The following is a 72,089-nucleotide window of genomic DNA, read 5'->3' on the forward strand; positions in this document are numbered from 1 at the left end:
TAAGGCTTCCAGTGGCAGAGGGAGCATAGTGCTTCAACCCCCGGTCCGCAGGACTTTCAGTATAGCCCTAAATCTAACACTCCGGAAGGGGGGAGAGCTGCTAAAGGGAAACGCCCTAAATCAATCCGGGTAGGCAAAGGTGGCAGAGGTCGGGGCTTCGGAGGTGGAGCCGAGGTACAGGAGACAGAGGTGTTGGGTCGACTCAAGTGACCCGCAAGCACTGCAAAGACTGGTGCAGGTGTGAGCCCAGTGCGGAAGTGGGTTGCATCAAAGGGCGAGGTTACATTTATTGTTTCTAGATTATCTAACCCAGGAGATCCCGGCAATATTATAAGTGCCATTTCACAGCCTGGTCACCTAGAGTTGGCGGCAAATAGTGCCGCTAACGTCACCAAGGCCCCTCTTGTTGTTGAATGGGTGCTGGAGCTCCTGTTGTTCAGGTCAACCTACAGATCGAGCGTGATGATGCGGGTCAAGGTTCTCTTCAAGTGTCGATAATCAGGAAGACTGCCCATCAGTAGGGTCTACATCTCCAACTCCCATAGTCCCACCTATAATGCCCTCCGCTACTACTCCTGTTATATCTCCGTCAATATCTAATTTAACATCATCTGTCAAAGAAACAGGAATTGTGAGCAGCGTAAAGCATACCCAGTATGAGGATGACAAACCCTCTCTTTCCAGGATTTTGCAGGCACTCGCTATTCAGAGAGCGGAAGCACAAAATTACTACCAGCAGGCTAAGGTCGACAGCATCGAGATTAAGCAGGCTTTGTCAGAAGTGACTTCAAGGTCTCACATTTAACGTCTGAGGTCGCTGACCTTCAACAAAGGGTGACAGCCATCGAGGAGGTCAATACGCATACAGTAAACTTAGTTAAATCTCAAGACTCTCAAATGTCAACTATGCAACTTAAGATCGAAGATCTTGAGAATCCACAGCGGGGTCAGAATTTAAGGACTTTTCGAATTCCGGAAGGCAGGGAAGGAACTGATCCACGGGCATTTATCGTCAACCTGTTACAAAAAGCCTTTCCTGATCTAGAAGATTGGGACATGGACACCCAGGTTCAGCATGCGCATAGACTGCCTTTATTTCTTTCACGAAGTGGCCAAGCCAAACCTAATTTTGAAAGACCTATTCTTGTATTTTTGGGCAACTTCCTGCTTCATCAAGCAATTTTTTTTAAGGCACGGCCTACAGCTCCTGTTAAATTTGAATCTATGTCTATCTTTCTGCGTTCAGATCTGTGCAAATCAACTAAGGACAAGCGTTGGCAGCTTCGACAACTTATGGACCCCTTTAAAGCTGTGTGCACGCAGGTCTTTCTACAGGAGCCAGCCCGGTTAAAAATCATAAAGGACGGTCGTTCTCATTTCTTTTTTAATGAGCAGGAAGCTAAAAAGGCACTTTTCAAGTGGCAGCCTACTCCTACAGATTGACTCAATGTTTAATGTTGGCCTGTAACTAAAAAAAAACAAAAACTTCAAAGAATTTACCCAAAAAAAAGAGGGGGGAGACAATTGCTAATTGGTTTCTAAATACGTTTGCTTTAGAAACTATCTTTATTGGTTTTTGGTACTGGTAAGATGTGCCCCTTTTGATGGGGTTTTTGTTTGTTTGTTTCCTCCTTTTATGTTTCGGCATGGATATCGGTTGGATGTGTGGGTGGGGTACAGTGGGCTCAGGAGGGTTCCTGGGGGGTGGGGGCCCGTCTTCCAAATGCTGTCACTCAAGGACAGCAAGGGAGGGGGTGATTCATTTTCTAAGACACGGGGTGGGGGGATTGGAAGGTTAAGGGATGCGTGGATGTGTGGTGCTAGTGTCTTATGGGTTAGCTGGGGGGTTGTCAGGGAGGGAGGGGGATAAATAGCCAAGGTATAGGTAAAAATGCACAGAATGACCACATGATTAAGGAACTCCTAGCTCTGGGGATGGAGATTGGTCAGAAGTTGCAGAAATTACACAATGCCGTGCGTTAAATATATGAGTTGGAATGTTGCTGGGCTTAATCAGGCCAGCAAAAGACGTTTGGTAGTGGAAGAACTTAAGGTCTTAAAGCCTCGAATAGTTGGACTTGCTGAAACTCACCTGGCTTTTAAGGATAGAACTCTTGTTAAACAACTTGGCTATGATCTGATTGTGTGCACTTCGCAGACAGTGTCTATCCGAGGGGTGGCTCTACTAAAGTCTAAATTTTGTACAGTTACAGTGTTACGTACTATGGCTGACTATAAGGGAAGATGGGCAATCACCCAACTTTTGATTTTTGGCCGGAAGCTGACGATTTGTATGGTTTACGGTCCCAATGTTGACTGCCCTGAGGTTATTTCTTTCTTGTGTTCTGAACTATTGGAATGGGATGGTGAACTCATAGTAATGGGAGATTTTAACTGCATTATGGATAAAAAGATTGACACTACGAATATGGCTGCAAGGGTCCGAATGGCTCAGATGAGGGCAGCTATAGTTGACCTACTTCATATACATCAAATAGAGGATGTCTGGAGAAAACGTTTTCCTTCAATACCAGGCTACACTTTTTTTTCAAATCCACATAAGCAATACTCCAGAATCGATATGATGTTTACCAATAAAGCTATGTTAGAAAATTCTTCCATGGTGGTCTGTCCGAAAATCACTTTGGACCAGAACCCCATCATGTTTACAGCACACTTTCAGTTGGAGGGGAAGGAGCCAATAAATGAATTTTCATTTCCCAGGCACCTCCTCAGCAATCCTGACTACGTTGCTTTCATGCAAGGAACGTTGAGGGAATATATTGAGAATAATCAACACACAGCGTCCTGGGCAATAGTCTGGGATTGTTTGAAGGCATATGTGAGAGGGGCAACACTTCAATATATTCTTAAGCAGAATTGGTCTAATATAAGTCTGGTAGAAGATGAGCGTAGGCAATATTCTAAATCAGAGCAGCTGCATGCTAGAGCAATTGCTTTAAAGGACACTGGCAAACCGTGGATCTACTGTCAGCTTATTGAAGTGAGAGCTAAGCTCAGCAGAAGATTAAGGGTTCAGAGTAGCTAATAGTTTTCACAAGCATAAATTGAGGCAATACAAATGAAGAGAACGGGTTGGACGAGTTTTAGCCTATCAGTTAGCAGACCAGCGGGCTAAGTCACATATTAAACAAATTAAAGGAGCCGATGGGTTAGCCTATACTAAATCCCAAGACATAATAGAGCAATTTAGGCTATTCTATGCGGAACTTATAGTGACTCAGCCAGCTTTAACCAGCAAGCAGCTATAGAGTACATTCAAGATAGTGCAATGCTGGCTCTGGACTCAGTTCAATCTGATCAATTGGACAGAGATGCAAATTCTTTGGAAATTAAATCAGCAATTAATGCTCTACCCTCTGGCAAAGCGGTAGGCGAAGATACCGTCCCTCTTGAGTTTTATAAAACGTTCAAGGATATATTGGTCCCGGTCCTCCTAGAGTTGGTTAACAATATACTGCAGGGCAGGGACGCGCCCGTCTCCTGGAACATGACTAACATTATTATTTTTCCAAAAAAGGGGAAACCTGTGGCGGATAGGAGCTCATACCAACCAATATCTTTAATTAATGCGGATGCAAAATCTTTTCAAAGCTTCTTGCTTCTCGTTTAGCTCCCCTGATTCATCTATTGGTATCTGTGCAACATCATGGTTTTGTCCAGGGTCGTTACACTGCACCACACATTAACACAGCTATTGCTGCATTCGACGTAGCTGGTCATCTAAATCAGCAGATTGAGATGTTGATGCTTGACGCTGAGAAAGCCTTCGACCGAGTGGCTTGGGGGCCTCTATGGCTCACGATGTCCTCTTTAGGTCTCGGTCGGAAGTTTATCTCAGCAGTGCAGAAACGTTATTGCAACCCAACTGCTGCTATTAGGCTTAATGACCTCTCTTCCTCCCTTTTTAGCATTCAAAGGGGTACGTGGCAGGGATGTCTGCTACCCCCACTATTATTTGCTGTTTATATTGAGCCGTTTATTAGGCACCTGCTTCAAAATACTCTTATCTCTCCAGTGTCCTTTAACCCCTTCAGCGCTGCGCGGATTCCCCCGCGGTGCTGAAGGGTTCGAGCGCGGGCGGGGCCATGACGGAACGGTTCCGTCATGAGCACAGCTCAACCGATGCTCATGACGGAACCGTTCCGTCATGAGCATGGAAGGGGTTAATGGTATGGCTTTAAAAATTACTGCATACGCAGACGATATTGCTGTATATACTACAAAGCCAGTGGAAACTATGGCTGTGATAACTTTAGAGGCTCAACGTTTTGGGTCTTTTTCCAGCTATAAGTTAAACTTAAATAAAATACAGTCAATTTTAAAGTTGGAGCCAGACTCACCCCCACCCTCGCTAGGAATCACTAGTCTGTGAGTGGTTCTAGATTTTCTCATGAATATTTGGATTTATTTGCTCCAAAAGGCAGTCCCTTGCTATGTGCGCTATGATATTTGTTAGGCTGCAGTTTGTTTACCCAGGGAAATGATTTATTTTCATGTGTTCGATGCCCCAGATACTCATCTTTTAACCTGGATTTATTTTGCTCTTGTGTTTAATATGAAGGAAAGCCATATTGCAAATCTAGACTGTGGGCCCATTAATTCATTTTCCCAAATGTTATTAAGCTTTTACAGTCTTTCTGCTGGAGCCATAGAAATAAAAGTAGCAAACCAGGTGTGCCCATGTTGGAAAGTGGATTATTAGTAGTGGCAAATGTATATCTCCGACTGACAATAATACCAATAACACTGTCTAGGGCTCAGAATAGGTCTTAGAAAATTATTCCCATGCTCAACCCTTGATAGCTTGGCTGCGAGCACTCAGGCTTAACGTCAAAGACAGGTATGTAAATCATTTAAAAACACCTATTCAGTAAATAATTAAGACACAACACAATAAACATCAAACACCAATTTATAAAAAATAGGAAATATTTTTATCTTTAAAATGACAACAAAATGAAAAAGAAATCCACTGTAGGTAACTAGAGCTATGCATTTTTACCCATGACTTTGTTCTCACTTTTTGGGTGTCTCTGAGCCTCACCCTATACTGCTTTGGGGTTAAACCTTATTTGTCAACTAAGAATTCCTTCATCTGCCGGTATGATTCTGCATCCTCCCCCCTCTGGGTCATGAGCCTATCCCTCCCAGCTACTGGAATCAACTACCACAGGAGTGCATCCCAATACTTAGAGTGGATCCTATTCATCCTAAGGGGCCTCTCTAAAAGGTGGCTAGCCACATATCAATGTCATCCCCCTCTGTGTACTTGGGTTCTTTACCCTTCAGAAGTTTGGCCTCAAATGCACCCCTGGGCATCTCAAACTTTTCATCATTTTTACTGCCACCATTTCTTTGTATCACCTCTTCCATCTCCCACTTTTTCTCAGCCAATTCCGGTTTCCTCTGCTCCAAAGCTGGGTGGGCCTCAAGCTATCCCTCTGTCAGCGACAGTGGTGGTTCCTGAATAGGGGACCCTTCTCCCCTCCCTCCATCTGGAATCATATGGCTAAGACTTGAAAAAATTGATCAGGTACCATCCTCACACACCTCTTGGGTGAGGTTGGGGAGAACACCCTCCCCCTCCCTCCCCCCCCCTTGAATCTCCTCAGCTACCTCAGCCCAGGCCTTTAGGGACTTAAGAAACCATGCCTTCCTAATCTTGTTGAAAGCAAGCATCCCCCAAAGCTTACACTGTAATATATGGCCAGCCATCCTGACTGGGACATTTTAGCCAAGTCTAGCTCCATGGTTCCCTAGTTCTGGGTCGCAACAACTAGAAACAAAATCTTAGAACAATTTGGAAAAATCAAAACAATGGATTAAAACAGTTTTAGTCCAAGTTAAAAAAATCAAATTCAAAAGTTTTGTTCTAAGACAATTTAGAGGATTTTTAGAATCTTAATTCACTTAAATACTGAAAGGTGAACTTTTTGAACACAAGTCCTCAGCCGTACCGCTGAACACCAAGGTGCCGATTCCGATCCTGTAAAACCCGGGTACAAATGGTCGTACCGAGCATTTTCTCCATACGACTCGTACCCGGGAATTCCACCGTACAAACCAGCAAGTACGATTAGTACAGAAATACCATTTCCATACGAATCGTAAAAAACACCGTACGGCTAAAAAATACATACAATTCCGATCCTGGACAGCGCGTACGCGACATCCGCACGGAGTCAGGCAGCGTTTTATGGACCAGCAAGTACGATTCGTACCCACAGCACTCCGCACGGCTATATTTTTACGGGAGCCAAAAAGTACCGGAAAAGCTAAGTATGCTGCGATGCACGAGGAAAAGGGGGCCTGCTACGCGACGTATATGCCATCACCCACATCGTACGTGTCATCATGTACGGTGCGTACCCTAACATTGCATATGTACGGACCGTACCCCCCACCCCCGTATGTACGTGCCGTACCCCCACCCAGCCCCGTATGTACGTGCCGTACCCCCAGCCCCGTATGTATGTGCCGTACCCCCAGCCCCGTATGTACGCACCGTACCCCCACCCCAGCCCCGTATGTACGCGCCGTACCCCAAGCCCCGTATGTACGTGCCATACCCTCAGGGTACGGCACGTACATACGGGGCTGGGGGTATGCGCATACATACGGGGCTGGGGTGGGGGTACGGCGCGTACATTTGGGGCTGGGGGTACGGCGCATACATACGGGGCTGGGGGGGGTACGGCACGTACCCCGGGCACAAGTGTACCCGGGGTAGGGGTCGTACAAAGTTCGCTCCGTACGGGACATTTTCCATACGCTTGTGTATTCGGAACGCCGGTACGGATCGGACTTGTGCGCTCGGACTTCAGTTTTACGACTCGTACGTAAAACTGTCCGGGGACGTCTCGTAGACTTTTCCCGAGGCGATTTGTATGTATTTTTCCCATACGAATCGTACTTCAGCGTTTGTACGGTACTTGTACGATTTGTACGTAAAAAAATACTGATACGAGTCGTACGGGGAAAAAAAAATACAGGATCGGAATCGGCACCTAAATGTTGGAAAGTGGATTTTTAGCAGTGGCAAATGTATATCTGCTACTGGCAATAAGGTCACTAATACAGTCCAGGGCTCAGAATGAGTCTTAGAAATAAATACCCATGCTCAACCCTTGGTAGCTTGACTGCGAGCAGGCAGGCTTAACTTCAAAGACAGGCATGTAAAGCATTCAAAAACATCAATTCAGTAAATAATTAAGACACAACACACAATAAAAGTCCAACACCAATTTATAAAAATAGGAAGTGTTTTTATCTTCAAAATGTCACCAAGACTAAATAATCCATTGTATGGAACTAGAGTTATGAATTTTAAAAACTGAACACATTCTAGTGTTTAGAAACCAATAGTGCCACTTCTGGACATGTGGTTGCTTCTGACCGGAACAAAGCCAAAGTTTGAGGCCGACAGTGATGGAACCCTGGTCAGATACACTGAGCGGGAGGCCCTGGTCAAAAGTGTACCTTCAAACTTGGAAACTTTTCTGGAGGATTTTGGGGGAAAAGGAAGATTGCGGATTGAGTCCGCTACTGGTGGACGCCTACCACTACCTCTCTCCAGGGACCGACTGAGTCGCCGCTACCTGCCCGCGCAGTGATTGACTGCCGATGGTGTTGCGAGAAGAGACAAGGATGTAACAACTGAGATAAAATAAATGTTAATCAAAATTTGAAAACTTGAAAAACTCAAAACTCAAAATAAAAAAATCAGCGACTGTACCTGGTTGCCCTCTTGCTGTCGGATGTGACGGATTGCTCAGCTGAGCAGCGTGGTGTTTGACGGCCATGCAGTGAGGTGGTTTACAGCCAGATCATCCCCACTAGCGTTGCTGCTGCCGTCGATAGTACTACAATCACAACTACAGAGCATTGACAGCAACAGACGTGAAGGGTCGGCGCTAAGCAGCCGCAGGGGTGTACCCACGCAGGTCGCCTTCCATCTGGTGAAGGGAATGGCCCCGCCGCGAGCTACACATTGTGGATGTGCGGAGGTGCCGGAGTTGTCGGGGGAAGCAGGAGCTACTGCAGAAGCCGCTGACTGCTCAAAGGTGCAGGAGAGCGGCAGAGACACCTGCGGTGGCGCTCAGATTGAGGCGGCACTGGTAAGCAATACTACACTGCTGGCTTCAAGCAATGTAGGGAACTTTAGCTCTGGTATCTCAACTGCCCCACCGGTGGGGAATCCAATTTTGAAACTTTTGCACTCTGGGAGGGCAAAAGCACTTCTACGATCCAGTGGCTCTGAGACAGCCATACCGGGTCTTCAAATGGCTGAAGTTCTGAATGCCGCTATACATGAAGGATGGGGGTGTGTTGAGGATCCTGCAATATCTACGGCGCCTACTGCTTTTCATGATTCAAACCCTGGCTGTGACAATTTGTCTACTGCAATGATCTTAGATGTGTATGCCCGTGAGACAATGATGGAACCTGCTCCTTCCCCTGTTGGTAGTGTTTCAGCTCATGTAGGACAGATTTTAGAGCCTGGAGATGACTCGTTGGCAAACAGGAGACAGCAAGATCAGGCGGGCATGAATGATGAGACCTTTGTAAATGGGGAAAACGGCATATTTAAGGCTTCCAGTGGCAGAGGGAGCATAGTGCTTCAACCCCCGGTCCGCAGGACTTTCACTATAGCCCTAAATCTAACACTCCGGAAGGGGGGAGAGCTGCTAAAGGGAAACGCCCTAAATCAATCCGGGTAGGCAAAGGTGGCAGAGGTCGGGGCTTCGGAGGTGGAGCCGAGGTACAGGAGACAGAGGTGTGGGTCGACTCAAGTGACCCGCAAGCACTGCAAAGACTGGTGCAGGTGTGAGCCCAGTGCGGAAGTGGGTTGCATCAAAGGGCGAGGTTACATTTATTGTTTCTAGATTATCTAACCCAGGAGATCCCGGCAATATTATAAGTGCCATTTCACAGCCTGGTCACCTAGAGTTGGCGTCAAATAGTGCCGCTAACGTCACCAAGGCCCCTCTTGTTGTTGAATGGGTGCTGAAGCTCCTGTTGTTCAGGTCAACCTACAGATCGAGCGTGATGATGCGGGTCAAGGTTCTCTTCAAGTGTCGATAATCAGGAAGACTGCCCATCAGTAGGGTCTACATCTCCAACTCCCATAGTCCCACCTATAATGCCCTCCGCTACTACTCCTGTTATATCTCCGTCAATATCTAATTTAACATCATCTGTCAAAGAAACAGGAATTGTGAGCAGCGTAAAGCATACCCAGTATGAGGATGACAAACCCTCTCTTTCCAGGATTTTGCAGGCACTCGCTATTCAGAGAGCGGAATCACAAAATTACTACCAGCAGGCTAAGGTCGACAGCATCGAGATTAAGCAGGCTTTGTCAGAAGTGACTTCAAGGTCTCACATTTAACGTCTGAGGTCGCTGACCTTCAACAAAGGGTGACAGCCATCGAGGAGGTCAATACGCATACAGTAAACTTAGTTAAATCTCAAGACTCTCAAATGTCAACTATGCAACTTAAGATCGAAGATCTTGAGAATCCACAGCGGGGTCAGAATTTAAGGACTTTTCGAATTCCTGAAGGCAGGGAAGGAACTGATCAACGGGCATTTATCGTCAACCTGTTACAAAAAGCCTTTCCTGATCTAGAAGATTGGGACATGGACACCCAGGTTCAGCGTGCGCATAGACTGCCTTTATTTCTTTCACGAAGTGGCCAAGCCAAACCTAATTTTGAAAGACCTATTCTTGTATTTTTGGGCAACTTCCTGCTTCATCAAGCAATTTTTTTTAAGGCACGGCCTACAGCTCCTGTTAAATTTGAATCTATGTCTATCTTTGTGCGTTCAGATCTGTGCAAATCAACTAAGGACAAGCATTGGCAGCTTCGACAACTTATGGACCCCTTTAAAGCTGTGTGCACGCAGGTCTTTCTACAGGAGCCAGCCCGGTTAAAAATCATAAAGGACGGTCGTTCTCATTTCTTTTTTAATGAGCAGGAAGCTAAAAAGGCACTTTTCAAGTGGCAGCCTACTCCTACAGATTGACTCAATGTTTAATGTTGGCCTGTAACTAAAAAAAAACAAAAACTTCAAAGAATTTACCCAAAAAAAAGAGGGGGGAGACAATTGCTAATTGGTTTCTAAATACGTTTGCTTTAGAAACTATCTTTATTGGTTTTTGGTACTGGTAAGATGTGCCCCTTTTGATGGGGTTTTTGTTTGTTTGTTTCCTCCTTTTATGTTTCGGCATGGATATCGGTTGGATGTGTGGGTGGTGTACAGTGGGCTCAGGAGGGTTCCTGGGGGGTGGGGGCCCGTCTTCCAAATGCTGTCACTCAAGGACAGCAAGGGAGGGGGTGATTCATTTTCTAAGACACGGGGTGGGGGGATTGGAAGGTTAAGGGATGCGTGGATGTGTGGTGCTAGTGTCTTATGGGTTAGCTGGGGGGTTGTCAGGGAGGGAGGGGGATAAATAGCCAAGGTATAGGTAAAAATGCACAGAATGACCACATGATTAAGGAACTCCTAGCTCTGGGGATGGAGATTGGTCAGAAGTTGCAGAAATTACACAATGCCGTGCGTTAAATATATGAGTTGGAATGTTGCTGGGCTTAATCAGGCCAGCAAAAGACGTTTGGTAGTGGAAGAACTTAAGGTCTTAAAGCCTCGAATAGTTGGACTTGCTGAAACTCACCTGGCTTTTAAGGATAGAACTCTTGTTAAACAACTTGGCTATGATCTGATTGTGTGCACTTCGCAGACAGTGTCTATCCGAGGGGTGGCTCTACTAAAGTCTAAATTTTGTACAGTTACAGTGTTACGTACTATGGCTGACTATAAGGGAAGATGGGCAATCACCCAACTTTTGATTTTTGGCCGGAAGCTGACGATTTGTATGGTTTACGGTCCCAATGTTGACTGCCCTGAGGTTATTTCTTTCTTGTGTTCTGAACTATTGGAATGGGATGGTGAACTCATAGTAATGGGAGATTTTAACTGCATTATGGATAAAAAGATTGACACTACGAATATGGCTGCAAGGGTCCGAATGGCTCAGATGAGGGCAGCTATAGTTGACCTACTTCATATACATCAAATAGAGGATGTCTGGAGAAAACGTTTTCCTTCAATACCAGGCTACACTTTTTTTTCAAATCCACATAAGCAATACTCCAGAATCGATATGATGTTTACCAATAAAGCTATGTTAGAAAATTCTTCCATGGTGGTCTGTCCGAAAATCACTTTGGACCAGAACCCCATCATGTTTACAGCACACTTTCAGTTGGAGGGGAAGGAGCCAATAAATGAATTTTCATTTCCCAGGCACCTCCTCAGCAATCCTGACTACGTTGCTTTCATGCAAGGAACGTTGAGGGAATATATTGAGAATAATCAACACACAGCGTCCTGGGCAATAGTCTGGGATTGTTTGAAGGCATATGTGAGAGGGGCAACACTTCAATATATTCTTAAGCAGAATTGGTCTAATATAAGTCTGGTAGAAGATGAGCGTAGGCAATATTCTAAATCAGAGCAGCTGCATGCTAGAGCAATTGCTTTAAAGGACACTGGCAAACCGTGGATCTACTGTCAGCTTATTGAAGTGAGAGCTAAGCTCAGCAGAAGATTAAGGGTTCAGAGTAGCTAATAGTTTTCACAAGCATAAATTGAGGCAATACAAATGAAGAGAACGGGTTGGACGAGTTTTAGCCTATCAGTTAGCAGACCAGCGGGCTAAGTCACATATTAAACAAATTAAAGGAGCCGATGGGTTAGCCTATACTAAATCCCAAGACATAATAGAGCAATTTAGGCTATTCTATGCGGAACTTATAGTGACTCAGCCAGCTTTAACCAGCAAGCAGCTATAGAGTACATTCAAGATAGTGCAATGCTGGCTCTGGACTCAGTTCAATCTGATCAATTGGACAGAGATGCAAATTCTTTGGAAATTAAATCAGCAATTAATGCTCTACCCTCTGGCAAAGCGGTAGGCGAAGATACCGTCCCTCTTGAGTTTTATAAAACGTTCAAGGATATATTGGTCCCGGTCCTCCTAGAGTTGGTTAACAATATACTGCAGGGCAGGGACGCGCCCGTCTCCTGGAACATGACTAACATTATTATTTTTCCAAAAAAGGGGAAACCTGTGGCGGATAGGAGCTCATACCAACCAATATCTTTAATTAATGCGGATGCAAAATCTTTTCAAAGCTTCTTGCTTCTCGTTTAGCTCCCCTGATTCATCTATTGGTATCTGTGCAACATCATGGTTTTGTCCAGGGTCGTTACACTGCACCACACATTAACACAGCTATTGCTGCATTCGACGTAGCTGGTCATCTAAATCAGCAGATTGAGATGTTGATGCTTGACGCTGAGAAAGCCTTCGACCGAGTGGCTTGGGGGCCTCTATGGCTCACGATGTCCTCTTTAGGTCTCGGTCGGAAGTTTATCTCAGCAGTGCAGAAACGTTATTGCAACCCAACTGCTGCTATTAGGCTTAATGACCTCTCTTCCTCCCTTTTTAGCATTCAAAGGGGTACGTGGCAGGGATGTCTGCTACCCCCACTATTATTTGCTGTTTATATTGAGCCGTTTATTAGGCACCTGCTTCAAAATACTCTTATCTCTCCAGTGTCCTTTAACCCCTTCAGCGCTGCGCGGATTCCCCCGCGGTGCTGAAGGGTTCGAGCGCGGGCGGGGCCATGACGGAACGGTTCCGTCATGAGCACAGCTCAACCGATGCTCATGACGGAACCGTTCCGTCATGAGCATGGAAGGGGTTAATGGTATGGCTTTAAAAATTACTGCATACGCAGACGATATTGCTGTATATACTACAAAGCCAGTGGAAACTATGGCTGTGATAACTTTAGAGGCTCAACGTTTTGGGTCTTTTTCCAGCTATAAGTTAAACTTAAATAAAATACAGTCAATTTTAAAGTTGGAGCCAGACTCACCCCCACCCTCGCTAGGAATCACTAGAACTGCCACTTGTCTCGATGTATGCCTTAGCTGCCACATTGATGATGTTATTGCTTTAAATTATGAGCCATTGCTTAAAAAGGTTATTGCTGATATGCGTAGTTGGCACAAGTTACCACTTATTATGGAGAGGTGTAAGACAGTCAAAATGAATATTCTACCGAAATTCCTCTACTTGTTTCTTACTATTCCATTAAGGGTTCCCATGTCATTTTTTAAGCGGCTAGATAGTGCTATATATGGGGCTATCGGAGGGCAAGGAGAGCTCTTAGGTATATCAAGCTAACATATGAACAAGGCGGTTTTCAACTCCCAGATTTTAAAGCTTACTTTTGGGCTGCTTTTGTTAATCGGATACAGAGTTTACTTAAGGGGCCAGCTGTGAGTAAGACTTGGTTTGCGTATCAGCTGGCCTGTGGCTCTAACACCGGGTTTTTACTGTATAAGATGGCTGATCCCAATTATTATAAAATGGTCCGATTCAAGATAGTTAGACATATTGCTTGGATCTGGCAAGATATTTGTAAAGCCTTTGCAATACCCAACCTGCATGGACTTATTATTCTGTGGGGTAACCCGAGACTGTCTGATATATTTTCAAACTCTGTGGGGAGAGGGTGGCAACATTGCGGCATAACACTGCTTGGGCAGCTGTACGATGAGCAGGGTTTCAGATCATTCGTATCACTTAAAGAGGAATTTGGGGTAGTACATAACTCGTTTTTTAAATATCTACAAGTCAGGGATTATTTTATTCAAGGAGAGGGCTTATCAGCCCTACCCAGTACAACAGAGGTAGCATATGCAACTTTTCAGACTTCAGGCTGCGGTTGTATAGGGAAAGTTTATCAGATTTTCTTATCGGCCGCTAAGGATGATGACTTACAGATTGTAGCTAAATTAAACCGAATATTTGTAACTGATATTTCAAACTAGGAATTATATGAATCATTGGCTACTATTAATACTGCTGCTACCTCCGTTAACCTGAAATTACAGCAACATCGGATTATGTTTATGCTGTACTACACCCCAGAAGCTATCTCTAACTGGGCTCCAACAAATGTTTCTTTAAAGACACGCTGCCCGAAGTGTCAGGAATATGCCGCCGATCTCCGGCACATGTTCGTCACAGTCCAAAGCTAAATATGTTTTGGGTTGAGGTTACCCGCGTGCTGAGTAATATAGCAGGTATGGATATTCAACTAACTGAGAAAGAAATATTATTGGGGATAGTAGATGATCCAGGCAACCTATTGAAATTTCTGGTTTCTATTATTATAGTTTGTTCTCGTTTGTGCATTGCCAGGGTATGGATACAAACCGTTAGCCGGAAAATCACTGAATTTTGGGTATTATTAAGGTGGGTTTATTAAATGGAATTGGCCTTAGCTAAAGCCAAGCGTCCACGTGCAAGGGCTAAATTTGAAAGGATTTGGTTAAGTCTTCAGTGGGACTAGTATATATATTGTCTATACTATATCATTCTGTGTTAATACTGGTAATCATGTGATATTTTCTAATATTGTTGTTGCATCTTTTCCCCGGAGCTTCTCTTCGTGTTTTGAAGATGGCATGTATGTTGTTCATTTGTGCTATGTATGTTTTTTTATGTATTTAACGGATGGTTAATAAAACAAAGGGGAAAAAAAGGAAACTTTTCTGGAGGATTTCTCACCAGACGTTGCGTAGCCTCCTCCAGTAGGATAGATTCAGTGAGGGTTCATAATGACAAAAACACAAGCCTGGAATCTCCAAGATGGTCCTTGAAAGGTTGGGGTCAAAATGTCTACAATGCACCTAGACAACACCCTTAAAAGTCCACTAGATACACTCCAGACAGGGGACTCCTGGTGGAGTTGATGCAGGTGAACTCTGTTAACCTGTAGCTTGCAGGGTACCCACTCTTTATTTCACTGTAAACAGGGTACATCCAAAAGACTGTACTTCAAGATAATGTAGCAGGAGCAGTCTGTCAGAATGCAGGGACTGATGGTGGAGATCAATTTTCCAGCTTGGTGTCCCATCTTTATTCCTCTTGAAGCAATGTTCATACAAAGTGCGATAGTTTCAGATGGTGCAGTACGTGCTGTATTTTCAGAGTGCAGGGCCTGATGGTGCAAATCAAGTTTCCAGCTTGGCAATCCTTCTCTCAGTTTCAAGCAGCAGAGCTGAGAGGCTATGCCCCTCTCAGATACTTATTCCAAGTTCTCTGGGTCAAGCAGGAGGGCACTCCTGTCAAATGAGGTGCAGGGCAACACCAAAGGGTATGACCACATCCTCCATAGTGTGGCACTATCTTCTCCCAGAGAGCACCATTTAAACAAAATTCATCATGGCTGATTTTCCTGCATAGAAAGAATAGCTAACTAAACAAGCCAGCACACGCTCCCTTCCTTTTGCATCTGGAAATTCCTGCCTTAAGCCTGCCATCTAGCTGGGTTCAGAGAGTAGGGCTGCAACTGGATCTGACTTACACTGTCCGTCCCCTCCTCTCTTTGAAGAAGATGTTTCAAGACCCCTACCCCTGCCATAGCATTCCTATGTAGCAGAGCCCAGGATGGCTCCCTGACCACCTGGGCTGCTTATCAACTTATCAAAGCAGCCTGGCTAATTTGCTCAAACTCTGGCCAATCAGATCAGAGCATTTGAAGGCTGAATTGTGACTTACAGACAATAAAGTCTTATAACTTCTTGTCAATACATTTTAGGATACATTCAACAATAGCATATTGTGGATTTATCAATACCATTCTACTGAGTCCTTGAATTATATTTTTATCACCTCCTTGGCGTTAGTTGTTATTTACCATGTTACCATATGTGGCTGAGGATTTGCAATGGTAAAAATGACTTGTGCAATTTTTCCAACACCAGAGCTTTGAACAACTTTTATAAGGACCCTGCCTATATCTATAAGGCCAGACACACCTGGAACACCTATTGGAGTTAGGTGTTGGATTGAATATTTACAAATCTAGCAGATCCTCAATCCACATGGCTCCTCGCACAAAAGGTGATGTTGTGAAGCACTTTATCACAATGTTGTGAGTGAAATGTGCAATTTCACTAATCTCAGGGCATATAAAACTTATAAGGGTCCTCCTTGTAAATACCTGACCCCCCAACCCTGAGACACCTACGGGAGACCCTGGAGGTACCTAATATGCCAAAACATTGTAGTTTATTAAAGTGCCCCAAACACCAATGTCGTGTTTGGGCACAATTTGCATTTTAAAAGCAGTCCTGCAACACAGGGCTGCTTTAAAACTGACCACAGGCTCCGGCAGTGCACACATGCAAGTGTAGAAAACATGTTGGCCTTTAAACCGCCATGCCCTGTTATATGATAGGGTCTCAAAGGTAGTTTTAATCCCCCTGCCCTATTATGTACCAGGGCCTTATAGGGGTGGTCATGCCAATCAAAAGGGGACCCTATCCCAATGTGTACACTATTGTATGTAGGTGATTTCACTGTATTCTAAGTGTCTTTTCAGAATTGCACTGACCGTGGGCTAGGTTAGGCAGAGACCAGGGTCAGTCAGAGTCAGTTACCACCAGTACCTGTCAGCAAAACATTGGGGGTGCCCAGGGCAAAGGATGACTTTGCAACAGCCCAATATTCTTAGGGTTAAAGAATAGTGCTTCTCTATACTCTACCCATAGTAAACTATTTATGTTGCAAGCTTATTGGTGTGTGTGATGGGTAAAAGTGACACTCAGACATGGCCAGACTACTTTTATTGTTGTAAAAAAACATACATGAATTCTTCTGCAACATGTTATTTATTGCATTTCAACAAGGACTAGGTATGGCAGGTTGATCGAGACAGAGATCCCCTCTTTTTCCCGGTCCTGATTTTGGTCCTGTATTAGTTCAATTCAAGAGCATACTCTTTCAAAAAGATGTATCTGTCAAGAAAGTGCCCAGTGCCACCTCAAAGTCCACCAACACTTTAACACAACCAAAGCCTCTGTATTATATGGGAAAGGTACCCAACTACTTCTCTACAGTAAGTAGGAAGTACTGATTGATCCATTTTGGAAAATCATCTGATTTCAGAAGAAAATCCCTTCCTTACCTCGCCGCTAAAGTGGAGGCAAACATGAGTGATGCAGGAGATCTCCAGCAATCAACACCAGAAACAGAGACGAAATAAGACACACTTGAGGTCGAAGCAGAGAATAACATTGTTACATCGCCACATTTTTTGTTAACCATCTTCTATAAGAAGCAGAAGACTAAGAAGGTTCTTTAGCATGTGGCAGAGGAGAAGCACCTCCATCAAGCCACAGAGCTCCCATGCCAGCACACTTGTGGATCTCTCTTACCAACTAGGGTGATGTTGGGAACTGCTGGTGCCACCAGTTGACACGCTTGACTTTTTTGGGGGTTAGTTTTATAGCGCAAACTTGACCCGAAGGTATCAGGGCACTTTACATGAGCACCAGTTGCATTACAGGCAGACACATTCATTTAGTTAGGCATGGGGAGATTAAGTGATTTGCCCAGAATCACAGGATGGTGAGCATCCCTTGCCGAGACTCAAACACTGTTCCCCGGCTTCGAGGTTGAACTCTCTATCCATTTGGCTACTTGGTGAACTGTCTGCCTCTGAGCTGTCTAGCCATTGTGATGGACACTCATCTTATATAGCTATCCTGTAACCTGTAACTATCAGTAGATTACCCTATCTGAGAACACTGTGCTTAACATGACTGCCACAGGTCACAAAGTGATTTGTTTCACTGCCCTACGTCAAAACCCAGTAAATGAGGGCCACAGTGCATTGATAGGAAGATTCATATTACACGGTATATACAAGAATTCTGCAGGATTCCTGATAAAGCAACCCACATCGAAGCACTAATAGGAGGTGGGTCCCTCTGTTCAATTATTTTCTGTGAGTAATATTTCTATGGTACAATTTGAATTTGTTTGTAAAGCTTCCCAGGTAATGCAATACTTTATTGTGACCGAGAGAAAGCTTTTATTTTTGAGTTTCATGTATACAATGCTTCTTTTTACCTATACCAGGCAGCAGCAGCAGCATGGCATTTCATTTTAATTGAACGCTCTTTTCATTAAGCTGTCTATGAAGCCATATTACACACGGTGCTCCCCACTGAGTCACGGCACCGGTGGCAGTTCCTTCAAGAACCCGTTAAAAGAGAGATGATTGTGCACTTTTACATAAGAATGAAAACATCTGCTTCGGTTTGAACAACTTCATCATTTTTCTCATTCTGCTCTTTCTTCCATTCCTGCCGTCTTCAGCAATATTTTTGAGCAGGGCACGGCATGACCTCCAGGAATTAGCAACCTGTTCAGTTCCAAATATAAACGCGAAGGCCTCTGCTGAGCTATCAAAGGCACGTTTTTTTAAATCAACAGTGAGCATGTCAAAGAAAGCACCTGCGCTATTGCACACAATGGCAAAAGCGTGCTCGGAGAGACGCAATCACTTCTCCACATGTTCTGGCGTTTTTTGAGTTTTTGTCCGCGTGACTCTTGTTCCCTCGTTTTTCCCAACCCTGCTAGAACCCAGACTCAAAAACAGAACCACAACTGAGGCATAGCTAATCGAGCCATGTTCTCACATTGCTATCCTCTTTTTTATTTAAGGCCAGAAAGGAAACTACGTCCTTGCATGTGTGGAAAGTTGACAATTACATTTAGACTTCCGCACTGTTTGCTACTGCAAGATAAATATCAAATATGAGTCAAGGGACTCTGTAACGTTCATACATTAGTACAAAGCTCTGGGAAGAAGGCAGGGCGAGAAATATAACTGTGTTGGTGAAAAGAGTAAATCTTTGCTTTTTTAACGCCAGGAGCCCAGAGGTTACTGAATCGAATTCTAGCATAAAAGGCAAAGTAAAAACGTTGTCATTGACGCTGGTTAGAAACAAGCGCTAAAGTCGCACTGAGATGGATGAGTGGAGACTGCTTGGAACAGAAAATGTCTCTGGGTGACTTAAAAAAACAGTTACGCCAAATCTCGTTATGGGAAATTTTGAGAAATATCATACATTTTGTTCCGCCATTGCGGCTCCTTAGGAGCGTCGCCCCACAAGCCCGAGAGCTGTAAAAGAAAATGGTAACAACGTTTATTTATTACCGTTTTATTTTTCAGCAACCCGTCCTGAACTACGAGGCTGATTACAATGCAGACCAGTTGGTCGGAGCCTTCCGGGCTGCATCGTAATCGGCACCTCGGTTTACTTACAGACTGCTGCAGTAAAATGCAGGAGGTTGGAAACTAAACCAGCTGGTCCTTCAGGCTGGCTTCCTACGGGCTCAAGGAGCCCATCGGTCAGTCGGAAACGGCTCGAAATCCCGAAGGCCGGGTTTTTCCACCCTTGGGATTATTATGCATGGTTTCCGGCATTATTTCTGTGCCAGCCTGTCCGACATGAAAACCATGTTGTAAAGTGTGTTTGGGGGCACCCAGCAGGGCCCCTTGTGTGTGCGGCCTGTGGTTAGGGGCCACCTATGGTGACCCCATGTTGATGCCAGCACCCCGTGGCAGGGATGAACAGCACCTCTCATTTCCATATGGGAGTATGTATTACGGACGGTTTATGACCGTAATGCATGTGCCCATAGGGAAACGTAGGAATGTGACGAACACCGTTCGGTCACATCAAAATTAGGCAGTCGGGACCGCAGACCAAAGGTCGTTCGGTCCCAGGGCCAAGACGATGTTGGGCAGACTTAAGTTAGCCCAACATCGTAATTAGCCCCTTATTGTCAGGACAGGGCAGGGCAAGGGCTGCCGAGTGGCAGCAGCAGAGAGCTATGCCCTTTAAAATGCGCATGTCTCTTTGGCCTGTCAGCCAGACATGCACATTTTAAAGTTCTCTAACCCAGCTGTCTTAGACATCTGGGTTAGAGAAAGCGCAGGCCTCCAGTGTTCTTAGGAGTATTGAGGCAGGCTGCTCTATCTAAAGCAAGACATACTAGGATTTGATTTTAGGAATTCTTCTGTTAGATTGCATGATCGTGCAATTCTGCACACATTGTAGGTAAGGAAGATGTAAGTAGGACATCCCGTACATAGGAAGTTGTCATAACCCTGTCTTGAGAGGTATGAATGAATTGACGTTTTTATTGCGCTCTGTCACCCTTAGGTTTTTTCTTAACATTAGACTTCAACACATAAAAAATGGATTAGAGTAGATGCAAGACAACAAACATTGTAAAACTTTCAAAAATTCGAATGGTGCCAAACATATCATGATACTTGTACCTCCATAAACATTGTATGCTGCATTAAATGTCCCTGTAAAATGCTGTGTACAGGCAGGACTACTGAGGAGGTATGGAGGAGCATTCTTCAACACCAGTGTAAGAAAGCAGGTTATTAGCTGGGATGGATGTGGGGTCCTTCTCAAGCTATGAATCAGAATCCTTCGGTCTACTGGTACCCAGTAGACAGAACTGTTGCAGCACTTATCTCCCTTAGAGCAGCGAGGAAAAGTAGTTTGAGGCCAGTTGAGGGATGTACTGTGGGCTATTACCTGAGTCTGCTGGCAAGCAACAAACAATACCCAATACATCATTGTCTGGTCAGTGCTTTCACTCATAAAAAGGACAAGTATTTTATTACATACACACTACTCAATGCTATGCATTAATTGACAATTATATACATGATGGCAGGTATAAATGCTTATAATGACACACTCTTAGCAGTTCACACCCCTACCGAGCCATGAACATTAAAATCACAACTCCCTCCCCCACATATACTAAACACAATGATAGGTGGTGCTGTTTTCAAAAGGCAAGCCTACTGGATTTTTCAGGATCTCACCACATTAATAAAAGCAGAGATATGCCACATTAAACCAACGCATACAATTTCACCACTAAAGATGGTAGCGTCTTAATATGACATCCACTAAAACAATTTGCTGTTAACTTTACCATTGTCAATAAAGCATTTCAATGACCATCATTAACACGTATTGGTTCACTTTAACTTTATCAATAACGCATTTCAATTTTCAATAAACTGCAGCAACTAGTCTTTGTACTACATTTACACATGCTGCAAAGCAGCCTTAAGTCTCACCAACAGATGTCAATTCTCTCCTTCCTGAGCTCTTAGGCTACAAGCCTCTCTCAGAGTTAGACATTTAACTGCTTTGGAGATTTGGGGCTACACCATCAAATTGAGAAACTTTCTCATTACTCCTGGTAGTGACCTCTAACTACCAGAGAGTTAATTTGCCATCTTCTGGGCTCTAACATTCACTTGGGATACCAGGAACTGTTTTTCTTCTTTGCTCCTCTGCATTGAGGGAAAGCTCAGAGCCTGCCTTCTTCTGCATAGATCCTGGTTCAGAATCTGCCCTATGTCAACGCACTCCCTCTCTGGTATATGTTCCAAGCACGTAATTACCTTATTCAAAAACTGATGTGCTCCCGGCAGTCCCATACCATGTGAAGGAAGTCTACATGTATGTGGGAGCATTGTGGGCATGTTACTGTGTTTGTGCCCTGGAGACTATTAATTGTTGTAGGTTTTCATATAAGTTTTGTGTAAATACCTGAACTGTGTGTACCTGAGCCTTAAATTTCAGGTCACCCTCTAAGCATATTCACTCGGTTTAATGTAGCTCCCTCGGCAGAGTGGTCTCCCAGTCTTCTCTTAAGCCCCGCAGATTATGCATGCTCATTGAGAGAAAGGAATAGTAAATCTATGTTACTGACCTGTGGCAGTTCCCCAATTTGTGGAGCCATGCATACCTTCTTGGCCTGAGGGTCATTTCATCTCAGATAACTGCACCATATGTCATAAACTGTGGGGCTGGGAGCGCTTGCTTACCTCAAAGTTGTTTCTCATTGCGGTTATACCAGTCTCCATCCAAACTCCAAATCGACAAGTCCTAAACACTCAATGCCCATATGATACGCTTGCAAGGTTAATGTCCAGTGAAAAGAGCAGGATCAGCAAAGTTTTCTATTTGCATTTCTTCCTGTATTTAAATGCAGTTTAGGCTAGTCTCGATTGAGCTCCCTCAGGTTTATCATACTTTAGGAGTTTTTCTATCCTCCCAATAGAAAACCTCATCTTTCCCCATTATTCCTGTTTCCTCCGGTTTGGCCACATCTTACTACTTAGCCAACACCTTTGTGTCTGAATTGTGATACAAAATTTAAGACAACAATATCTTTGTCTACCACTGGCAGCTGTAGTTTGTCTAGAGCCACCCTGTGTCTGCCAATCTCCCATATAAGGATCCTTAAATAGAAGTTTAATTTTTTTTTAAATAACTCTGAGGTACCCACACTGGGATGTGGTTAAAAAGAATGGGCTGGGGGGCGTGTCTAAGATGGCGATGGAGTAGGACGTGCTTTCTGTCGCTCCGCCGCCATGATTGCTCAGCCTTGTCCAGTGCCTTCCCTGGGCCCTGCCGGCTCACCCAGATTTAGCGGTTTTCCTCCGGATGCACTAGAGGAGGTCCGGTGTCGTTTGCGGACCCGGTGGCAGAGAGGTGGACCCCCGGCAACTTTGCGGCCTGCGGCGTGGCCGGACAGCAGGGGCCGGGAGCCTTGCGTGGAGACACGGCTGGGGGCGGTACCATCTGCCGCACCGCAGTTCCGGAGCCGCTGTCTGCGGAGCGGGGAACGACCCCTGCGGAGCGAGACCCGGCACCCTCGCGGGTGGAGTGTGCCCTGCTGGACCCGCTGAAGTGCAAGACGCATGAGAGGAGCTTGGGGCGGAAGGCGGATGGACCGCTGAGCCGCACTAGAGGCCGGAGGCTTGGGCCTAGGTCCGGACCGCGACCTTCACAGAGTGACCTCCCAGCAGCGGACGGTGTGGGGACTGTATTGAGCCTTCCCCCCGTTCTAGAGCGGAGTGCCCTGGAGGCCTGAGGCGGACGGGCTGAGCGGAGGCCCCGCCCAAGCAGAGTTGCGGAGTTGCATCGAGCGGGCCGGTGGCCGAGACCTGAGGTGCGGCGCTGGTCCACAGGGCCCTTGGACTAACCTGGCCCGAGGTGAGCTGTCGCTGGGGGGTGCCGCCTGCCCTGGGGTGTTGGTGGCCTGTTGGAGGCTCCCCTTGCTACTGTGTGCCGCGCTGGGGACGCGCAGGGGTGAGGTGTGAGCCCCGAGTTGAGCACATGACTGGGTAACCCCCGCTGGGGTGCGTTCTGATCTGCCTCCCTGATTGTCGCTGGCCCCCCCCGGAGAGCTCCCCCCCCATTGGATTATATCTGGACCAAGAGGCCCATGGGGTTGAGTGATGAGCACTTCTAGCGCTGCTGACTGCCCAGACGAAGCGGCCTGGTGACTGAGCGGACGTGTGCCTGAGCGCAGGGGGGGGACAGTCGCTCCCTGCCTCCAGCGCGACTACGAGCGTTGTCTGGTCGGCTGGATTGGGGCCTGGGGCCGCTTGCGCCACGGACTCTGGTGCGCTGCATAGCGAGAGTGCAGGCGCTGACCTGGCCTGGGGTTTGGGGGGGGTGGCGCTCTGCCCCTGTGCTCGCTCTTCACGTCCTGTCTGCTGGTGACGTGGGGGGCCTCCTTGGAGCAGACGGCCTGGCCTGGTCCCGAGCTACGTAGCCGGAAGGAGGTGGTGTCTGGTGACGAGCAGAGGGGGTGAAGGAGCCCTGGAAAGTGGTTGCACGCGCCTGGCGCCACCCGTGGAGTGCGCCAACATACTTGTGGAGCGCCGGACTGCGTAGTGGTGGAATCCGGGGGATAGTTCCCGGTGACGGGACCTGCGGGCGATCTCCACACCCGGTCTGGGACAGTGCCGCCTAATGGAGAGGCCTAGGAGCTGGTGGCGGCCAGGAGTGGCGAAGTGGTGGGCGCTGCAACAGGCAGGTGGCGGACGTGCGCATCTGAGGAGGAAGATCTGAGGTACGGTGCAGAGTGGGGCCACTGGACCGGAGCTCTAGACTCATGACTGCGCCAGTGGAGGAGTAGAGGAGGGCCTACCCACCGCGTGGGCGTCAGGCAGAGAGTGGTGAAGTTTGCCTACAGTCTTGCACAGAATATATCCACTGTACCGGACACGATGTCTCACGGGCCCCGCAAGGGTAAGCCGGGCAGGGAGGGGCCTCTGAGCGGTGCGCAGCCGACGCCGCCCCCGGGTACCAGCGCTTCCCCCCGGCCACCAAGCCCTTTATTTTGGAGCTCTTCTCTGCCATCAAAGAGGACATCTCGGAGATCCGCTCCCAACTCGCCTCGGATCTCAGAGAGGTGAGGAGGGAGGTGGATGGCATCGGCGAACGGGTGGCAACGCTGGAGGAGCATGATCTGGGTCTAGCGGGCGACGTGCATCAGCTCCAACAGGATGTGCTTAGACTGACGGAGCAGAACCTAGATCTCCAGGCCCATGCGGAGGACCTAGAAAACTGGTCTCGCCGGAACAACATCCGCATTCGCGCGGTGCCCTGGGATGGAGAGGCGGGAGACCTGCGTGGCTATGTGGAAGCTCTCTTTCTGCAGATCCTTGGTGAAGACGATCTCCGCGAGGTCAGGATGGACAGGGTCCATAGAGTGGGGTTGCCGAGAGGTACGGGGGCTCCTCCTCCGGACATCCTGGTCTACGTACATGATTTTCAGCTCAAGGAGCGTATTCTTCGGAAGGCGAGGGGTATCACCGATTTGCTATTCAGAGATCATCATCCCCAACTTTTCCAGGATCTGGTGGCGTCAACGCTACAGAAGAGGCGCGCCTTCAAGCCAGTGACGACATTCCTGCGCGACCGTAATGTGGCGTACTCCTGGTGCCATCCCTTTTGCCTCATCTTCAGATGGCAGAATAGACTGGTCCAACTTCGATCCCTTGGGTTGGACGACGCTGCCCCTTCACCGAGGGATGGACGCTCACCATCGCGGCGACGATGGCGCTCTTCCTCCTGGCAACGAGTGGGGCGTCCCGCGGCGCCGAATAGGCCGAATCCCACGGCCAGCCAGCAAGAAAGGAATGGTGCAGTGGCCTCCGTGGTGAGTGTGACGGTGGCGCCACCACAGGACAGCTCGTTGGCTGCTTGCGCATAGAGGGAAGGCTGTTTGGCGTCGGAGGGACACCCCCCCTCCATTCAGGTACCGTGGGTAATTATGTACTTTTGGGGAAGACGCTACGGGCCGTAGAGCGAATGGGACACTGACTGTTACCTGGCACCCCTCTCTCTGAGGGACTCAACACCAGCCCTCTCTGTGGGACTATTTGTTCTATTGTTTCTCTCTCTTTGGGGTTTGCTTGTTCTCTTATCCTTTGCATTTTGTCTTTCTTCGGGTCCTTGTTGGGGTGGTCTTGGGAGAGGGAAGGGGAGACGTGGGGGGGTTGGGTGGGGGCGGGGTGGGGAGGGGTCAGTGGTGGTGGCCAGATGTTGCCTGGGGGTGTTGTGTGTGAGTCGCGACTTGCGGGGGGACTGAGGGGGGGGGCTGGGGAGGGTGGTTGTGGGATGTCTAGCGGCGCGGGGTGGGATTTGTGGTCTGCTCGGTGGGGGCTTCAGTTCGGGGCGGTGTGGAGGGATGAGGGGCTGCTGTTGTGTGGCGAGATGACTAGGCTGTGAGGCGGCTGGGGGCATGGTCCGAGGTCCCTGTGCTTGATGGTCCGGAGGTTACAGTCCTGGGGTGCGCTACTGGTCTGTGTTGGAAGAGGCATTTCTGGATGCGGTAGGGATCAGGAGAAGGGGATGTACTTTGTATGGGGGGGCCTGGAGGAGCTGGGGGACGTGATGTGTGAATAATGCCTGTTACCCTAGGAACTTGGAATGTGAAGGGGCTGAACTCTCCCCAGAAACGCCAAAAGGTCTGGAAGTACATCCTGGATCACCACCTTGATGTGGTTGGCCTTCAGGAGACCCACCTGGCCCGGACGGATGAGTCCCGATTGAAACATAAGCAATTCCCCCTTATTTATAGGTCCTCAGCGGCTTCAAAGCATAGGGGAGTGGCCCTATTGTTCCGCTCGATGCTTCACTTTCCGCCTCTGGGGGTCCGGGGCGACAGGGAGGGTAGGTGGCTTGTTGTCAAGGGTGTGCTACTCGGTAAGACTTGCTCATTCCTTGTGTTATATGCCCCCAATGTGGGGCAAAATAGGTTCCACCTGGATCTGCTGCGAACCGTGGAGGACTTTGTGGAGGGGGCACTCTTCGTGATGGGAGATTTCAATTTGATATGGGATAAGGACTTAGACAGCTCTCTCCGACGAGACGCACCTGAGGTTTGACGAACTGGGCTTGTTGGATGGATGGCGCTCTCTGCACCCCCTCTCTTGGGACTACACTTTCTTCTCTCATGTGCACCACTCTTTTTCCCGCTTAGATCATATTTTTTATAGTCAATCCCTCCGGGGGCCCCTGAGAGAGGCCAGGATCTTTCCTCTTTCTGTCTCTGACCATAGCTTGTTCGCGCTGGGCCTACAGTGGGCGCCGGAGGGGAATGCCCCGCGCAAGTGGTACTTTCCGGCTTCCCTGGTGAGGGACGAGTCCTCATGCAAAGAGCTCCGTAAGGCGATTCAGGAATTCTTCGAGCTCAACCCTGTGCAGGACACCTCGGTTTTCACTACCTGGGATGCCTTCAAGGCGTCAGAGAGGGGTAGGTGCTTGGCCCTTAATGCGGCTCTCAATAGATTGAGGAGGATGGAACGGGAGGCGTTGGGGTTGGAACTCTCTGCGCTGGAGCAAGCACATAAGGCCAAACCTTCCAGACAAACGTTGCGGCCGCTGACTGCCCTTAGGGGCAAACTCCGGGCTCACTACAACAACAGGGCGGAGTGCACTCTCCTGAAGCTCCGCCATCTCTCCTACTCTCAGGGGAACAGGGTAGGGAGGCATTTGGCCCGCCAACTTCACCATAAACGGGAGAAGGATTACATAGGGGGCGTTCGAGATGCTACCGGCTCGTTGCGGCATTGTGATGCTGCCAAGGCTGAACTCTTCGGGGAGTTCTATGCAACGTTGTACTCGGGAGATACCCTGGACTCCGTCGCCCAAAAGGACTATCTGAGAACGCTCCCGCTCCCTCGTGTCTCTAACGAATGGAATGACCTGATTTCCGCCCCCATCTCTAGAGAGGAGGTGCTAGGTGCCATCAGGTCCCTGAAACCCCATAAGGCGCCTGGTGCGGACGGGTTCACGGCTCTCTTCTACCAATCCTTTGCCGCTGACATTAGTGGCTTCTTGGCTCGACTGTTCAATGCTGTGGCCGACTCGGGGGTTTCCTCGGTCTCCATGGCGGAAGCGGTCATCTCGGTAATCCCCAAGCCTGGTAAGGACCCCTCTGCATGCTCATCGTATAGGCCGATAGCCCTGCTTAATCTCGACGCCAAACTTTACTCTTCCATTCTTGCGACTCGTTTGCAGGACATGATGCCGGCTCTTATTCACCCTGATCAATCAGGTTTTATCAAGGGGCGTCAAACCCATGATAACACTAGGAGGGTGATCCACCTCATCGAGAAGGCCAACCGCTTTAACATCCCGGCGGTATTGATTGGTCTACACGCCGAGAAGGCATTTGACCGGGTGGACTGGCAGTTTCTATTCCGAACCTTGGAAGCATTTGGATTCTCGGCCAGATTCTTGACCATGCTCAAGGCCAATTATAGCGACCCCCATTCTAGAGTCACGGTCAACGGATATTTATCGTCTTTCTTTTCGCACTCGCGGGGCACACGGAAGGGGTGTCCCCTCTCCCCCTTGCTATTTGCTTTGAGTATTGAACCCCTGGCGCTGGCGATAGTGGAGCACCCGGACATACGAGGATTACCCTTCACGGGCGAACAACACAAGGTCTCCCTGTTTGCGGACGACGTCTTGCTCTCTCTTGCAGACCCTGCGCACTCCCTCCCCCATGTGCAGACGGCTCTGGCGTGTTTTGAGGCGATAGCAGGTTTCAAGGTGAACTACGACAAATCTTCTATTCTTAACCTCACGCTTTCATTGGCAGAGGTGGACCGCCTCCGACCGCTTTCGCCCTTGCCGTGGACCCATTCCTCTTTATTGTATTTAGGGGTCCACTTGACCCCCACGGTGGGGAAACTGTATTCGGCCAATTTCCCCCCTCTACTGGCTACAATCCAGGCTGATTTGAATTGCTGGAAGCCGTTATTTATCTCCTGGTTGGGTAGGATCCATGCAATTAAAATGACGCTCCTCCCGTAGCTTTTATATTTATTCCAGGCTCTCCCTAATGTCTTGGACAGTGATTTTTTTCGTCGCATAAAGACTATTATTCTCTGTTTCGTTTGGCATGGGGGACGGGCTAGATTTTCTTTTGCGGCTCTCCGGTGCCCTCGGGGGGAGGGTGGAGTGGGCCTTCCGGACCTGCACCTCTATTACAAGGCAGCGCAACTGAGGATATTGGTGGAATGGACCCAACCCCTCTCGGAGAAACACTGGCTGCTTATGGATAGAAGTGTGGCGGGGCGAACGATCTGGGATTTGGTGTGGAAGCCCAAGGGGGATAGGCTCAAGAATGCGTACATCAGCACACCTACCGGTATCACCCTTAAGGTCTGGGATTCGGTTTCTGGAGATGAGCGGTGGACTACATTCCCGTCGCCCTTTACTCCCATACACTTCAACCCAGCTGTTGGACCCGGCCTCATGGCGTGGCCCCGAACCCTCCTACCAGACCAAACGGGGGCAACCCCAACCCTTCGGGCCCCCCGAGCTTGTACCCCACTACCCGCACCAGCCTTCACGACGCGGCCCGCCCGGGCCTCGGTCCCTGCGAAGCCCCAACATCAAGGCGCCAAGACCCGACCCAAGGGGGTCGAGTGGCCACTCCACAGATCCCGGAGGAGGGGAGTTTCGATGGGGCCTCCCGCCGGCCCCCGACACCTGGGCCCAAACGCCATCCGGCCTCCCTGGGCGATGGCTCCACCCCCCGCTGGGTGTCTGGACTCTCTCATCCCGGCCCCTCCGGCCCCTCAGGCGCGAGGGTCGGGACATCAAAGAACCCCAGCCATATTTCTGGGGCAGCCCACAACCAGGACGGGAGTTGTATCCTGGAGTCCAGAGCCCTGCTGATCGGATCGCGGCTGACCCTACGGAGAGAGACTCATTGCCTGGAACTGAGAACTCGAGCCCTGCTGACTGCGTTGCGGCTCCCCCTTGCTGAGAAGAAGACCCTCACGGAACATCGAAGTCCTGCTGACCTCGTCGCGGCTTGACCTCGCTGAAGCCACCACCGGAGCCCTGCTGACCTCGTCGCGGCTCGACCTCACCGAAGCGACCCCTCGAACCCTGTGGACGACGTCCCGGGCTGATACTGAGACTGTCCCGCTACCCCCGTTCCTAACCAAACCCTGAGACTCTTTTGGATCCCGTGATCCGCCTGTAAATATTGCCACGGAGACCTACTCTTAATTCTGATAAACGACTTGTGAGCATTGATACTCTGGTTGTGTCCCTTTGTGGTGGGAGGGGATTACTTGGCTGTACGATCCTAGGAGAAGGACCTCGCCCAGGAGGCTTCTCAGCGGCGCTCGGCTGCTTCCTTACGGAACGGTGCCTCTCGGGGTTGTCAGTCCGACACCATCTGACTCCCCGGAGGTCGTCCTTCTAACATTGGTGGCCAGCGGTGCGATCCGAGCCCGACGCAAATCGTACAGCGAGTAACTCACCCACTACCTACCCAGACACAGAGTAACCATGAGCAACCAAGAGACCACCCCAACCGCGGAGTTCCAACAAGAACGGTTGGAGGAATATACCCATAAGGAACTAAAACAGTTTTGTAAAGACAAAGGCATCGCGACCACCGGATTAAACACAAAAGAAGACCTGCAGAAAGCCCTAAGGGCCTGGGTAGAGCCCGAAGCGGCTTCCCCCCAAACAGAATAAAACCCGGTGCCAAGCGGGCGCCAGCAACCAGCCGCAGCCCCAGCAGATGGGAGAAGAACTAGCATGGAGACCGGCCTCTCCCCAGAAGAGATGCGAGAACGGGAGAGGGTCCGGACCCACGAGTTAGAGCTTGCCCGACTCCGCCTTGACGGCGAACTCCTACTAGCAGAAAATAAATTGGCCCTAGAGCAACTACGGTTGCAAGAAGAAATAGAGGAGAAAAAACGGCACTGAGAACTGGAAGAGAGGAGGCTAACCCTCGAGCATGAGCGGGGCCTTAAAGAACTTGAAATGAAGTCCAAAAATGGAGAGACCGGCACCCCCGGAAACAGGGACAACCCTCCGCCGGCCGAGGCGAAGGTACATATCCCCAAGGATGTCGTCAAAGAGTACTACAAGAACGACGACATCCAACAATGGTTCAAGGCCTACGAGGTAACCATGACCGCCCATCGGGTACCCCGGAAAGATTGGGGTGCCAGCCTATGGGGACGGTTCCTCAGCGAAGGCAGAGACACCCTGCTACAGCTCCCAGACGCAGTGATGACCTCTTATGACCATATGAAGGAGGCCCTGCTCACCCGCTATGGTCTCACCCCAGAGATGTACCGCCAGCGCTTCCGGGACTGCAGGAAGCTCCCCGGTACCACCTGGGTGGAATACGTAGACTTTTTCAGCAGATCCATGGAAGGGTGGATCAAGGGCAGCAAAGTCACCTCCTACGAACAGCTGTTCGACCTCATTGTATGGGAACACCTCTCCAACAACTGCTTCATTGAGCTGAGGCAGCACCTCCTCGACAGCAAGCTGTCCGAGCCGCGGTAGCTCGCCGCCGAGGCCGATCGATGGGTGAACACCCGGGTCCCTCGGAACTCGATGGGGGAGTACCAGCGGAACAACCCGGGGCCTCCCCGCCAGCGCGGCAGAGGAGGGGGATCGAACCGAAACAGAGACTTTCCAGCAGGGCCGCCCTGGAGTCCTCCCCGGGGACCGCCCCCGAACCGCACGTCCCCGTCCCTCGCCCGAAGAGGGACCCCTCTAGCCCAACCAGGGCCTCGACCGACGGTAACGTGCTACAACTGCCAACAGCCAGGGCACTATGCCAGTGACCCGACCTGCCCCGTGAACCGACGAGCCGGGACCACCGGGCCACCACCCCGCCAGTTGGCGGCCACGGCCCTGGGAGAAGGGGGAGAAGATGAAGAGAACGACGACGCAGAGCCAACCGAATGGGAACCCGCCGCCATGACCTTGGTATGCCTGGGCAGCCGGGAAATGGTGCCCCGGGCTCCCATCCCGAGCAACACCCAGAAGTACCAACAGTGGGTCACCATTAATGGACGCCGGGCCGAAGCCCTCCGCGACACCGGAGCCAGCGTGACAGCCGTCCGCTGCCACTTGGTGACCCCCGAACAGATCATGCCTAATGTACTGTGCCCCGTCTGGTCGGCCAACAACTCCGAGAGCTTGTGCCAGATGGCCTGGATTCCCTTCGAGTGGGGGGGAGTGTCAGGCATGCTGAAGGTGACCGTCCGCGACGACGCCCCCGTAGACTGCCTCCTGGGGAATGACCTGGAAAGTTCCCCCTGGGCCCACATCGAGCGCATCTGGGAATGCTGGGACTGCCCGAGTGGGTTTGCGCAACCACCCGGTCAACGACCGCACGGGCCATCCAGCCGAGCATACCGGCTCCCCCCGAAGAGCCGGAGTTGCCCGAACCACCACCCCCCTCCAACGAAGAAGAAGCCGACGCTCAGTCCGGGCCGCCAGAAATCCCCCCGGACGAGGTCGCCGCACTCAGCGACCTACCCGAACTCGCCCAATGGCGCCAGGAAGGTGGCCCCACCAGGGAGCAGTTCCGCCAAGAACAGAAAACCTGCCCCTCCCTCAAAGGGACCCGACAGCAAGCAGCCGCCCAGGCCACCGGAGAACAAACGGGGACCCACTGGGTCTATTGGGACAATGACCTCCTTTACAGCGAGCAGAAGACCGCAGAACTGGGGGCCGGCCGAGTGCTGGTGGTCCCCCTCCGATTCAGAGACTTCCTCCTCAACCTGGCGCATGATGTGCCCCTCGCCGGGCACCTGGGGCAAGACAAAACCTACAGCCGCCTGGTGACCCACTTCTACTGGCCCCGAATGCGGAAGGACGTGGACAATCATTGCCGCACCTGCCCGACCTGCCAAGCCAGCGGGAAGAGTGGGGGAAAAGTCAAAGCCCCTCTCCAACCCTTTCCAATAGTAAACACCCCGTTCGAGCGGGTAGGGATCGACATCGTGGGGCCTCTGGACCCCCGAACCTCCCAAGGACATCGCTTCATCCTCGTCCTGGTCGATCATGCCACCCGATACCCTGAGGCCATCCCTCTCCGAACAGTGATGGCCCCCGTAGTGGGCCGGGCCTTAATGGGAATATTCTCCAGAGTGGGTTTCCCCCGGGAGGTCGTGAGCGACCGAGGCACGAACTTCATCTCAAAATATATGCGGTCCCTGTGGCAACAATGCGGGGTCACCTTCAAGTTCACCACCCCGTACCACCCCCAGGGGAACGGACTAGTCGAACGATTTAACAGGACATTGAAAGGAATGATCAAGGGCCTGGAGGAGCCACTAAGACGCAAATGGGACGTCCTGCTGCCCTGCCTCCTGTTTGCCTATCGGGAGGTCCCACAGAAGTCCCTGGGGTTCAGCCCCTTCGAACTCTTGTACGGACACCCTGTCCGGGGCCCCCTCAGCCTGGTCAAAGAAGGCTGGGAGACTACCATCCGGGATGCTCCGCCCGACGTCTACCGGTACCTCCTGACCCTGCGGAATCAAACCCGGAAATTCAGGGAACTGGCCGAAGCCAACCTCGAGGCCAGCCAGGAGGAAATGAAACGCTGGTATGACCAGAACGCCTCCTCCATCGAGTTCGAGCCAGGCCAGCAGGTCTGGGTCATGTCGCCCGTTGACCCTTGTGCTCTCCAGGACAAATGGACCGGGCCCTTCAAGGTGGTGGAGAAAAAGAGCCCCGTCACCTACCTGGTCGACATGGAGTCCCCCAGGAACCCCCTCCGGGTTCTCCACGCCAACAGGCTCAAACCCCACTTTGCCCGAACGGAACTTAGCCTGCTGATGGCTATGGACGATGGGGCCGAGGACGACTCCGAGCCCCTACCCGACCTCCTGAGAACCTCCGAAAAGGACGGCTCCGTCGAGGGAGTCATCCTCTCCGCCACCCTGACTGCGGAGCAGCGCCAAGAGTGTCAAGGACTGCTGCATCACTTCGCTGCTCTCTTCTCCCTCACTCCCGGAGTCACCCGATGGTGTGTCCACGACATCGGCACCGGGGACAGCCCCCCCATGCGACACCGAGCCTACCGAGTCCCCGACCGGGTGCGGGCCTGCATCCATGCCGAGGTCTCCAAGATGTTGGCCCTGGGGGTCATCGAGCCCTCCGACAGTCCCTGGGCCAGCCCTGTGGTCCTGGTGCCGAAAGCTGCCGCCCCGGACACCACCCCGGAGCTCCGGTTTTGCGTGGACTATGGGGGATTAAATGCCGTCACCAAAACCGATGCCCATCCCATTCCTCGGGCAGATGAACTGATCGACCGCCTAGGAGCAGCCCGCTACCTTACCACCTTTGACCTCACCGCCGGATACTGGCAGATCAGGCTCACCCCGGGCGCCCAAGAGCGTTCTGCTTTCTCCACCCCCGATGGCCACTACCACTTCCGAGTGATGCCCTTCGGCATGAAGAATGCCCCGGCGACCTCCCAAAGACTAGTGAACAAGGTACTGGACGGCCTAGAAGCGTTCAGCGCCGCCTACCTGGAGGATATTCCGGTGTTCAGCAGCCACTGGGCCGAACACCTGAGGCACCTCTGGGAGGTTCTAACCGCCCTCCAAAGGGCCGGGCTCACAATAAAAGCCAGCAAATGTCAGATAGGCCAAGGATCCGTAACCTATCTGGGACATCAAGTGGGGAGCGGCCATGTGGCTCCCCTCCAGCCAAAGATCGACACCATAATGGCCTGGGAGCTCCCAGCCACCCAAACCGCTGTGAGGGCCTTCCTGGGACTCACGGGCTATTACAGGCAGTTCATTAAGAACTACGGAAGCATTGTGGCCCCCCTCACGGAGCTCACCTCAAAGAAGCAATCAAAGAAGTTGCACTGGACGCCCCTCTGTCAGGCGGCCTTCGAGACCCTCAAGACAGCGATGTGTACCGCCCCCGTGCTACAAGCTCCCGACTACAGCAAAGAGTTCGTGGTACAGACTGGTTATTCGGAATATGGAGTCGGGGCTGTCTTGTCCCAAGTGAACTCTGAGGGGATTGACCAGCCGGTGGCCTTCATCAGCCGGCGCCTGCTGCCCCGGGAGCAAAGATGGAGCACCATTGAACGAGAGGCCTTCGCCGTGGTATGGGCCCTCAAGAAGCTCCGGCCCTACCTCTTCGGCACCCACTTCCGGGTCCAAACCGACCACCGGCCCTTGCGGTGGTTAATGCAGATGAGAGGCGAGAACCCGAAGTTGTTGCGATGGTCCATCTCTCTGCAGGGGATGGACTTCACTGTAGACCATCGGCCCGGCCACGACCACGCCAACGCCGACGGCCTATCCCGCTTCTTCTGCCTCGGCGAGGAGAACACCCAAGAAGATGGGTGACTCTCCCTGCCTTCCGCTGGGGGGGACGCCTGTTGGACCCGGCCTCGTGGCGTGGTCCCGAACCCTCCTACCAGACCAAACGGGGGCAACCCCAACCCTTCGGGGCCCCCCGAGCTTGTACCCCGCTACCCGCACCAACCTTCGCGACGCGGCCCGCCCGGGCCTCGGTCCCTGCGAAGCCCCAACATCAAGGCGCCAAGACCCGACCCAAGGGGGTCGAGTGGCCACTCCACAGATCCCGGAGGAGGGGAGTTTCGATGGGGCCTCCCGCCGGCCCACGACACCTGGGCCCGAACGCCCTCCGGCCTCCCTGGGCGATGGCTCCACCCCCCGCTGGGTGTCTGGACTCTCTCATCCCGGCCCCCCAGGCGTGAGGGTCCGGACATCAAAGGACCCCAGTCATATATCTGGGGCAGCCCACAACCAGGACGGGAGTTGTATCTTGGAGTCCAGAGCCCTGCTGATCGGATCGCGGCTGACCCTACGGAGAGAGACTCATTGCCTGGAACTGAGAACTCGAGCCCTGCTGACTGTGTCGCGGCTCCCCCTTGCTGAGAAGAAGACCCTCACGGAACATCGGAGCCCTGCTGACCTCGTCGCGGCTCGACCTCACTGAAGCCACCACCGGAGCCCTGCTGACCTCGTCGCGGCTCGACCTCACCGAAGCGACCCCTCGAACCCTGCGGACGACGTCCCGGGCTGATACTGAGACTGTCCCGCTACCACCGTTCCTAACCAAACCCTGAGACTCTTTTGGATCCCATGATCCGCCTGTAAATATTGCCACGGAGACCTACCCTTAATTCTGATAAACGACTTGTGAGCATTGATACTCTGATTGTGTCCCTTTGTGGTGGGAGGGGATTACTTGGCTGTACGATCCTAGGAGAAGGACCTCGCCCAGGAGGCTTCTCAGCGGCGCTCGGCTGCTTCCTTATGGAACGGTGCCTCTCGGGGTGGTCAGTCCGACACCATCTGACTCCCCGGAGGTCGCCCTTCTAACACCAGCCTTCCCGCCTGCACTGCGAGAGGGGCCTTTTGATGCCTGGAGAGAAGGGGGCTGCCTAGCTCTCACGCATCTGTTTCATGGCTATGCCCCGCTAATGTTTGCCAATTGTGGGCGGGATTATGGGGACCCCGGTCGGAACAGTTCCGCCACACTCAAATACTGCACTGGGCATTGTCCTCGTCAGTTCGAGAAGCGGCGACTAGGCCGCTCACCCCCTTTGAAGCCTTTCTTTCCCGTACCTCGACCATGCGCGGTGCCATTTCCTTTATTTACAGCCACCTCTCAGCCACTGCTATCTCCCCGAGACCGCGCTACATGGGCCTATGGGAGGACATCCTTGGTCGTGCCGTCACGGATGAAGAGTGGTTCCATTTGTGGAGGGATATGGCCAAGCATAATCACTCGGTGGAACTGCGGAAGGCGCATCTCAAGACCATGATGGACTGGTACCTCTCCCCCGCCAAGTTACACCGCATCTTCCCTAACTCTTCGGACAGGTGTTGGCGGGGTTGTGGTCTACAGGGGGACTTTTGCCATATCTGGTGGGGCTGCCCGATCATCCGCCCCTACTGGGAAGAGATCTTGTCCCATATTAAGGAGATCCTGGGGTACCCGATCGTGGACTCCTTGGCTCACGTGCTGTTGGGCCTTCGGGATCCACTCCTCGAACATCAGACGCGAGCGGACAAAAAGATCCTCTGGCTTTGTGTGGGGGCAGCCAAGATAACCTTGGCGGCGGCCTGGAAGAAAACAGAGGCCCCGGCGATCTCTTTGTGACATGCGAGATTGTGGAAGTTGTTGAGCATGGAACGGATGGCGGACATCTTTCTGGGGAACTTTAAGAATTTCATTTTCCGTTGGGGACCACTGGTTCGCTTTCTTTCCAAGGGACTACCGGCAACGGTGTGTCCACCCTCGGTTCAAGCCCTCCATCTGTTTCAGGTATGAGTGTTGGCAGAGGATTGTAGTAAGTATGACTGAGAGGTACCACCACTGGGGGGGAGGGTGGGGTGGTTGGGGGTAGTTGGGGGGTTTCTTTTTTGGTTTTGATTCATTGTGGCACCCCGGGACGGCGGAGAGGGGAGCCTGATCATGCTAGGTTTGGAGTGACCGGCCCCAGTAGCTTGAACTCTGCTGAGCCTTCACGTTGAGTGGGAGCTGGGCTCCTCTACTATCTTTGTATTTATGGCTTAGATTTGGACCCTCTGTGTTTTTGTGGCTTGTTGCTTAGCAGGGCTGGAGGACTGGACACTCTTTACTCTCCTCATGTTTTGCATACCCCCTGCGAGGGAAGTTGTGCGGGACTGTCAGATGTTTTTTCTTTTTCTGTTTGATTATCAATAAAAAACACCTTTGACAAAAAAAAAAAGAATGGGCAGAATTGTCAATTTGGCCAGGGCAACTCTTTCCATTACTGACAAAGCTAAGGTTGTCCAGAATTTGATGCATCCTTTAGGAGCTCAAATCAAGGAGCCCAGGTTTCCCTCAAAAATCTTTTTCCATGTGAGACACTCTCAGTCCAAGGTAACAGAGTGTATGGTGTTACCAGACAAAGTTATGTTCAGCTAATTGCTGTGGCTCAACTCCATTCACACCCAATTCACTCTCAATCCTTAGATGCCCCTAAAGTCTTCAAAATATTGTACTATGGGTCCCAGATGTGAACCCTTCGTCTCTTGAAAACAACAGCAAATCAACAGCATACAGGGTTATTGTGTGTGTTCTATCTGCTAAAGGTATGCCGTCTATGTCTGTCTCCCATCTCAAGATCTTAAAGGGCTCCATAGCCAGAATGAAGAGATGGGGAGGAAATGGGTGGTCCTGACTAGTTCTTCTGTATATTTTGTATATATAGTGATAATAATTTTGCCATTCACAGCCTGACAGTAGGATGCTTCTATAAGCCAGCGATACATGCTGCTTATTCCTCAACCATCCACATTCAATTTATTATGGTCAAAAGGTATCACCAATTCAGCATGTTGAATACCTTTTTTAGGTCAATTGATACTAGCATGGGTATAAAGCTGTTCTGATCTCTGTGAACTAATGACATGATACGGGGATATAGTCACCTTGATAACACTTTGACAAGGGCCCATAGGAGGGGATATCCAGGGGATCTTGTCATGGTTTCTACAAAGAAACTATGAAGGTATTTCTGGGTATGTCAGGGAGTTTTCTCTGTTGGCCTACAACCAAAAGCATCTGGGTGAGTTCTGGTGCCACTAGGTCCACATAAATCAAGTAAAATTTGTTTGTCAGGCTGTCTGGAATGTAGGCTATGGCCCATTTCCTTCAGAGATTCTTTTATTTCAACCTCACTTGGAAAGGCATTCAAATCCTCCAAGGCTTCCTCAGAGACCATCTATAATGGTATTCCTATTGAAGTAGACTTACATTTTATCCTCTCCTGTTTCATCTCTATTTCCATCTATTTTGGTAATTCTCCAGAAATGTGCTGTTGATTTCAGCCTGATTATAACGGGTCAACCGTGTTTACTCTTAATCTGTGTCATAGGCAAGCCGAAAAAATTCAAGTTTAATTAACTAGGCCATCATTCTTCCTACTCCTTCTCCAACACTGTGCACTTTTGCCATATATTCAGTGTGATTTAGGCACCTTTTGTTTTGTTGAATATTGTTTATCGAAGAGTCAAAAGTAGATAAAACTGCAATAATGATGCACAACAAATACATATTAATAACAATTCCAATTATATAATAGGCAGATTATTTCTAATGTAAGTAGAATAATACAAATCTAGGTATATAAATTAGATATATTTTTTATATAAAAAGGAAATAAGTGGAGGAAATGATTTGGAAGGGGAATGAGAGAAGAAAAGGAAAAAAAGAAAGAAAAAGAAAAAGGAAGAAAAGAGAAAAAGGAAGAAAGTTATTTATCGAAAATAGAAGAGAAAAATAAAATAAAAGAAATGATATAAATGTGAGTGAGAAGAGAAATATAAAGTGAAAGTTAACCAATAAATATCAGATTTAATTTTCTGCTGTTCGGATAGTGATGAAATAGTGGCTATTCCATGTTCATCACAATGAAAATTCCAAACATGTTACTACAGACAGCTGAGAAGTATTTTTCCAAAAAGAAAGTATACGTTTAAAAGTAAGTGCAAAAAAAAGATTAAATGACATATGTTTGGTGGAAAGATGGTCAAACTCAGGTGACATAGTTCTCCAAAAATATTTTTAATTGATAATTGGGTATTACATTGAATTTTTTAAACATTTTAACTAAACTATTTCCCAAAACTTAAACACATGAAAACAATAGTAGAGTAAGTGACTTAAAGTACCTGTAGATACAGAGTAAGACCAGCATAATGGAGGAGAAGTAGGAGCAAATTTAGAACTACTTTCAGGGGTAAAAACAGCTTTGTTCTAAGGATAAAATAGAGTTCGGGTGATACATGCAGCTTTAGACGTTTTTATAATGTTAAGCTATATTTTATCCCAAACGTAAATCGGAAAAGAGACAGAAAGGTCAGCTTCCCATACTAATTCAGTAAACGTTTTGGCTCTTACAGCAGAAGGGGATAATAATATGGTATGTAAATAAGGTACCTTGGGAATAGAGTTGTAAGGAACATTATTTAATTGTGTTGAGGGTGCAAGTGATATAATGTCAGTAGGAAAATTATGAATTGACAAAAAGCATTGAAGAGCAGAAGATATTATATTATATTCCTGTATAAAGAGCTTGGTAAAATAAATTATGTTTTTAAATGAAGGAAAAGAATAACAGAGTTGTGCTGTACAAGTTGATGAACTAACATAATACCTTTTTCCTTCCAATGTTTAAAATAAAAAAATTATTATCGAAATGTAATACATTTGTCATACCAAATATAAGAAGCAAGAAAACAGTTATAAAATTCAAAACCTGTTGAAAATATGGTGTGCCGGAGATATTGGGAATATTTTTAAAGTACAATTGGCCTCATAAATTACATCAGTAATTGAGAATTCCTTGACTAAAGAACATTCAAATACAATCCACAGTGGTATGAGAGAATCTTGAAAATCATTAGTTAAAACATAACGTTGTTGAATTAAAAAAGATGAATAATACAACTTAAAATCAGTAAAATGAAAATCACCTTAATTCTTTTGACATTTAAGTTCAGATAAGGCAATACGTACACGCTTATTCTTCCAGATAAATTTTGTATAAATAGAATTAATCTGAGAGAAATAGGAAGTGGCTATTTTGAAAGGTATCATAGACATTATATAAAGGACATGTGGTACAATCATCATCTTGTTGGTGTCTGGCCTGCCCTACCATGATAGGCGAAGGGTAGACCATGACGAGTGTAATAAAAACCAAATGCAAGAATTTTAGACAACATTCTAGCATTATAAGCAGTAGGTCTACCCTTAACAAAACCAGATTGGTTAGATTTGACAAGCAGGGTAACAATATTTTCAAGACCTGATGCTACAACTTAGCAAAATATTTTACAATCATAATTAAAAAATGAACTGGGAGGATAGATTTTACAAAGGGTATGATCTTTGTTGGGCTTGGGAATAATAACAATTAATGCTTCTAAAAAACGATCCAGTAGCCTTAGAATCTAAAAAAAAAAAGAATTAAAAAGATTTAGTAATTTTGGGGCAGAAATAGAAGAAAAAGAAAATAATAGTACAATAGAAAACCCATCTGGAACAGGAACTTTTGCTTTTTTTAAGGATTTAATAGAATCTATAAACTCCTGAAGAGATATGTCAGCTTCGAATGATGTAAATTTGTCAGGTATGAAAAGTGGTTTAGGCCTGGAAGTTCTGGCTGAACTATTCTCATGGGGAGCAGGATCAAGAATGATTTCAATATGACTGGGCTCAAACTGAAGTGGCATGGGGAGCAAACAATTTTGGATTGAAACCCAGATCTCTATCTTAAGGGGAATGTTTGACATTGTAAAACATTCTGTCCATCAGTTGTTCTTTTTGCATTTGTCACCCGAGTCAGACGGATATGCCCAGACGTGGGTCCCGTGCGCTCCATATCTCCGGAGTCAAGCTAGCTTGGCTGATGATGGGTGAAACCCCAAAACCGGTCCCAGGATGCTTGTTTCCCGTCCAGGTAGGGCCTGGCATGGCAGTTCGGACTGGACTGTTTCCATTGGGAGCTGGATCAAGACTGATTTGCAAATGGCTGGGTTCAAACTGGAAAGGCTTGGGGAGCAGAACAACAATGTATGTAGGCCCAAATCCCTGTACTGGTGTGAATGTTTGACCCTGTTTAACATTCTATCCATCAATTGTTCTTTTTGCAAGAGGTTTAGGAATTCCATCAAAAAAAGTGGGCATTTCATGTTCTAAAGGATTGGTGTCATCGGAATATAATGCTTTACAATATTCTTGGAAGATACTAGAAATTTCAGCATCTGAAGAAACAATTTTATTGTTAAATTCATTTAGAATAGGACTAATGATGGTCTCATTATGATGGTGGGCGGACATCAGTCAGCCAGACGTGCAGCCATCCCACCTGCCCAATTAGCGGGCGCATCCTGGCCTGTTAACATTGTGGACAGTGCTGCTGGCTGCAGCACCGTTCGCAATGGTAAAATGCCACGATGTGCATTTCCATGCACAACGTGGCAGGCACCATGCGGTGCCTGCCACCTTGTGCTTGGAAATGTAGGGGGTACCCCCCAGTGCACCTACACCCTCCCCCCACACAGTGGGGAGCCCGCAACAGGCCCCCAAACCCAATCCTCACCATCCTTTCCATGGCGCCATGGAAAGGCCACTACTTCTAGGACACATCCTAATATGGCAGACGGTGCCTGCTAGGCAGCGCCACCACATTAGTGGCCCTGCTCCGCCCACCAGGCAATCGGAGCAATTGTCACCGGTGGAAAAGCGGCGGACGGACTTTGCGTCAGCCGCGATACCCAGCGCCATCATAATATGGCGGTGGGTAAATCCCAATGTGATGGTGGAACGACCGCCATCGTAATGAGCCCCAATATTTTTACATTCAGATTTATTTTTAAATATTTTGCCAACATTTTGCCAGCTTTATTTTGACCAAAGTGATATTTTGATTTAACTTTAAGGAGGATATTACAAGCATCAATAATGGCAAGTTTATTGAGGGTAGACTTGGCTTTGATCAATTCATGTAATACTGAACAAGATTTGGCGGTAAAATAGGTGTGTTACAATGTTTTGATTTGCTGTTATAAGGCAATGGATTGAGTATTTTTTTTTTTTTTTTGGCTAAATAAGCTATAGTGAAGGCTCCAAAAGAGGTCTTGAAAGCCTCTTTATTGTTAGGAATGGATGGTTCAAGGGGTTGGTTAAAAAAAGAATTTGTTGATGAATGCAGTTGCTTCTGAAATAAAACTATTATCTGATAAAAGAAAATTATTAAACTTCCAACAGCCAGTCTTAGAGTTGTCGAGAGATAATTCAAAAGAAGGTAAAACAAGAGCATGATCTGGAATAAAAATAGAGTCAAACTTTGAGGACTGAAGGGAGGGAGCTAAGGGCTTAGTAGCCAAAGTATAATCCATTCTAGACCTGTTATGATGCACATTAAAGAAAACCGTAATTCACAAGTGTCAGGATTACACGTTTTCGATACATCAAATAATGGACGATTGGCAATGGCAGATGAAATCCTTTATGGGATTTATTGGGAATAAATTTACATTTAGATTTTTTATCAGAAAAATGGTCCAACCATTGATTAAAATCTCTTGTCACAATAATATTAGGATTATCAGTGGAGGCCAATGTAGTTTAATGCTATTCCAAAAATCAGGATCAGGTTTATCTGGACCAAAATTATTAAATAAAGAGATTCCTCTACTATGGATGATAATCCTAACTAATACCCATTGTCCATTAGTGTCACATCGAGTCAATAAAATCTGTGTGTTTAACAATTTGTGGAAAAAGATGGCAATACCACCTTTACGGTTCACGGCTGGTAAGTAAATGACATGACGTACTCATTGATGTTTTAACTTAATTATTCAATGTCATTACAATCAGGAGAGGAAAGGAGAGGAGAGGAGAGGAGAGGAGAGGAGAGGAGAGGAGAGGAGAGGAGAGGAGAGGAGAGGAGAGAGAGGAGAAAGGAATAGTAAGATGAAGGAACGGATCGAGGAAATAATCACTATCTGTAGCAAGGAGCATCAAGAGTGAGCATGGGATGTGACAGCACCAAGAACAAGAATAGAAGGAGTGAGATAAATAGCAGAATATGGAAAAGATAGCCAAATCGATTATTTAAAGAGCAAGGTTGAGATTAAAATAGACATATAAATATAAACAGAGTTATTTAAGAGCGCTGAACAGTAGTATTCATAGTATAAGATAAGGTATTTTGAAGAAACTATTTTAACTTGTCAGAATCATCAACATATTGGTGCCGATTACGATCCGGTAAAAACCGGGTACGAACCGTCGGTCGGAGCGTATTCTCCGTCCGACTCGTACCCGGTTGTAAAACATTACAAACATGGAATTACGATTCGCACGGAAACACCATTTCCGTACGGTAAGCGCCGTACCCCCCCCAGCCCCCGCATGTACGCGCCGTACCCCCCCCAGTCCCCCGCATGTACGCGCCATACCCCCCCCAGTCCCCCGCATGTACGCACCGTACCCCCCCTGCCCCCGCATGTACACACCGTACCCCCCCAGCCCCCGCATGTACGCGCCGTACCCCCCCAGCCCCCACATGTACGTGTCGAACCCCCCGTGTATGTACACCCGAGTACGTGTCGAACCCCCCCGTGTATGTACACCCGAGTACGTTCGAGTCGTACCCCCACCCGTGTATGTACACCCGAGTACGTGTCGAACCCCCGTGTATGTACACCCGAGTACGTGTCGAACCCCCCCGTGTATGTACACCGAGTACGTTCGAGTCGTACCCCCACCCGTGTATGTACACCCGAGTACGTTTCGAACCCCCCGTGTATGTACACCCGAGTACGTGTCGAACCCCCCCGTGTATGTACACCCGAGTACGTTCGAGTCGTACCCCCACCCGTGTATGTACACCCGAGTACGTGTCGAACCCCCCCGTGTATGTACACCCAAGTACGTGTCGAACCCCCCGTGTATGTACACCCGAGTACGTTCGAGTCGTACCCCCACCCGTGTATGTACACCCGAGTACGTGTCGAACCCCCCGTGTATGTACACCCGAGTACGTTCGAGTCGTACCCCCACCCGTGTATGTACGGTGCGTACCCCCGTACGCTCTGGGGGTACGCACCGTACATACACGGGTGGGGGTACGACTCGAACGTACTCGGGTGTACATACACGGGGGGGTTCGACACGTACTCGGGTGTACATACACGGGGGGGTTCGACACGTACTCGGGTGTACATACACGGGGGGTTCGACACGTACATGCGGGGGCTGGGGGGGGTACGGCGCGTACATGCGGGGGCTGGGGGGGGTACGGCACGTACATGCGGGGGCTGAGGGGGGGAACGGCACGTACCGGGCACCTGTTTGGACGTCTCCATGGTTGTTATAGGAGTTCGGTGCGGACGGTCTTTTCACCATACGGTTGTACATTCGGACGCCCGGGACGGATCGTGATTCCCCGGTCGGACTTCGCTTTTCACGTTTGTACGGTAAATCGTACGAGGACGTGTCGGACACTTTTTCCGACCCGAGGACGTGTGGGGAATTATTCCCAATGCGATTCGTATGGTCTTTTTCCCATGCGAATCGTGATTGCCAGTTCGTACGGCACTTGTACGATTCGTACGGTAAAAAGACCGGATACGAGTCGCACGGGGAATTTTTTTACCGGATCGTGATCGGCACCATTGTGTAGTGCTTTGTAAGTAATTTCACAGAAGTAAGGATGTAAGATGCCATGGCGGATGTTCAACTGTCTCATTTGAGGACGAAGAGCAAGAAACTCTTTTTGTCTGGCTATCATGGCAATGGAAATGTTTTGAGATTAGTAAATTCCAAAAATAACATTAAGAAGCTTCTAGGTCTAGTAAAATGGGTTTGAAGTTGGCTAAAACAATGCACTCGCTGAACATTCAGGGGTGGGGCATGTAGATCCAGCAGACTTTCTTCAAGAAGACAAGAAGATCAGTGAGCTCCAAATGTTTAGGCAGTTGATGTATACAAAGAATATTACGCCTGTTTCTGTTTTTGAGGTCTTTTATTTGAAGTTTAAATTTTGGGATTTCCTGCTCCAGCAACAGGTTCTTAGTGGCAGCATCTTGGATATCACGTATTTACTGTTCCATATCAACCATCTTACTTTCAATAGCAATCCACCTATCTCCAATTTGTTGGAGCTTTTTGTTAGTGGCACACATTAAATGTTTCAGACCCTTCACCTACTCAAGTATAATACATGTTTCTGAGAAGACATAATGGGTGATGGTGTGTCGTTTTTTGCCCTTTTTGGGTTTTTTGCCAGAGGAGGAGGGTTTATAAGTAATTTGAAGGCCCCTGGCCATTTTAGCGTAATGCTAAGGGTGCTGTGAGATCTATTGGAGTGGTCTGAACTCCCCCATACACTTTAATGATAGAATGGCAAAGTATACTGACTGGGCAAAATTAAGTGCAATATCTCCAAAACGTAGTTATGAATTGATGACTCTAAGTTCAGATTAAAATCTAAGGCACAGGAACTATTGAGTATGTAACATTAATGATGTACATTGTATGGTCTAACCATTATTGGTATAGAGAAACATGCTCAATTAGGCATAGAGGTAGTTCCAATTCAGAGACTCTCCCTAAAGAAATATCACACGACTACTAGCAGTCTATATAACGGGAACAAATAGACGTACATCACAATCTTTAGCTTCTCTATCTTACCCTTTTTGGAAAGGGTGTGCTATCCAAGTCTGAACCTTTTCCCAACAATTGTTTTTTTCGCACTAAGAATCAACTAAACTTTTCCAACCCTGCTACTTTACCCCTTGGAAAATAACTCACACAGAAACAAGTCAAAAAGTGAAAAAAATTCTAATCTGTCTTTTTCAAACAACATCTTCCAGTAGTAAGGCCCCCATTAGAAGGACAGGTGGACTTCAGTCCTCCCGCCACGCTAGTGGTGCTGGGACCGGCCGCCAGTGGTGCGGTGGTTCCGCACTGCCAATTAGGATGCAACCGCCACCCTGGTGGTCACATCCCACATATTCAACATTGTGGCGGGCGGTGCTGTAGGCACCTAGTGAATTCCAATGTAGGGGGGTACCATGGGTACCCCCAAGTGCAGCCCCCCATCTCCCCGGTGGCCCGCAACGGGCCCCCAAAGTAAACTCCGCATGCCTTTCCATGGCGTAGTCTCTGCCATGGAAAGGCATTCAACCTCAGACATCATGATATGGATGGCGGTGTCTGCAAAGCACCGCCACCATATTATGGGCCTTTTCTGCCCGGCAGGCAATAGTGACAATTGCCTACCGGCGGAAAAGCGGCAGACGGTCTTTCTGTCCGTCACGGTACCCCCCACTATGCTAATGTGGCGGGGGTAATTGGCCATCCAGCGGGGTAATTTGGCAGGCATATCGCCACCGCCGGTCGGGCGGTGGCGATCCGCCTGCCATGCGGATAGGCCCCTAAGTTACCTAAAAGTGATACCTCACGCATGGAATACTGATTTTACGCAGCTGAAGATAGATTCAAAAAGTCCACCAAAGACATGAAGCAATGTTTCTTAACAAAACAAACCCTAGAGCACAACACTTCAATTGTTCATCAGAATAAGAATAAATCATGACATGACAGATAACCTCAAGAACACCGAAGGCATTATTGGCCTTGAGCACCTTCAGTGAAGGAGCTACATTCCATTAGTTGCTGTTAAATGGATGCCACAATGTACAGCACTGGCAGGGCACTGGTGACAAAACCTGGGAATTATAACAGAAATAAAGGACTCTGTGAAAATGACCACAAACAAAAATGAAGGTGTGAATGATATAATGGCAAGAGCCACACTTACCTTTCTAAAGGATTAAATACCCACTGAAGGCTGAAGATGGATCTTGTAAGCAGCAACAAAAACCCTGCACACATAATTAGGCCGTCAACCATCAATCCTGTCTTCACTTGTTCTACAACACAAAAGTGACATAACCGCTCTAAAAACGAGACCTCCCTGCAACAGCAAAGCTGCCTGACACAAAAGACAAGGCGTATAGTCGTTAACAACTTCTTTGAATGCCTTTAATTCTATAAGTGAATCTGATGCAGTGCCATGATATACATTAAACTAGTTCCTGATCATGTCCCCAAATGAGCCTCTGAAGTCGTTGCCCCCCCAGCACTACATATTGTAGTCTCCACTTGCTTATCAATGGGATCTATCTGCCCATGGCAGTATATTGATCTGGTGATTATGATCTGATACGGCATGGCCCAAGTATTTTCATGAACCAGTATTGGCACCCAGACCCTTGGAACACATGATATGATCTAGCCTTACATGTAGATCATGTAAAGATGAATTATATAAATATTCCCTATTCAGGTGCCGATTTGGATCCTGGAGAAACCGGGTACGAACCGTCGGACGGAGGCTTTTCTCCGTCCGACTCGTACCCGGTTGTAAGACTTCACAAACATGCAAGTACGATTCGCACGGAAACACCATTTCCGTACGAGTCGTACAAAACACCGACCGACGAAAATATACATACGAATGTGAACCGGAAATACTCTGACGTGACGTCGGGACGCTTTCGGGCAGCGTTTCATGACCCAGGAAGTGCGAATCGAACCGACAGCAGTCCGAACGGCAATATCTTTACGGCACCCAAAAAGTGCCGGAAAAGCGAAGTACGCCGCGAAACGACCAGATTAGGGGGCCCGGCACGCGCCGTACCCCCCCCAACCCCCGTGAGTACGCGCCGTACCCCCCCAGCCCCCGTGAGTACGCGCCATACCCCCCCCAGCCCCCGTGAGTACATGCCGTACCCCCCCCAGCCCCCATGAGTACGCGCCGAACCCCAACCCGTGTATGTACACCCGTGTACGTACGAGCTGTACCCCCACCCGTGTATGTACACCCGTGTACGTACGAGTCGTACCCCCACCCGTGTATGTACGGTGCGTACCCCCAGCGCATAGAAAAGAAGACCGGATACGAGTCGTACGGGGACAATTTTTACAGGATTGTAATCGGCACCTCAGTCTATATTTATGTATCCAAATGGTATAGAGACAAAATATCAAATATTGAGTTTAGGTAAATATTATCGAATTAAAAAATATTGAAGTATTTAATATTGTTTGCAGAAATATAGATGTTAAAAATATTGATTCTTTATTAATGTTATGTATTTTAGTATATATTTTATATTTGTGTGATGTATGTATTTTTTCTGTAAGAATTGTTCGTATTTTTATTAAATGTGTAAAGATTTTAGTAGTTATTAATTTTTTTTTATTCGAACTGTCTGTTTTTAGTTCCATAGCGGGTTGTGGGTTTATGGGGGAATAGGGTGGGAAGTAATTTAATCATATCAAATGTATTTATTATTTTAGTAGTTATTATTTTATTTTTTATTTGAATTTTGCGATTTTTAGTTCCGAAGCGGGTTGTGGGTTTGTAGGGGAATAGGGTGGAAAGAAATTTAATTTTATTAAATTTATTGATGATTTTTATTTAATCATTTTTTTTAATTGCGATGTTATAGTATTAAATGTGTAAAATAATTTATTATTAATCATTTGATAATTAGTTGTTAATTATTTTTAATTAATTGATTGGCAATTAATTATTATAATTGTGTAATAAATTTTAGGTGTGTGTTGTGGTGTTTATAAGTGAAAATGGTGGGAAGTAATTTATTTTTAATTGATGAATTAATAATTAGTTGGTAATTAATTTTAATGAAATAATTCATAATTAATGATGGTAATTGTGTAATTAATTTTATGTGTGTGTTGTGGCCTTTATATGTGTAAATGGTGAGAAGGGTGGGAAGTAATTTATTTTTCATTGATTAATTAATAATTAGTTGTTAATTAATATTAATTAATTAATTAATTAATTAGGAATTAATTATGGTAATTGTGTAATTTCTTTTATGTGTGTGTTGTTCATGTTATAGTGTTTAAGAATGTGTATTCAATGAATGTTTATTATTTTTATTATTAATATTATTTTTTAAATGTATTATTAAATATGTGAATTATGGAAATAAATGGAAATAAAAATGTTGACTTTTTTTATATTGGTGTGGTGTTTTAGTGTATGTAAAAAAACATTTATGTTTAAATATTCTTTTTGTTTGTTAATATTTGCTTCTTTTAAATAAATATTGTTTAAACATTTATTTAATAATTTATTTTAGAGAATATTTGTACTTTTTTGGTATATGTTATTAATATATTTAATGTTAATGTTAGTGTTTAATATACTTAATCGAATATTTTTAAAATATTGTTTACTTATTTTAAAAACTAAAAAAAAATGCTATTGTTTAAATGTTATTAATATTTTTTGTTTCTCTGCTATCCAACACTTTCCCTACTGTTGCACTCACTGGAGTGGGAATTGTCATTTTTACTCCTCAAATATCTAGCACTTTCTCCACTGTTGCACTCACTGGAGTGGGAATAGTAATTTTACCCCTCTGCTTTCCAGCACTTTTGATACTGTTGCACTCACTGGAGTGGGAATAGTATTTTTACCCCTTTGCTATCCAACACTTTCCCTATTGTTGCACTCATTGAAGTGGAAATAGTCATTTTTACCCCTCCACTCTCCAAAATGTTCCCTTCTCTTGCACTGTTTGGAGTGGGAATAGTAATTTTTACCCCACCACTATCCAATACATTCCCTACTGTTACACAATTTGGAGTGGGAATAGTAATTTTTACCCTTTCGTTATCCAGCACTTTCCCTACTGTTTCTTATGTTTGTGTGTTTATATTTTTTAAATTAAGCGTGTTTTTTATATTTAGTTAAAATATATATTAAATTTAATTAATTTTGTTAAAGATTATATTAATATTTTATATCTTTAACCTATATTATTTTATTGTATTTATATTTTTGAATCAATATTTGTCACATCTATATTTTTAACTTCGATAGTTTTTATTCAGTATTTTTGTACTTACCGGTTAAGGTATTGGAGTCGATATTTTTGTGGTCGATATTTTTTTTCAATATTTAGAATGTTTTTAGCATTGATATTCTATCACTGAATCCTCCAGACATCAATTTGGCCCCAGTCATATTCCCACTTACAAAACACTTGGTTAGTCTCTTCAGCTGGTATATTGGGGAGGCCTGTGTCTAATATACAATGATGCTAGCCACCCTATATCTGTGGTGCATGGCGGTGTGAAGCCAGTATCTGGGAGAGTTTATTTAGGAATTCTACTTGGTGTGCATTGTGACTATATACAATGCCCACTAGGATGTCCTTCCAAGTCTATTAAGATTTCCTAAGCCCCAAAGGAGGCTCGTGGTTTAATCCGTACAACTGCCCATCTTTCATAGGAGGAGAACTCTCTGGGGAAAAATGCCTTTGCCATTTATATTAGAGTCTTATTATAGCTTCATGGTTTGTGAAGTCAGTCTCCTTTGGGAATAAAATTTGAGACACTCTTCATTTAAGGAAAGTTAGTATGTCTTAGCTACGGCTTCCTGTTACAAATTGGGTTGTTGGTTGACTGGAGGTGCAAGCCCTGGTCAAGCAGCAACCACAATCCTTGTCAGGGTACCGGAAAAGCAAACCCCAAATTATCCTGTGTTCACCCCTTTGGTAGTCGGCACAGTGAAATTAGGTTTAACTTAGAGGGAATGTGTTAAGTATTTGTGTAACACTGCAAAGAGTAAAAATGTGTACACACACCACAAAAGGAGCCCACAGGTTTTAGAAAATAGAGTACATTTTAATAAATAAAACCTGACCAAAACAACAAAAATCCAATTTTTGGAACTGAAAATGAGGGTTTTCAATTTTTGCAGTACAATTGTGCCAAGAAGCACAAAGCTCTACTGGGGATATCTGGTTGCATTGGACTGGTAAAAAGTCACAAGTTCTGAGAACTTGTGGGGCAATGATGCAGCATTATTTCAATGGGCTCAATCCACACAGCATTGGTGATCCGTCAGTCCTGCTCGGGGATGGGCCACTCTGCTGAGGATATGCATTGGTTCTGCTCGGGATGCGTTACTCAGCAGAGAAGATGCATTGGTTCCACTGGTTATCATCTTAGGCCCAATTCCAAGGGTCCAGGACTGAGTGGCACCACTTGTCAGGGTAGACTCACAGATAGCAGAATCCAGGTGCAGGTGGTTGGATGCCTGCTAAGTCCCTGAGGCTTCAGATTGGGAGGCCAGCCAACTAGCCCTTGGAGGTCCAGTCATTCTCACCAATGCAAGAGGGCAGCAGGCAGAAGATAAGTATAGAAAAACAGGAGTACAGCAGAGTGATAGTCCTTTGGCAGCAAAGCAGTCCTTCTTCTTGGCAGAGTATCCACAGGTCCAGAGGTGTACTGAAGTGTTGGTGTCTGAGATCCTTATTTATACACAGTTCTGCCTTTGAAGTGGGAGATGCCATGGCTCCAGACTAATTAAAGGTTGTATGCAGCTCTTTGTGTGGGAACACGACATAGCCTATCCAGTTGTAAGTATGGGTCCAGGTCCTCCCTACCATCCTGCCAGTGATGACCTACTCAGTCACAGCTAAGCTCCCACTGTGGGGGCGATTCCAATTCCAGCCGCAAAACGAACCGACCGACACGGACCCGGACCGAATACCGACCGACACGGACCAGCGCCGTACGACCCGTGCAGTACGATGCAACGCGAGTGAATTACAACCGGCACGTACGGAATACAAGCTGTACGGTCGAGCCGGAGGGAAAATATTGATCAGGCCGGAAAACCGACGCGATTTTCACCGACCGACACAAACCCGGAATCAACCCGACCGACCCGTACCCGCGCTGTACGATTAGCGCAGTACGATGCAATGCGTGTAAAACCAGACCGACTCGCACGGAGACCAAGCCGCACGACCGACACGCTCAGACAACCTGGCAAACAAGCAATAGAGACCGCCGCGAATGACGCCTACCAAACACAGAAGACAGGCAGCGTGAACGAGGTGGAGAAGCCCGCATGTGACAACAGCAGCGTCCGTTTCCGTCACATGAACGTCTCCTACATGCCTACAAAACACAAAGGAAAAAACACAAAAAAAGGACCAAACAAGCAATGACTAAGCCAATAAATACCCAACACAAATAATTGGACAAAGACACACCCACAACTAAAACTATATAAAGGACTACAATCACTTGCCAACAGGAGACATAGCCAGCATCAAACACCAGCACACAGCAACCACAGACACACTCACAACTCACCCATTACACAACTCACACACCATCAGCACCTCATACAAAAGCACACACACATACACACAGCAAAACCAACACCAAACCAACATCACTTGCACCCTCACACGCACATCCCTCACCACCACCACCCTTCACCATGCCCCCAAAGAAGAATCCAAAGTTCACAGATAGTGAGTTAGAAGTGCTAGTAGACGAGATCATCAGAGTAGAGCCACATTTCTTTAGTTCATTGGTTCAAAGGACCCCCATCTCACAGAAAACAAAGATGTGGGCGAGGATTGTGGACAAGGTGAACGCACAAGCACCAACGTTGCGCACAAAGGACGATATCCAGAACAGGTGGTATACCGTGCGTAGGAGGGTCAAGAAACTCATCGAGAAAGATCACACCTTGAGTCAGCGCACCGGCGGTTGCCCTCCTGCCAAACCAGTCTACTTCAGGACCTGGGAGGAGAAGGTGCGGGACATCCCACCACCAGAGAGCGTCCATGGCCTAACAGACATCCCAGAGACTGGTGAGTACACAAACAACAAACCCAAGATTGTTTGGCAAGGGGACAGTGAAACCATGCACCCCAAGCAAACCTACACTAATCAATAGATAATCAACCCAAGATGTGTATGCCAGTCACACAAACACAACACCTGCCATCTCATAGTGACTGGGGACTGTGTCATGACATGCACCAACCTACAAACAAATAGAGCAAGCCACTGGCACTAAGCCAAATACATTCAGCAAGACATTTTGCCACCACAAACACACCACCTCACAGTGCAGCTGACTGTCAGGAAGGAATAGTGGGGATGCAGGTGAAGTGAGTGTAGCCAAAAGCATGATGGGGCCTGTAGTCACAGAGAATGCGCCCCCTCCGCATTGGTCCATCAAGACCTCTCTGAAACATGCCCACATCACAGGGAGTGGAAAATGACTGACAAGATGGCTGACACTGGCTCCTGCTAGGGGTTGTGTGCAAATCAGAAGCAGGACACCACTGACTGACATCCTGAAAGACAACTTGCACGCCCTACAATGGAAGCTCGTGTCATGATAGGAAGGAGGACTGACAGCCCTGACCATACTAATCAGCATGGGGAGACACCCCCCCAACACAAACTCCACACAACTCACTGGGTACAATGCTTTGACACACACCTCATTGAAATATCAGCAAAAGATCCCCCGTACTGGCTGCTGCTGTGTGAAGCACAGGGGCTCACTTGGGACTTGTAGCCAAACAAACACCAGGATTTCACTGTCAGCCATCTTGCCATTGCTGTCACACCCCCTCACAGGGAAGCAGAGTCAAGAGGGAGGAAGCATAGGCATGCTGGGAAGGGGGGTGTAGCCAAGAGTATGATGGGACTCGCAGATACACGCAACCTACACCCACCCATAGGGCCCAGCAAGATCAACCTGAACCATACTCGCCTTAAAGGGAGTGGGAAGGGACCGACAAGATGTCTGACACTGGGCTCTGTTGTGGGGAGCACAAGGCCATGCTGGAACTGCTAGCCAAACAAACACCAGGATTCCACAGTCAGCCATCTCGCCATTGCTGTCACACCACCTCACAGGGAAGCAGAGTCAAGAGGGAGGAAGCATGGGCATGCTGGGAAGTGGGGTGTAGCCATGAGTATGATGGGACTCACAGTCACACACAACCTACACCCACCCACATGGCCCAGCAAGATCAACCTGAACCATACTCGCCTCACAGGGAGTGGGAAGGGACCGACAAGATGTCTGACACTGGGCTCTGTTGTGGGGAGCACAAGGCCATGCTGGCAAATGGCCAACAACAAGATCAAACTCTGTCCGTGACAAGCTGGGAAATAGCAGTGTACAGGCAGGCACCTGTTATAAAAGTAGAAAATGTCATGTTTGTGAACCAACGATGCATGTAGAAACATAAATCACATTGTGTGTCTCTTCCAAACACAGGTTGTGCTGGGCACCCACTGACAAATGACGAGGATACCCAGTCCCAGACTCTGTTGGACACTGAGCTCTCTGGTCTGACTCTCTCACTGTCCTCTTCGGATGATGACGACCAACCTGGCCCCTCCGGTGTGAGCCATCATGCAGCACCAGCAGCAGCAACATCTGCCCCCCATACCCACGCCTCCACCCTCTGGACACCAACAGGGCACCCCCGCCAACACAGGCAGACCAAGGACAATCAACACCCACAGCACAGGAACACAGGACCCCCCAGAAGCTACAGCCAACACCACCAGCAGCACCACCCAAGGGGTCCCAGGGTCATCTGTGCGTACCTCCGCTGGTCCTGCCTGTGTGGAGAGGGGTGCTGAGAGGGGTGGGAGGCACAGGGCACGCCTTGCAGAGGGGTCTGGACTGCATGATGACCCCCAACTGGCACGCATCATAGATGCGTACCAGGATAGCACCAGAGGATTTGGCCAGGTAGTGGGGATCCTCAAGGACATGCAACAGGAGCAGGTCGCCCACCATGCCCGCATGGAGGCAAAGTGGGATGCCCTTACTGCGGTGCATCGGGACATACTACAATGCCTCCACCAGATCAACGCCAACCTGTCCCCACCCCCCTGTGTGCCCACAACATCTGTCGCAACACCATCTGCCAGCGCCACAGGGAGGGAGGAGTACTCTGTCGGAGAGGTCCCTGCACCGCAGAGGCCTGCACATGAGGATCCCCCCCCCCGGAAGAAGAGGGGTCATCGAAGAAGGACATGTGAGAGGCCGATGCCCCAGCATATCCCCCAGGGCCTCTAAACCTGTTCTGGACAATGTTCTTTGTGCGCAACCTGTTCACCTTGTCCAATCGCACACAACTCGCCCACATGACATGGAGGGTTCATGTTGAGCCAATGTATCAGATGACTGTGGACTTTACTCTGGACATTTCATCTACCAGCACGTCCAACTCAAATGTGAACTTTGGATTCCCAAACCACTGTACAGCACCCAAAATCCTGTGCACTTCACTCACACATGTTTGTAAATAAACTCACCAGTACACCATACTTGCCTCTATTGTGATTCAAACTTGTCATGTTCAGGGAGAAGTCGATCTGCTACACAACACAGTTCATGCCAAATACTGCAACAATGTGACCAACGTAAGATCAGTCATGGGCATGTGACACATGTGAGGGAGACACACCACTATGGCAACACAAAACATACTCACCATGGCCATGTGACTCATCACACACAATGATGTTGACCTGAAACACATTGGCATGCACGAACACAACATCAAGCACAGTCAGTGGTAACAAGTCCACAGGTGAGGTAAGCAGATGTCACTCAGATGTGGGAAGACAGACAACGCACATAACAAAGCGTAGCACAGGTTCATTACACACCAGCAACACGTTTATTCCACAATAGTTGCACGGTAATTCTACGTAACAGTGGACACACGCTCACAATGTTTTGGAGAATGGAAGTCCAGGGATGTGTGGTACATCAGTTGATGGGAATTCTCAACTTCCACACTGGTGTTGGCGTCTGGGTGTTGGGGGTCAGTGTTGACCACACAACAGGCAAAGGACCCTGGGAAGGACAGACAAGATACAGTCAAAAGCACAGACGAACAGGAGAGAAATGCAATACACATGCACAAAACATGTTGCAAAACACCTACACAAACACTAGTTGGCAGTAATACCCTATTGTGGAGTACACACCACCTGAATGGACACATCACAGCACGCATCCAGTCAAGTGGCACACAGACACATTCAGACAGCAACAGAGCTGGCTCAACACATTCCTGGAAACTCACTTTCAGGTGAAGAAGTTGTTGATGAGCTGGGAGCGGACATCACCATCATCTTCATCATCACTGGCATCCTGGCCCAGGCCGGGATCCTCCACAGGTGCCGGACGTTGGTCGTTGTCATCCTCATCCAGGATGAGAGGCACCGCCTTCCGCACCGCCATGTTGTGTAGCATGCAGCAGACCAGTATTATTTTGCACATCTTTGCAGGCTCATATGGGAGGGCCCCTCCAGTCTTGTCCAGGCAGCGAAAGCGGCTTTTCAGGAGGCTGAATGTCCGCTCAATCACCCTCCTGCTCCGACCATGTGCCTCATTGTAGCGCAGCTCAGCTGGTGTCATAGGGTTCCTGAGGGGTGTCAGCAACCACGGCATGTTGGGGTATCCGGAATCACCTACACACACAAAAATGAACAAGTAGATGAGTTTGGTAGGAGTGTGGAATACAACAATGACAAACACACACAATGAGAAACAGTCAGTACACACCGACAAGCCAGGCACGCTGAGCTGGAATCTGTGACATCAGCGTTGCAATGTGACTACTCCTCATTATGTAGGCATTGTGCGCCGAACCAGGGAACCGTGCACACACATGTGTGATCAACATGTCAGCAAGACAGACCACCAGAGCATTGATCGAATGGTAGTGCTTCCTGTTACTGTATGCCTGCTCATGTGCCTGTGGTGGTATCATGGCAACATGTGTCCCGTCAATGGATCCAATGACGTTTGGCATCCTCCCCAGTGTATAAAAGGCATCCTTAATTTCATGGAGTTCATCTTGGCTCGGGAACTTGATATACAGGTCGAGGAATTGCAACATCCCCTCCAAGACATTGCGTAGCACCCGACTAAACATTGTTTACGACATACCACCAGCAGTAGCCACAGTGTACTGGAAGGTACCAGTAGCAAAGAACAAATAACCGGGGAGTCCACTAAAGAGGAGCCAGCTGGTTGTGCCCCTGGCAAGTTTACTCCCTCAGCCTTGTCCTCTCTCTAAGATAATACATAAACTTTTTCAGATTGTACTTCTTTCTCCGAAGATGTTATATTGATTGGTTGGCCCCCAATGGCAACCGATAACTTAATTTCCAGATTAAATTTCCATTTAGGTGCTATTCCTTCTAGATCATCCATATTAACCATATTGTTGTCTGTTTGTTGATGCACCTCTGCTAGAACCTGAATTTCTTTACCTGAGCAAGTTGGATTCGTTGGCACCCTACCCCTATTTGAAGATTTTGCATTCAATTGTAGATATTGTTATCACCTGCTTCCTGTGTTACTGGCATTGCCGTTTACAAGGCCACTAACTCGCTACCTTCCCTCTCTCGTAGACAATCGCTGCTTAAGGCCCAGGTTTCCCAGTTAAATGAGATCTTCTTTGAATTTTGACCCCCCAAGGGGGAAAAAAGTTTCAGCTACTCTTTTTACTCTTAGCTGCGATGAGGGCCAACTTGGAATTCTCTGGCGGCTGTGGTTGTATTGGTTTTTGTAGGTCCCTAATGTGCATATCCTTAGGATATGTAAGTAATACGTCCACCGGGTTCTTCAAGAAGTCAGTTTTCCTCGCCACTTTATTTTGTTGCAATTTGGGGTTCTGACAGGAATGGGTGCTAACCCTTCCCCTTGTGCCACAATGCTTGCTCCTCCATAAAGCCCCCATTGGCTACATTGGCTACTTTGTTTGAAGTTGCCCCAACTTGCTGTTTCTGTCTCTGCCAAACTACCACTGGTGCTCCTCTCGTTCTCCCTGAGCGCAATACTTTTTTACCTGGGTGCTTTGGGAGCTTATGGAGCATTAAAAACTGTGCGGCCAGCATTGAGGGTAAGGGCCAAGTGAGCAGGGCACTCTGGTGAGCCGCAAGCCACACCCAACCTAGTTGGTCCACCTCCGCGCACTCACCAGGCTCACACTCAGCGGCCAGACCTAATGCGGCCGCGCTCACTATTCCACGCTGCAAAGTCACCTCAGCAACCCGGCCACACTCTTACGTCCTTTCTGCCATCTACCGCATACGAGCCTACTGTATGGACTGTGGGGACCGCGGGGGGACGGGGGCACGCCGTGTAGTATACAGTGCTACTCTGTCTTTTTTCTGGAGCTCTGCTGCTCCGCGCTGCTCGCTCTGCCTGCTCTGCTCGTGCTGCTCTCGCGTAGCATAGCTACCGTCACCACGAAAACCTGGACTGGAACCACTTGGAACCTGTAGCCCGCACTCAGAACCAGTTCAACAAAGGAAATAGTAATGTAATTAAGATTTCACCCAGATATGTAGACAAAGAGGTCTTCCTATCTACCGTAAGCAGCATTTTTTGAGGGAACAGCAGCGTATATTTTATCCCTTCTTTCACGAGAAATCTCTAAACCTCTAAATATGAGGCCCTCTTATGCTGCACTATTGTTGCATAATCTGGGTATTGAGAGACACCCTATTTTCTAAATATTGAAGGCTACAGCACCTTGGGCTTTCTGTACGATGACATCTAATGCAAGAGCTGGGCTACCATTCCTCTCAGAAGGACACCCTGGGGCTGTGGCATAGCCAGGACTCTATTCGCCCTGTTGAGAGCAAAGCATTTGGGGAGTCCTCGAGTAGCTTCTTCAGTCATTGGTTAGTTTCTTAAATACTCCACCATATTTATGGTTTCTATACCATCTGGAAGCCCTACTATATGAAGTTTGTTACATCCATTTCAGCTTCTTTGATCTTGTGTGATCTGAGAATCTGACTGCTGCCACAAGGTCAGTTACTTTCTTCCTTAAGGTTACTGTAGAGGGGCGAAGAACCTCACTCTCCTCCTATGTTCATTACACCCTGTCTTCTAATTTCTTCTGGACATCCAGGAGTAGTTTTAAGACTTCTGCAACAGTATAGATGTTTATTTACTAGGACCGCCCGCATTGCTTTGATGGCTAACAGGATTCTGCCTAATTTGGTAACTTGAAATGTTCTTAGATTTTCATCATCAGCGTCCCAAGGGGATCGCCTCCATTATTGAGTAGCGTCCAGGCTTCGGTCTTGGCATCTGGTGGATCTAGCACCCTGTTATTATTTGCTTCTTTGCTCTGCCTATTATTTCGGGCTTGATTATTTGCTGAGTCTTAGTTTTCTTGTCACTGCACCTTGATAAGTGGGGGTTTGGAATTTGTCTCACTCCTTCACACTTCTGCCCAGCAGGATACCTTGTCCCCTCACAGCACTCGATGATATCCAGCCAACCCACTATGGTGTCCTCTCTAAGTGCTTTCCTCAGGTACTCGCTTTATGGGCAAAATCAGTATGTATTAGCTTTTTTCCAGACCACACTTTGTCTTTCTCCTTACCACTTTTCTAGTCTGGAGGTTACATTCTACTAGGGCTCTCCTTGTCTTATGCTTGAAGTAGAGGACAAGATAGGACAAAAGAGGTAGGTAGAGAGGGAAGGAGGTGGGCCACCCCTAAAGCCCCTCTTTAATCCCTCCTTACACCGTCCCCATCTCAATTTCAGTGAGGTCCCTCTATGGGTCATTTCTCTGCGGTCCTCCACCATGTGGTCCGCTTCCACAGGGTATTGCACACCTCCTTTCCTGCTGTTCATGGAGTTTGCAATCAAAACTTCCTCCATGGCTTCTTCTGCAGCTCAACAAGGTCTTGTGCACTGGGCTCTTTTTCTGGTGAGACAATATAGTACCAAGTGCCTGTAGGGCTGCAACCACCCGCTGTCACATCCCTCGGGAAGTACACTTTGCTCCTTTAGCAAACAGCCTCTGTTTCCCCACTTTCTCAAATTCTTGGATCTCTGAGGCCCATACCTGAGCTCTATCAGCTGCCATATGGGGTGCTTAGAGAGTTTTATATAGAGTGAACTAGACCCAAGACTTCTGGTATCAGAGAGCCTTACATGAGCACCAGTTTTGTTACAGAAGGACACATTCATTGTGTTAGGCACGGGGAGAAATAAGTGATTTGCTCAGAATCACAGAATGTTGAGCGTTGTTGCAGAGACTTAAACCCGGTTCTCCAGCTTTGAGGTCGACCACTCTACCTGTAATGCTACATCCTCACTGGTTCCCCCATTAAGGCCTAACTAATGACCCACACTGTCTTCTCCTCAGGCATAATTTTACCACAGATCCTGTCGGCATCAAATGAAGTGTCAACGGATTGGGGGCTCTTCCTCCCTCAGTTCTGAGACAGTCCACAACAATGAAGTTTAGCACCGCTGCCTTTTGTCCAATGGTGGTATAGGATGTCCCTTTCTCTGGAGCCTCTTAGAGATTCACCCTCAACCCAGAGCCAGATGCTCTGCTCCTTTAAACCCTTTATGTCTCTCTTTCAGGGGGTATTGATGCTGCTCTCCCTTGAGTATATGCATATGATTATGCCTGGCCAATGGGAGCACAGAGTCAATGCACCATCTTGACTACACATCTGTCCATGCCCAGAGACTTAATGCACATGTTAAATGATTTGGTGTAATTTGAGGTACACTAGAGACACCACAGTAGTGGATCTGTTAGTTCCACCCATAAGTGTGACTTGTGCATCGTAGATAGAATCTATAGGCCTACAAAGAGGAGGAGATGCTGTAGCCAAATATGAATGAAATCACAGTAGTGCTGTCCATCCAAATGTGGAAATCATTTACTCCAAGATTGCACGGTCTGTGGTGTCCATCTAGGACATGACATGCTGTAACTCAATGAGCAATAAAGACACTCCAGTAATGGGTCTATGGAAGTGATGTTGGCACTGGCAAAAGACAACTGCTGATGCCACAAAAGTGGGTCAGTTGGGTTCACCCAAGAGTCAAAATGCAGAAACCCAAGACTAATGAATGACACCAAAGGAGATGTCTGAGTGATCCACCCAGAATTCTGAATGTTGTAACCCGATATGAATCAAAGTTATCACAGTATGGTTCTAAGAGGTCCACCAAGATGTGATGATGCAGCAGCCCACTGCTAATCGCTTGCTCCAAGGTAGCTGGGCTGTTGAGTCTTTCAATCAACACTGAATATGCAACCTCGGAAGACAACAGAAGTGGGTCTATGAATTCAACAATGAGTGAGGATGGTGCAGCTCAATGCTAGTCCCTGACAATAAGGACAGGATATTTTAGGTCATTTTAGAAGTGAAAATGCAACAACTTTGGAATAATCAGAGACATAAGATTGTGTTTCTATGGAATAACAAATCTAGCCAATAGATGTGAGGTATGACACACTTAATTGGGTACCACTGAACACCTGAACATATAAAAGGAGTTAATGCTCGGTTGCCGCAGGAGGAATATTTGGTTAACTTTAGGGCAATAAGGAGTGATGTAGGTGTAAGGGAGGATGGAATAGGTGTGAAAAAGGCTTTAACTCTATCAAACAGTGAAAACGCCTCTGGAACATACTCCTAACCCATTCACTATATGCAGGAAGAAATCAAAGGTATCAATCCACAAGGAAATGTAATAAAAAAATAGGAAAGTCTAAATAAATGTCATAAAAACATGCCCTTCAAACAAATACCCATAGAAAATGGATAAATGCTTCAATTTAGACTATACCCTGATTCACTAATGATATGCAATAGCAAATTGCAACAGGATGTCACCAGGTAATATAATGTGATCTGGTAGCAATTACCCTTTGAGGGAGATATTCTCTCTGGCTCGGAGGAGGGTAACTAGGAGGAGTCTATAGATTTGCCTCTCCCACGCCTTATTTATGATTGAAAATTGCTGATGTGCGGAGACTGTGACTGCCTGTAGCAGGAGGAGACTGTAGGAATAGAAGGAAACACCAAACTAAGGCTGCACGCATAATTCGGCTTGCCAACTAAGTGGGGTGCCCAAAGACCCATATTCACAACAGAGTCTAAAGGACAAAACTAATAGGGCAGGAACAGCCAACAGTACCAGGAGGAGGAAAGCAAAGGCTGCCAAGCACAATTACTTCAACTAGCATTTGTGTTTTGATTTCACTGTCACTTGCTGGCCCTAGAGAGGAGTTGGACTTTATGTGCTTCTCAGGCTAGTTAAGTGTTCCTCTAGGGAATGAGACTCAGATTCTATATTCACCAAGAGCATGGCAAGCTCCGAGCCAATCAATGTAATAATTATCTGCATGTTATACACGTAAAAATATCCTTAGCCATGAGTAAAATTGTAAAAAATTAAACGGTTGTCACTAGATTGATATTCAGAAAACTTTCATTTAAAATCCTTAAATATTTCGGTGGGAAATGTCTATTGTGATAAATGGAGTGGTATCTAGATAATTGTTCAACTTGCACGCAGGTATTATCAGGACCTCAGGCTTAGAAATTCAAGCAGAAACAGCAGAATGACCCGTCAAATAATGTTCCGTTGTGTATATACTAGTCAATGTCACACAATTCACCATTAGTTGTCCCACCAAATCTGGTACACATAACTAAAAACCTCTCGACCAACTACGTGTAGTAATTAAGATGTCAGATAATGGGACTGTAGTCAAATATATACGAAAAAAAACTCTTAATATTTGGCCAGAAGAATACCGAGGAGAATTCCTTTAACATGGAATCCCATTTAACTGCATGTATTACAATATAAAAAGGAAGGTTTGGAGGTAAATTCTATTTGTTTTACCTCACTACAGTATCAGGTTTTTCAGTTAATAATGAATCACCAGGTTTTTAAAGTTGCAAAAGGCTTAGTGCACGTAGCCAATCATTTATTAATATCACGTGACACTAGTGCTCTGATGGCTGATTTGTATCTCTAAATAATCATAGATGGAAATCACTGGTGAGGAGGATACCATCCTACTAGTTTACATGGATTATTTGGCTATGATCTCCATACTCTCAGTGTTGAGGCTAATGCAACTAGTTATGTTATACACTATGGAATTATGGAAATTAACTAAATAGCGTTATATCTCTGATTCTACCGTTTTAATGCCAATCCACCCTTGATTAGGGGGAGCTCCGCCTATAGAGGGACGCCATATCTGCTTGAGGGGCTGGGGGCGGCAGTGTGTGACACTGCCAACACCAGCAGCTCATGGCCTGTAGACCCGTGGCAACCCAGAAGCAGTTGTAAATGCTTGTGGGATGCCTTCTATCCGGTGTGCACCAGACCCCCCCTTAAAAGGGGAAGTGGAGCGGTGAGACGGTCTCTTTCTCCGTGACCGCTCCTGAGAGCAAAAGGCTGCTGGTCCCCCAGGATGGGGTACCAAAATAATTTCTTTGTATTTCTGTTTTTTCTCTGCAGGCAACTTTGTTGTGCACAACTGCAGTGCTCTGCATCCCGGCAAAAGAACAGCTTAACTAGGCATCAGGCCATTACCGCTGGGAGCCGCACAGGCTTGAGTGCTTACTCGCCTGACCCGTGTTGCATAGCACACTATGGCGGGTCTGGTGTTGAGAACCAGGTGATGGGCAGGAAAGTGGGGGACTGCATTGTTTTTCAAAACTAGGAAGGTGTGCCTGAGCACAGTGCTGTTTTTTTTCCTTGGGTCATTTGGCAATGGTTTCTGGCAAAGTTTATTTGCAGTGAGTAAGGGGTAGTTTCTTCTGTTGGCCCTGTGTTTTTTTTACATTGTTTTAAAAAGGGATTATATTGAAAGTGGTCTTGTTCCGTTTGGTGTCATATGGGTTCTTTGTTTACATTTGCTGGCTAGGAGCTGGTTAGGGCCACGGGGAATGTTTTCCTCCTGTTTTACCCAGGGTAGTAAGTGTGTTCGGGGATACTAAGTAGGACACAGAAAGGTGCAAAGCGTGTGCACATGGAGGTGCTTTTGGAAGTTATGATGCACAGGATAGATGCCATGGATCAGTTCCTGGCTGAGTTGAAGAACCACCATCCTGCAGTGGCAGGAAGCGGCGGGGGCAAAGGAAAGGTCTAGGGGGGGCAGGCGTTGCTCCTGAGGCAGCATTCCCCCTGTTCCAAAGAGGTAGGGGACAGTCCAGTAGGAATGGGGGAAGAGGGCCCCAAGGCCAGGCCTAGGGAGGAAGTAGCAGGTACCTCAGAGCTGGGCGAATGGATCCCAGTGGAGGGGGCCCAGCGAATGTACCCCCACGGTCAGGGGCCCCAGGTTCGGTGTTGGCATAGGGAAGTGTATCAGCTGTCATGAGGCCAGCAGCTGGAGTGGGGATTGTGCAGAGTGGCAATGGCTGTTTGGCATTAGGAGTGACTCGAGCGGGCGCCCCAAACAGCAGGATTCCTTGACCAAGTCGGCTAGTGTCCTGCCATAGCTTTCGAAATTTGGTATGTTATCCGCCCCTGGTTGGGCGGCTTATGGCCACCGAGGGTGACGATTTGGAGAAGGCCATGAGGCTAGTTACATACCTGGCGGGGTCTGAGCTGTGAGGCATCCAACCATGGTCTACTGTTCCAACAGGGGTACCAGGTGCCACATCAGGGAGAATAAGGTCCCTGGGGCTGCTCAGGCAGGGACCCAGGGGCCATCAGTTGTGAGCAAGTCCCTTACTGAAGAGGGCAAGGTGGTGCAGCAGCGGCGGGAGTAGCTCCCAAAGCACATGATTCTGTGAATTCAGGTACAACAACTCTGTTGCCAAATCTAGGTTTGTGGAGGTGTGGTCAGGTCATGATCAATGGGGCAAGCATATCATGGCCGAGGTGGAAGAAAAGATTAGGATGGAGAAAATGTTGGTCAATTGGATTAAGGGGTTTACCAGGCAATCGTGGTTGAGCATTTTAATGATTTGGGAGCCCAGCTGGCATATTACTAGAACAGAATTGCTTGTGCGCATTATGAGTATGGTGATGTGGGATACAAAGAGTATGACAGAGACATCAGGAAGTTACGGAAACTAGCACCACTTTAGAGTGGGATAAGATTGATGTTGTTTCATGGTTGCACTGTATGAAGTACCCATGCCCGGATGCTGCCTCCAGTCAGTCCTTTCCATTATGTTCCTCCAACAGTGCAGGAGGGGGTGGGTGGGACAATCTGGGATTTCAATAAGCATTCCTGTTCCAGACCTCTCAGGTCGTGTAAATTCAAGCAAGCCTTCTCATTCTGCGGCCTCTCTTAACATCCTAAATCAAAGTAATTTAAGAAGTATAAGGATAGAGGGGGCAAAAACCAGGATTGATGACCCACTCTTAGTCAAGGCCGCCTCTCCAGTAAATTGGATGGTAATGATCCCATGTCTTAATATGTATGGTAGCCCGGTAGCAGCCCAGGTCCTGTTAGAAGGTTTTAGTAATGGTTTCAGGATACCAGCCCAGTGTATGTGGGCATTGCCTATTGTGAGAACCAGCAGTCCCTGAGGTCTAACCAGGAGATTTCTGCAGCAAAAATTGTCAAGGAGCAGGGCTTGGGGACAGTGGCTGGCCTGTTTGAGTCAGTACCACTAGAAGGTTTCATCTGCTCTCCTTTAGTGGTGGTGCCCAAGAAGGATCTAAGGTAATTTAGGTGAATACATAACCTCTCTGCTCCTAGGGGTAAGTCTGTAAATGAAGATATTGATGGGGCATTATGCTCTGTCAAATATGCTTCCTTGGACCAAGCCACTGTGAGGCGCCAGGAGTTGGGCCCAGGTTTTTAGTTTGAGGGGCATATTATTTTGATAAATGCATGCCTATGTATTGCTCGGTCTCCTCCTCCTACTTTGAGAAGTTCAGTTCTTTCCTTCAGTGGATGTTTGGGCAGAGCACAAGACATCAATGGAGCTTGCATTATCAGGATTATTTTCTTTGCCTAGGTTCGCCAAGCTCGCAAGAATGCAGCAACGCATTTTGGTCTTTCTGCGCATTGATGAGGGAGTTTGGTGCGGTCAACGCTCATCGAGTTCCTGAGTATTGAATTGGATTCGAATGCTGGTGTGTCATGACTCCTCAAGGGAAAAGTTTCCGCCTTTTCCCAGGCCTTGCAGAGCTGTTTGGGTGCAAAGTTGGTCACGTTGCATGAGTTGCAGAAGATGGTTTGGCAGATCAACGTTGCTTTAAGGTTCATTCCCATGGGCTGCCCATTCTGGAAATCCATTGCACAGGTGATGTTGGGCCTGAGGGAGAAGCACCACCACACCAGGTTGTCAAGCGAGGTGTCAGGTGCTCTATATTTGACTCGCATTCTTACGGAACTTCAATGGCACAGTGGTGTTGTCCTGCCAGGTCCAGTGAGGAACCCAGCCTTTATGTGGATGCAGCAGGCAGTGAAGGTTTTGTTTGGTGGCATTCTGAGCCCAGTCTGATGTTTGCAACACTAGCCCGGTGTCTGAGTGGAACCTGGGCAGCTTACCAACATAGGTTTCCATGTGCTCTTTCCCATCCTGCTTGCATTGTTCACTTTGCTGGAACATTTCTGCCACCAGTCGGTCATATTTGGTCTGATAGCAGGATGGTGGTTGAGTGCATTGACCAATAAGCTTCCAAATGTAAGATGATTCTCAGGTTATTGAAGGAGATCATGCTACAATGCTTGAAACATTATGTATTGATTAGAGCCAAGCATGTACCGGAAGCAATGAATGCCCCAACGACCTTTCCAGACCATATGTGGCATCTTGGTGCCCAAGCTTATCGGACCTTGTCACAGCCAGTTTAGCAACCATGATGAGATGAGCCTATGATGGGGCATTCAGTGCATACTGTAGTTTCATGGGAACCATGTGGGAGAGGGTGTGGTCTGAATCTTCCTCTGTCCTGTCTTTTTTTGGAGCCCAAAGGCATCAGGGGCACTCTTCCTTTTTCTCTAGATTGCTTGGCCACAAGGACATAACCAGATCATTCATAGAGCAGAGGACATTGGGAGGATGGCAATGTTTGCAGGGGATCAAGCCAGATGCTAGGCACCACATTGGTATCAGCAAGTTGGCAGCAGCCTTGAGTGCCCTGGGTAACATCTCTAAGTCCACGGAAGAGGCATGCCTTTTCAGGGCAGCATTTGTGCTGGCATTTTTTGGGGCTTTCAGGGTTGGGGAACTGGTGGCCAAAAACAAGAAATATATGCAAGGGGTGCTGCAACTAGCTCATGTGCAAATTTTGGAGGGTTTGTTGACTATTACGCAGTCGTGCTCCAAGACAGCCCTGTGAGTGGGGGTGGCAGGGGTGATGGACAACAGGTCCCCTGTGAGTGGGGGTGGCAGGGGTGATGGGAAACATAAGCCCTGTGAGTGGGGGTGGCAGGGGTGATGGGCAACAGGTCCCCTATGGCTGGGGGTGGCAGGGGTGATGGGCAACAGGTACCCTATGAGTGGGGGTGGCAGGGGTGATTGGCAACATAAGCCCTGTGAGTTGGGGTGGCAGGAGTGATGGGCAACAGGTCCCCTGTGAGTGGGGGTGGCAGGGGTGATGGGCAACAGGTCCCCTGTGAGTGGGGGTGGCAGGGGTGATGTGCAACAGGCCCCCTATTGGTGGGGGTGTTAGGGTTGCTGGCCATGCAACCCCTATGGTTGGCTGTTGTTAGTGGCCAGGATATGTATTCCCTGTGTGTGCGTGCCATTTTGCGGGTACGTGTCGTTTGTTTATGTGGTAGGTGTCTGACTTACCGTCTGCGCCGCCGGCGTCGGTCCCTGATCCAGTCATAGATGTAGAGTTCTGGTATGACCTGCGCGATGGGATTCATGATGTGTTTGTGTCGTACACGCTGCTTGTTGCTCCGTCTCGTACCCACTGCAAGCTGTTCTGTCTCGTAGCCATGTGTTGAGTTGTGGCACGAATCGTAGCTGATATGCTTGTTTTCCGGATGCTGTGACGTGCCGTACGTGACGACCCGTCCGGCGCGTAGGAAGTACACATCGTACTTGTCATGCCGGAAACTGCTATGGATACTGCTTCCGGGCGACACGGTTCCTCTTTGGGAGTTACGGCTCGGACGGAGAATGGTTCTTGATTCACAGCCTACGTGTCGGTCGTGGTTTTGGCAGTTTTGCGCATTGTACTTCCTATACAGGACGGACCGGCTCCGGGTACGTGTTGGTCGCAGGGTAAGGCTACGGACAGCTGTCCGACCGGCTATGTGTGTACTTGTCCAGGAGGAATATATAATGCCCAACTGCCAACTACACCCGGTCATGTGAACAGAGACAGCCTGTAGGCACCAAATGGCTAAGACATGAAAATGCCAACTTTCTAAAAGTTGCATTTTCAGAACTGTAATTTAAAATCTGACTTTACCATAAATTTGAATTTTAAATTAGGATTCCAGAGACATCAAACTTGAATCAGTTATATCTTCCCATTTGGTAATCACAATGTTATCATATGGGAGATATAGGCCTTGCAGTATTATAAAACAAAACTAAGAGTTTTTTACTACCAGGACATGTAAAACTTAAAAGTACAAGTCCTGTTTTTTTAAATAAATTCGGGCTGTCCAAAGCCTACACTAGGTGCGACTTATATGTATTACACATGAAGGTTTAGGATTGGCAAACTGTTTATTTTGCCAGGTTTAAATGGCAGTTTAAAACTCCACACACAGGCTCTGCAATGGCAGGCCTGAGCCATGTGTAAAGGGCTACTTAAGTGGGTGGCACAATCAGTGCTGCGGGCATACTAGTAGCATTTCATTGACAGGTGCTTGGCACATGTAGTCCACCTTACTAGGGACTTATAATTAAATTAAATATTCCAATTGGGTATGAGCCAATATTGCAATTTTTAGAGGAAGAAGCATATACACTATAGTACTGGTTAACTATGGAAAAGTGCCTACTGTCCTAAGCCAGCAAAAACTGAGAAAAAAATGGAGGAGGAAGACAAAACATTGGGGGGAAGACCACCCTAAGGCTGACAAGTTTAACAGTCTCGTACCCTGGACATTCCAGGTTCAAGGTTAGGGATATGTATCTGCTAAGCTTGCCCATGCAGGTCAAAATACAAAGTACTCCATGTTTCTTTTAATATGTACAACTCTTTACCCTTTCAACAAAGTGTTACCTTATCAACACTGTCCCAATCTTTTCACATTCTTCTCCATGCCACCCCAAATGTTACCACTGCCATGACCGTTTGTCATCAGTTCCAAACAATCATTCGCCATGACAGGTAAGAAACAGCTCTCTGTCGATCCAGAATTAAACCAAAATGACAACGTATTAGGTACTCACTCAGTGACTGGAGGAAAAAAAACAATGAGGGTGCTTCCTCAGATTCACTTCAGACTGGCTCACATAATCTATTTTTAAAAATTCCTCACCAGCCTCCATTGTCCCTTCCAGCACTCTCTTGCATTACAGTGTCCGATATGAGTCCTCCTGATCCCTCCATCAACATTTGTTGCCGGGGCCTCATCGGCCCTTATCCCATAGTTCTATAGTTTGCCTGTGGTCCTGGGTGAGACACTCAGTAGATTCATTCCTTCATCTTCTGTGCTTGCTGAGAGTTTTACAGTGAATGGATAGGCCGATCAAAAGAGGGGGCGGAGTAGGAATCATTTTTAGGGAGCAGCTTGAAGCTAGTGTTTATCCAACGTCCACCCTCTTCTATGAACCCCTACAGTTTGCCTCCGAACTCAATCCTAGGAAAACCTTTAGAGGCATTTTACTCTATCACCCTTCTTGCACTAGAAGCACTTTTAATCAGAATTTGGACGACTTCTAGAACCAACTCTCACCAGTAACGATTTCACAATTCTGGGAGATTTTAATTTTATCTCGAAGATATTGAGGACAAGGAGACTTTCACCTTACTTGACACACTGGGGGCACTGGGTTTATCTCAGATAGTACAAACACCCACCCACGAGGCAGAGCATACACTGAATGGTATTTTTAACTCAGTGCAGGGACTAACACTAAAAGAAACCCTCCCATTGACATGGACAGACCACTCCTTAATCAAGTTTGATTTAGCAGTCCCCACTGTCCAGCAGGCTAGGACTGCAATTACCCATTCTCTCACCTATACAGCCTGGAATAAAGTAGATAAAGTTACTCTCCAAACACAGCTGGAGAGTACACAACCTCTACTGACTGTTACCCCGGAGTTAGCTGCCATTAAATATACTGACTGGCTCAACGAAGCAATTAAGGTCTCGGTGCCTACTAAGAAAACCTCAGGGAAATGGAGTTCTTCTTCGGCCCCTTTGTTTTCCGACACTCTGCGTAAGGAAAAACAAAAGTGCTGCCAACTGGAAAGATGCTGGAGAGTGAACTACGACACAGCGGATAAAGAGAAAAATTCTGCTTACCCAATATAAAAACCTACTGATTGCTGAGAAAAAGGATTTTTTCACTAGGCAGATTGAGAAGGCAAAATAACCCTCCAAAGAATTATTTGGGGTAGTGGACAAGTTGGCCTCTCTATCCAAGAACATAGGTTTTAAGGGTGATCAAAAGTTTGGTGATAGGATCGCAGTAACCTTCAAAACCAAAGTTATGGAGATCTACAATGCTTTTGAAGATACGCCAGCCCACTCCCCCACTGAACTACTTATGAGCCCTGAATCCAAGAGCAACACCTTTTATTGTTTCTCCCCAACAACATCGGAAGTAGTGAAAAAATACATAAGAGAAGCTAAGTCTGTGTCTCCCTTTGACCCTTGCCCACCTGTTTTTTTTAACGAGATAGCGGAAATGGTGACCTCAGAGCTCACAGAAATCTTTAACTCAATGTTCTGCTCAGGCAGCTTCCCATCTGTATGGAAAGATTCCTCTATCCTCCCTTTGTTAAAAAAAAAACCTGGATGTGTTTAATCCGAATAACTATTGTTCCATAGCGCGGTTGCCGCTCCCAGCAAAAATAATGAATATACAACTATCCTAATTCATCCTAGAAAATGAACTGCTGGATCACTCTCAGTTTGGATTCCGTCACGAGCACAGTACGGAAACGGCACTCATTAAAGCCACTGAGGATATCAGGGCTGTGATGGATAGAGGGGGCACAGCCGCCCTTGTCCTCCTCGACCTATCAGCCGCATTTGATACTGTGGATCACATTCTCCTGCAGCGGCGGCTGGAGACATTGAGGGTCAAGGGAGCGCCACTAGCCCTGCACTCCTCCTTTCTGAAGGATAGGAGACTAATAGTGACAGTAGATAGATATCAATCAGAACCAAATGTCCTCCCATGCGGAGTTCCTCAGGGATCTTCTCTGAGCCCATCTCTTTTCAATGTCTATGTCTCGGAACTTGCCCCTTTGATCAGAGAATTTGGGTTTAGCTTGACCTCTTATGCTGACGATAACCATATAGTAGTAGCAGCATACAGACGGCATGCTTCTTCTGCTCTACAGTTTTAGAACTGTATGAGAGAAATAAATAGATGGATGGGAACACATTGTCTCAATCTCAACTTCGAGAAGACCGAGGTCATAATCTTCGGTAACCTGCAACCCAGTTGAGACAACCTCTGGTGGCCGGCGGAGATGGGTGAACCACACCTTAACCAGCACAAAGGGCAAACAATTTGGGAGTGTGGATTGATAACAAACTAGCACTCTCATACCAGACTAATGTTATCGTCTCTGCCTCCCACTTTCTCATAAAGAAAGTAAAGAAGATCCTACCGTACACCCCCCTGACTCTAGAAAACTGGATTATTGCAATGGGCTCTATCTGAGCATACAGAAGAAATGTCTAAAAAAGCTTCAGACTGTTCAAAACACAGCTGCTCGGTTGTTGGTAAACATCCCTACGTACAAATCAGTCACTAAAGAAATCCACAGACTTCACTGGCTAACGGTAGCACATCAAATTAAATTTAAGGCACTGTGTTTAGCTTATAAGGCACTGAGCCACACAGGACCTTCTTTCCTTAGAAATCTTTTTACCTGGTACAAACCAGCCAGACACCTACACTCCAAAGGTGCCAGACTCATGAAAGTACAGAGAAATCGATCAGCAGGCTGGGGCGGCCGTAGTTTTTCCTATGGCACCACAAAACTGTGGAATACTCTGACTATTGCACTCAGAAGTGCAAGCTCCCTCACCATTTTCAGGAGAGAGCTATAAACCTGGCTATTCCAGATTTAGACACCGGGCTGGGCTTGCAGAGTTCATAGCGCCAAGACACCTCCGGGTATTCGCGCGATCGATAAATCTCATTAACATTAACAATGTCGCCATGCACTATAATTTCTTCCCTTACGGCACGTAAAATCTAGAAGCGGCCTAATAGGGTAGTTTTAGGAATTTCTCATAAATAAAATAATGCAAATTACACCAGTGTAATTATGAAAGTGAAAGTGAATAGTTTTTATTGTTCAGGTAATAAAAACTTAAATAAAACACCTTTATACAATTTTTTTACATTTCATATATAACCAAACCATGAACCCTCATTTAACAACCACATAATTAAAATACTATTTATCAAGTTAAAAATGCTAAAATCTCTTCATTAACCCCTTCGACGCCGATGACGGAACGGTTCCGTCATGCACGTCGGTTGGGCTGTGCTTATGACGGAACCGTTCCGTCATGGCCCCGCCCGCGCTCAGAACCTTCAGCGTGGCGCGGAAATCCGCGCCGCGCTGAAGGGGTTAACCACTGTTAGTCAGTTTCCTTTCTACTATATCTATGAACTTC

Source organism: Triturus cristatus, chromosome 10 (genome assembly GCF_964204655.1).
Source record: "Triturus cristatus chromosome 10, aTriCri1.1, whole genome shotgun sequence".
NCBI classification, from domain to species: Eukaryota; Metazoa; Chordata; class Amphibia; order Caudata; family Salamandridae; genus Triturus; species Triturus cristatus.